We start from the raw sequence: 60,948 nt of genomic DNA, 5'->3' as shown, positions 1-60,948 counted from the left end.
CTGTCCTGGCAAAAAAGTAACCATGAAATGTCACAAGACACCCCAGCTCACATGTGGAAACGATTCCACGTCCTCACATCGGAAACGTAAAACAATTTGAATAATAAAAAGAGAACATTCAAAATTTACCAATGCCCAACGGTCGGATTTTCTGCCTCACTCGCAATCGTAGCCGTCGAGTCTTCAATCTTGCTCGACATTTAAGGCCAGCTGCCCAAACTTAAGCACGCATTTTCTCTCTCGACAGAGAATGCGCAGTAAAAGATACTTTCTTTTTCAATTTTATTTTCTTCCGTATTAGAGAGTGACATTCTGTCATTTCATTTGTTTCCTTTTAGAGAGAGAGGAGATTTGAATGTGGCTTTGATTTTGTTTGTATAAATATTCACCTGTTGTCTGGTTGTGTTGGAAAAACAAAAAAAAATTCAAAAATTTGAAGTGGGTCGATTTTGAAATCGGGCTAGCTGCTTCTGCTGCTGGTTTTTAAAAATTGGGTTTCGACCGTTTCCTCCTGTTTCTCTAATTGCAAGCAGAAATTGTTTCTGGGTTGTTTCTGAAACTGCCACTTGAATGTGAGTGACTGAGATGCAGAGAGAGAGAGAGAGAGAGAGAGAGAGAGAGATTAAATCCAGTTGCTTTGCGGATTTTGGCAGCATTTCTGAGTTGGGTTTTGTAGTTTAGAGAGAGAGAGGGGGGGTTTGAAGGTAAATTTGATCTGGGCTCTGCTGAAGTTGATCACGGAGAAACTGGGAGGTTTGAAGTGCAAGCTATAATGGGTTGCTTTCTGAGGAAAAAAGAGGACAAGCTTCTGTTTTCTGAGTCTTAAAGGTTAGTTCTTTAAATTCTCCACTTCAGATGTAAAAGAAGAAAAGTTTCATCCTTTTTACACTTTCTGGAATTTATCATATTTACTAATTACTTGTAATTCGGGGTATCATTGCTTTTCTTTTGTGTTGCAGTAACAGAAGGGACTGACAGCGAGAGAGAGAGAGAGAGAAGAGGGCATTTGTCTCATCAGTTGTGGCTGTCAATGGTGGAAGCCTTTGGATTATAATCAAAGTCAATTCAAATTGAGGTATTTGTTTGATGATTTTTTCTTTGAATTTTCTTGAAAGTAGTTTGTGGGGTTTGGTCCATCCATCTAGCTGAAGTTTTAGACACACTCTATTTGTACAACCTGGGATGGATAGAGACTTGAACCTTCTCTTCAAAGTAAAGCCTCTCTCTCTCTACCCCACGTAGCTTCATTTATGAGTAAAAATGGTAACCAAGCCAAGAATCCCTACTTTCCCATTCTCTTTCCATAAAATCTCTGATCCTTGAATATCGATCAAGACTGGTTATAATTTTTTACAAAGCGATATTCTGCTTTAGTCCAATCTAATCGGTAGAAAGATAGATTCGAACAAAGGATTAAGATCAAGTTTTCTCTTGATTGATCTTGATCGTGGTTGAAAATAAAGTTGTTGCTTTAAGTTTCACTCACCAATATACCCCTCTCTAGTCACATATATTTCCCTCATAACATCTTACTAGAAGAGAAGACTCATTTGATTTCACTTACCGACTTTAGGCCCTCTTAATTGGACGGCACTGCTTTCTGCTTAGCATTTTAAAAGCAAACTTTTATAATATTAGAAGTTTTTAATCGTCATTAAAAAATAATTTTTTTTAGGATTTAATTTTGGTATGGGTCATTTAATGATGGCTTGCCAACAGTGTGTCCTTGGGCATCTTTTAGGTAATTTCCCATATGGTTGGTCGAATATTGTTTTCAGCAAAGCAAGCTTGCTGTGATCATATAAGATTCTCGAAGCTATTGATGTCGCCCCATTTGTTTCTATTTACATCTAATAATATTATTGCATAATTTATATTTTTTATGATTGCAACTGCTCCACTGCCTTTTAGTTTTATATGCACATATCTTTACTTTGCATTTTCTTATTTGTTAGCATTCTAACAACCCTGTGTTTTCTTCCAAGTTCCAGTTGCTTGAGCTCTCGTATCCAATTTGATTCAGATCATGGTGGAAGAAGGCGGCAATGAGGTTTCGATCTATACACGATCAGCAGAAGAATGGTTGTTACATGCTCGGGAGCTTGTCCCATTGGCACTGAACAAGGCAAGAGAGGTTAAGGGGTTTCCGGGTCGATGGAAGATGATCATTTCGAAGTTGGAGCAGATCCCTTCGTGTTTGTCAGATTTGTCTAGCCATCCGTGCTTCTCCAAGAATGCTCTTTGTAAGGAGCAATTGCAGTCGGTATCTAAGACTTTGAAGGAGGTTATTGAATTGGCAGAGTTTTGTGTGGGCGAGAAACACGAAGGAAAACTTCGGATGCAGAGCAATCTGGATGCATTGTCTGGGAAACTAGATTTGAATTTGCGGGATTGCAGGCTATTGATCAAGACCGGGGTGCTTGGTGAGGCTACTTTGCCTTTAGCAATGGCTGGTTCTTCAAGTGAGCAGGAGGCTGCTGCCAATGGGAACATAAGGGAGCTGCTTGCGCGGCTTCAGATTGGTCACTTGGAGGCAAAACACAGGGCTCTCGACAGTCTCGTAGAGGTCATGAAAGATGATGAAAAGAATGTGTTGTCAGTTATGAGTCGTAGTAACATTGCTGCTTTAGTTCAGCTGCTCACTGCAACATCTCCTCGTATCCGAGAGAAGACTGTGACCGTAATTTGCTCACTTGCAGAATCCGGAAGCTGCGAAAATTGGCTTGTTTCTGAAGGTGTTTTGCCACCTCTGATAAGGCTTGTTGAGTCTGGCAGTGCAGTAGGTAAAGAGAAGGCTACAATTTCGCTTCAGAGGTTGTCAATGTCCTCTGAGGCAGCACGTGCAATTGTTGGGCATGGAGGGGTTCGTCCACTGGTTGAGATCTGCCAAACTGGTGATTCTGTTTCTCAGGCTGCTTCTGCTAGCACTTTGAAGAACATATCAGCTGTCCCTGAGGTTCGACAGACTCTAGCTGAGGAAGGCATTGTAAAAGTTATGATCAATCTCCTTGATTGCGGAATTTTATTGGGTTCAAAAGAATATGCAGCAGAATGCTTACAGAATCTCACTGCAAGCAATGACAATCTCCGAAGGTCTGTAATATCAGAAGGTGGAATTCGGAGCCTGATGGCTTATCTTGCTGGCCCGTTGCCACAAGAATCCGCAGTTGGGGCATTGAGGAATTTGGTTGGTTCAGTTTCTATGGAGGTTTTGGTTTCTCTTGGTTTCCTTCCACGCATAGTTCACGTGCTTAAATCCGGTTCACTAGGGGCACAGCAGGCTGCTGCATCGGCAATTTGCAGGGTTTGCAGCTCAACAGAGATGAAAAAATTGATCGGTGAAGTGGGGTGCATTCCTCTCCTCCTCAAGATGCTCGAGGCTAAATCAAACAGTGCAAGAGAGGTTGCTGCGCAGGCAGTTTCGAGTCTGATGACCTTTTCGCACAATTGCAGAGAAGTGAAAAGGGATGACAAAAGTGTGCCAAGTCTAGTCCAATTGCTTGACCCTAGTCCCCAAAACACAGCCAAAAAATACGCAGTTTGTTGCCTTGGATTACTGTGTTCGAGTAAGAAATGCAAGAAGCTGATGGTCTCGTATGGAGCAATCGGGTACCTCAAGAAGCTTACGGAGATGGACATCCCTGGAGCGAAGAAGCTACTCGAACGGCTGGAAAGAGGGAAGTTGAGAAGTTTCTTCACAAGAAAATAAGAGGAAGAAATGCAAAGTGTACTTTTGGTAAGCTTTGTGAAGCTTCTGATGTCTGATGTAGTAGCTGTTTCATGGTCTATATGAAACGATGTAATCTATGTTATGTATGTTCTGTTATTTATAAGGTTTATGAAAATATTAAATCTCTGTAATTCTGTTAAGTTTTTCTCCTCCGCTATCTGGTGCAATTTCTGGGATGCCATAACAATTTTAGCCCTTACATCAAAGCTTCCCTCTCGTCGCTTCACGAGCGATTCTTAGATATCATCGGTTGTAAATCATGTCTCTTTCTCCGATCAAGTGACATGGTTGTTACAACCCGTGAAAGGGAAAATTTTGTCTCTCGCCACCTATCGATCGATCAATTTAAATGGTGCAAGCTGTACAAGTTTCTTATTATGGCATACATTAACCTCAACATTTACATTTCGCATCAGTCCATCTGTATATAACTATTATTTATGTTGTGTTTTGGAAGGTCGACTATCCTCACGGTCTCGCAAATCCTGCTATATTTCTTATAGTTTTCTTTCATTTTCCCATCTCCACCAATCCAAATTGATTCCAAAGAAGCAGACCAACACACTTCTGATTATTAGTCAAATTGCCCAATAATTTAATCTCATTAGAACCGCATTTGCATTTGGGTGCCCAATAATCTACTTTCCAATGAGCACTTCTGCTGAGAAGCATGTTCTAGGGACATGCTTCAAATCAAGTGCTAGGCGTAGGCGTTGAGAGTATGAACCACGTATAAGAGAAAAAGTAATGTCTAATAATTTATATAATCACAAGCACCTTCCTCTTATTGTCAATTAGTTTTAGAATAGAAGTTCATATTATATTACTACATAATTACACTTGTATATCTTCCTGGAGAATGAAAATTTGCATTGCAACCCGTTACAAGTTTTGACCCGTTTATGTCAAACGCTACTGAAAACGCTTTTAACACTCGGACTAGTTTATAATGAAGTTGTTACTTAATTTTATTGTTGAACTTGATTGTCAATTTCCAATTTTAGTAGTTAGAGAATGCTGCCAAAGATCCTATCCACTGAAGCTTATTAGTGGGAAAAAGATAAACTCCAAATCTGTCTCTAAGTTTTAGTTGTGGTTGCATCGCATGCACAGAAAATATAAGAGAAACAAATATGACATCATGGAAGATGTGCCCCATTATTATTTGCATCATGCTAGCACAACTTCAGGGATGAGGATCCCATCCGGATCCAAATGGTGGGAATCCTATGGATCCTCACATCCTAACTGTTTATCGTATATCGTGCGATCAGTTTTCGTCAGGTACTATTTGTGTTTAATTTTAAATAATAAAATTCAAATGATTTCCTGACCACACAATATGCGATGAACGGTTAGGATGTGAGGATGCATAGGATTCTCGCCATTTGGATCCGGATGGGATCTTCATCCCAACTTCAGCATCTGATTTTGTTTTGGAAAATAATTTTGAGCAACCTGATTTTATTTATTTTAGGGTTTCTAAACTAGAGGATGTCCCTTTGTTTTATGTTATTTTGTACAATTGTTTTATGTTATTTTGTACAACATTTTCACACTGAGTTGAGGAGAGAAGAAATTGTTTATGAAATGCATCGCAAATCTAAAGTTCTAAAAGACCCTAGGTGCTAGTTGGGTGGCGGACAGGAGCCTAGCACTTAGGTAGTTTCGTTAATTTTAATTAAATTCATTATATAACATATAAATAAATGTCTACTTATACTTAAAAAATATATACATAATTGTACTAGGATACATAAATTGCCAAATAGAATGAGATATAGATTATAAAATATTAAAACATATTGAAAACATGGGGAATAAAATATAATAGTATTCATCCAAGTATTAAACAAGTCTCTTACAATTTATTGAAAAATAAAATGCAAAATGAAAGTTATCTATTTTCTGTTTAAGTAAGAGGCGCGACCAAGTGGTTAGACGGGTGCCTAGGTAGGTCTATACGCATTTTCTTAATTTTAAACGCCTAAGGATTAATGAGGCCAAACTTAGGCAGCATTAGATGAGAATTTTTAGAACAATGTCAAATCTAATATACCTAGCTACAATGTTATGAGAAGGAGAAACAAATAATAATTTGTAAGAAATGCAAGTGTACTTTTTGCAAGCTTTGTGAAGTTTCTGAAATAGCAGCTGTTTCATGGTCTATATGGAACTATGTAGTTTATGATATGAACAAGAATGCGCAAGCCGGGTGTAATCTATGTTATGTATGTTCTATTATTTATAAGGTTTATGAAAATATAAAATCTCTGTAATTCTATTAAGCTTTTCTTCTCTGCTATCTGGTGCAATTTCTGGGATGCCATAACAATTTTTAACCTTACAAGCTTCCCTCCTCGTCGCTCCATGAGCGATTCTCAGATGTCATTGGTTGTAAATCGTCTCTTTCTCTGATCAAATGACACGGTTGTACACAACCCGTGAAAGGAAAAATTTTGTCTCTTGCCACCTATCGATTGATCGAATTAAATGGTGCAAGCTGTACAAATTTCCTATTATGTCATACATTAACCTCAACATTTACATTTTACATCAGTCCATCTGTATATTTATGTTGTGTTTTGGAAGGTCGACTATCCTCACAGTTCAGCAGATGCTGCTATATTTCGGACAGTTTACTTTCAGTTTTCCACCACCACTAATCCATGATTCCGAAGCAGCAGACCAACACACTTCTGATAATTAGTTAAATTGCCCAATTATTTAATCTCATTAGAACTGCATTTGTATTTGGGTGCTTCACTGACTGGACCAGTGCTAATATTGCTTTTCCAAAATCAACTTTTCAATAAGCATTTTGTCACGTCCCGGACTTGAGGTCGGTAGATAATCCAAATCCAAAATACGAGCGAAATTAAAAAGAAACTAAAACAAGATGAAAAAAAAAATCCTCGTATATAATTACCAAGAATTTATTATAAGGCTACAAGTAATAATAAAATTCCTATTCTTACGATGATAAAAGAAAATTCCAGTCTCCTATCTAATTTGATCTCATCACGTCTACCTTCTTCAGTTGCCTAGTTTGTATGCTTGCAAAATTTAGTTAGGGTGAGCTTAAAAAGCTTAGTAGGACTGAAACCTTCATATACATATAACTGACAAATTTCAATTATCAAAGAAGTAGTCCTTAAATATACGGAGAAAATAATATGCATGAATGCAATGCAAAACACCTTCTCCACTCCCGTTAATTTGTATAATTAAACAACACATGCATGTCCCATACCATGCATTTTACTACTATAATGGTGATCTAGAATACTCAACTACCAACTATATGAACTAACCCCCTTCTGAAACCTCTCTTTTGTTAGTTGTCTTGCCTAACTCTTCATCACCAGTCCTAAATTACCGAATAAATATCATGTACACTTTAAGTTGACCTGAGACCTGACCAAAAGTTGAGCCGCTTTAACTTCATAAAAAACCCTAGTCACTACCATAATTCCAAACTCCCCTTCTCAAATAAACCAACAACCATTTCCTACACATGAGTAGTTCACAAGTATCCAATTCATTACTTACATAACAAACATAATTAAGTAATCATCCAGAAAACATCATTGGAATCCAATTCACATTCAGAATTGGCACTCACATCCAAATAATTTATCAAACAATAATCAGATGTAATATTAATATAAATAATCGTAACATAATAATAAGAAGGTTTCCAAGTGAGTGATGAGTGCCATTCAACACATTTCTTCAACTCTTACATTCCAATGAGTAGTCTGTAGGAATTCCAGGAAGAAGGAAGAGAGAGGTCAATCTAACTCAAAATTGGATTAATATTCAATTATTATATATATATATATATATATATATATATATATATATATATATATATTGTCAAACAATAAATTTTGTTGCAAAGAGTAAGGAGCAAGGGCCAACATACATAGATACATTATAAACTTATATGTATATAAATCAACTAAAAGAATCTCAATACTAAAAAATTCTATATTTTATATGAAAATAACTTTGAAATAAATATGTAGGTTTTTAAATACAGGTCTTCACACACTTTTACAAAGAAGCATGTTTGGGGACATTCTTCAAATCAAATGTTAAGCGTTGAGAGTATGAATTGTCTAATAATTTAAAAATCACGAACATCTTCCTCATGTTGCCATTTAGTTTTAGAATAGATGCTCACATTATAATACTACAGAAATACAATTGTACATCTTTCTAGAGAACAAAAATTTACATTGCAACCCGATAAATGTTTTTGAACTATTTCTATTAAACGCTACTGAAAACGCTTTTAACAATCGACTAGTTTATAAAGAAGTTGTTCCTTAACTTAATTTTGTAGTTGAACTTTATACTCAATTTCCAATTCTAGTGGTTAAGAATTCTGCCAAAGATCAGCTTATTAGTGGGAAAATATAAACTCCAAAATTTGTCTCTGAGGTTTTAGTTGTGGTTGCATCTTGCATGCACAGAAAAGATGAGAGAAACAAACATGACATCATGGAAGATATGGTTTGTTATATTTGATAACTAAAGTGCACCCAACGGGCCAACCCCATCATTATTTGCATCATGCTAGCACAACTACTTCAGCATCTGATTATATTTTGTAAAATAATTTTGAGCAACCTGATTTTATTTATTTATGTATTTATTTATTTTAGTATTTCTAAACTATCAAGAGGATGTTCCCTTGTTTATGTTATTTTCTACATTTTCGAATTGAGTTGAGGAGAGAATAAATTGTTTATGAAATGCATCTCAAATCTAATATGCCTAGCTACAATGTTATTAAAAGAAAAACAGCTAATAATCATTTGATTATCTTATCTATGTTTCATTCCTATTAGATTAAGAATGTGATTGTGTAAATCCTAATGTAATCAGAGATACCTTGGAATATTCCTTAGGGTTAGATATTATTTTATTAGAGTTGTAATCCTATTACGGCAATAATTTAACCTTCCCTACTGCTATAAATAAAGACATAATAGGATGATATAACACACACTTCACAAACACATATCTTGCCGCTTGCCCCCACTCTCTAGCCCTAAATATAGTTCAGTAAATTAGGTCTACAACAATCTATACTATTATTAAGAGAAAGTTCTTAGTCTTTATTATGTTTATGTTCAAACTTACGTAACTTTTGGGATTTTAAATTTGACAGTTTGGTGTCATTGTTCTCTTCATTCCTAAACATTTGGTGCCTCCTAGAAGTCAGAACGAAACTGAAAAACAAAAAACAAAGTGAAACAAGAACCAAACTTAGGGAAATTGCTAAAATGTTCTCTTTCATAAAAGATTTATGGTAAAGACTACGGGGTGGAGAACTACTGCAAAAAATAAAAGAGGTATTGGCCGATTTAACACCCCCCCCCCCCCCAAAAAAAAGGAACTTGTAAGAAGCTACTGCAAGTTTTCACCCTGAACTTGAACTTTAATTTTAGTCAACTAGATCCTTAACTTTTATAATTGGCCAATTTCTAGCCTGAATTTTAACTTTCTCTGACACACACTGACCGAAGTCGAGGCATGCTGGCTGTCATGTGAGGGTGACGTAGCCAAGTGCGCAACATAAGTGATACTAATAAAAGAAATGTGAATAATTAAAAACCAAAACTAAACTTATTTAACTAGAGATACTATGTAAGTGTATGAAAGTGATCAAATATAAAATACACGCATATCAGAGCATAGGTAAAACGAAAGTGCAGTCGAACTAACTAAGTACTAATTACAAACAGGGAGAAGATCCCTACTTTTATTTGTGGAAATGTCAGAACTGCCGTGTAGTCCTCGTGAGCCACCAAAGATGATCAGCTACCTAGTGTTGGAAGTTTTGAGACTCTTGTCCCACATTGGTGAAAACAAGATTCCAAAGTACCTTTATATACTTTTTGTCTTCTACAATATTAGTTATGTGTTGGACCACTTGGAATGGGAATTGAGGCTTGGGCCACCATTTCTGTGGATTGGGCTTGATGATTATACCATAATATTAATATTAATTAATATTAATTAATCAAGACAAGGGCCTTGGGCCTTGGGGCCTAAGAATTAAAATTAATCTGATCAATTAGTTTTAATTTCGAATTAAGTTTTTAATTAAATTAATTAAAAACGTTTTAATTAAAGATACAACCTTTTGTAAAGAGTTGTAAAGCTTCAGATACATCCAAAAGGTATTTGAAGAGGTATGAAAAAGCCTATATAACTGGAGTCCTCAGTTCATCATCGATCATCCATTCTTCTTCCTTTTCTTCCGTACAAACTTTCCAGAGAGAGTAAACACACAAAGCAATTCGCTAGAATTCTATAATCCAGTGCGGGTTGTAGGATTAGGTAGTTGTATCCTGGTCGAGCAGACGTTGTAGAACCACAAGCACAAGAGTGGGACGGAATTACTGTTCGAAGGACATAGCTTTTACGCTAGCCTCTACCTTCTGTAATCAAGTTAGTACTTTTGATATTCTCATATTTAATTTTCTGTAGTCGTTGTGTATCATTCTGTATTGCAAGTATTTTTGAGTAATAAAGTATAAATATTTCAAGTTCTGTATTTCTGTTATTTCTGTTTCTAAATTGTTCTCCAACACCTAGAACTTGGAAGGGCGCAAAATAGAAGGGTGAGTGGGCAAAAACAAAGCATTTGAAAACATATTTAGCTTTATGAACATAATAACCCCTCTTCGTAAAACCCGTATAGTTTCCAGATAATACTACTACGTAGGTACGAAAAACCAATGCACAATGCCAGCGAAAACTGAAGTATGCCATCTCATAATATTTCAGCACTAAAAGATGTAAGCTAGGTGTGAAACCAATATAAAGTAGTATGTCATTCGGATTCACCTAACGTGACCTATACGACTGGATCTATAGCTCATCAACATATGTCTGCACACGAGTCGGAGTCACCTAATGTAACCTGTATGACATGCTAGGTGTAAATAAGTACGCTCAAGTGCTACGATCGCATGAAAGTTGTGCGATATATCGCGGGTCACCTACGAGTCGGAACCACTTATTGTGGTCTGCATGACAGGCTAGCACCAAACTTGGATCGAAGGTGAGCGTGCGGTGCAGGAGGTGAACAATCACGTGAAAGCTGTGCACTGGCCACGGGCATGAGCACTAACACCGGGGTGCATCATAATAAGCTCTAAATGCATAAATGCATAGCAATATGCAATGCAACATGACCAATCACATGCTAACTCACCTCAAGTTTACCTGAGCCTCCTCAGCATCAAATAGTATAATTCACAATTCGTACTATGCAACAATATAGTAATAAGCGGGATAGACATGGCATACAAGGCATAAATTCATTTTAAAATGTTTTTGGAAATCGTAAAGCATATATATATATATATATATATATATAGAAAACAAATGCCCACTCACTGATAAATAGCAGGATCGTAGCCCCCTTGCTTAGCTTGTCCACGCTTGTCCTCGGGGTACGTCTCACCTACATGCGATATAACTAATTTAACGTTAATTCAATAGCACATAAACAAAGCCTAGAATTAATTCCTCATACATTGCTCAAATGAGGTGTTTGAATATACCAACGTGATCTACTCAACAACACAAACACCCCCATATTTTTACAAAACATTTTGGACCTCGGACGTGCCGCCATGCGCTGACCAAGGCACGGCCAGACGCGCCCCCACGCACAGCTAGTGCCTAATGGAATCCAAGAATATTTCGTCCAAACCGACGGAATATACCGTTAACTGACGGAGTTAACGGCGTTACCTGACGCCGTCACAATAACTTTGACTGAATGTTTGCTTTCTTTTCTAGTCACCTTTGTCGTCCGTCACTATCTAGTTCGCTGGTTTCTGGAAAAAAATTACCGGATTTCTAGAAAATTTTTAGATCTTCATAACTTTGTCATTTCTTAACCAAAATCCATGAAATTTATATGGATTTAAAGCCCTTGAGGAGTAGAACAAGTTCATACCTCTTAGAAGTCCAAAATCAAACTAAAATTAGCCTGAAAATCCCTCAAAAGTTCAGGCCAAAACTGAAACTTATCGAACTCACTTGTTCCGACGTCAACTTCACTCCAAACTTACTCTAGTGTCTCCATGGAGTTGTGTAGATGTTTTCTCGAGCCTTAAAATCTCATAACTCAGCCACGATCACAACGACCCAAGAACCACCGAGTCGGCGTTCACAAGTCCACGAGTTAAAACTCGTCAAAACCCTAAATAATTTGTATGGCTAGATTCGTGAAGTCAAGATAAGTTTGATGGTGGTATTTATAAGTTCAATCTATGACAATTTGGTGATGGTTGTGCTGTGGTAGGTGCCTCGGGTGTAAGAAGAACAGAGAAGAAGGTGCGAGAATGAGATAGAGAAAGATATATGTTCTGATTGGCAGAGAAGAGAGAGAGAGTAGTTTTTAATTGGTCCAAAAGAGAGAAAATATATATTGGCTAGGGAAGACATAAACTAAAATAATTGGTAGACAAGGATAGTAATAAAAATAATATAGAATTGCATATACATCCACATCGCTAAGCCAATAAAGGCAATATTGTCACTTTACACACTAGAAGAGAACATATATATAATAATTTGGGACGGGTCGTCACAGTCTACCCCCCTTAAGAAAATTTCATCCCCAAAATTCCTACACATTAACAACACGTTAATAACCATAAAATAGACGTGGATAGCATACCCTATTCAGTTTCCCAGGTAGCCTCCTCAACTGAATGGTTCCTCCATAAAACTTTCACCATATGAACATTCTTGTTTCGGATAACCTTATCTTTCCAATCCAAAATCGTCCCCGGCTCCTCATCGTAGGTCAAATCCAAATTAATCTCCAGTGGCTGAGGAGGAATTACATGCAATGGATCAGAGACATAGTGACGAAGCATAGACACATGGAAAACGTCATGTACCTTTGATAACTCTGGAGGTAGCTTAAGCCTGTATGCAACTTCACCAACTCGCTCAGTGATCCGATACAGTCCAATATACTGAGGACTTAACTTACCTTTCTTACCGAACCGTACCACGCCTTTCCACGGAGATAACTTTAGAAACACCCAATCTTCAACTTTATATACTCTATCAGTAGCATGTTTATCGGCGATACTTTTCTGTCGATCCTGGGCCGCTTTTAGGTTAGCTTTAATCACCTGAATATTTTGCGTGGTCTCATCCACAATCTTAAGGCCCACTAGCACTATTTCACCAACTTCAGACCAACATAACGGGGTACGGCATGGTTTACCATAAAGCGCCTCAAAAGGTGACATGCCAATGCTAGAATGATAACTATTATTATAAGCAAACTCGATCAAAGCTAAACGCTTATGCCAAACATCGCCAAATTGCAAAAATGAGGATCTCAGCATATTTTCTAGCGTCTGAATGGTTCTCTCAGATTGTCCATCCTTCTGAGGGTGATAAGTCGTGCTGTAGAGCAATCTCGTACCGAGGGCTTTTTGGAAAGCTACCCAAAATTTAGAAGTGAACCTGGGATCCTGATTAGAAATAATACTAAGCGGAACACCATGATATTTGACAATTTTTGAAATGAACCGTTCTGCCAACTGACTCAACTAGGAATTTTCTCGAACGAGTATGAAGTGTGCTAACTTGGTGAGTCGATCAACTATCATCCAAATACCATCATAACCATTCTGCGTACGAGGTAATTTGTACACGAAGTCCATGGTAATATCTTCTCATTTCCATTGAGGTACAGGAAGTGGCTGTAATAACCCAAAAGGTTTCTTCCTTTCTGCCTTAACTTGCTGACAAACCGCACAACAACTTACATATTCTATGATTTCTCTTTTCATACCAGGCCAATAATTGAAGGGTCGAATGGTGTGATACATCTTCGTACTCCCAGGATGCATTGCATAGGCTGAAATATGTGCTTCATCAAGTATATATTTGTTTAATTCTACTATGTCCGGTACCTACATCTGATCACCTTGCATAAGCATACCATCAGGTCTCCAAATCCTGAGGTCTTTCTTTTTCCCTTTAGACACTGCTTGTATTAACTCCTAAGATTCCGGATCATTCGCCTGAGCTTCAAGTACACGATCCAACAAAATTGGCCGGATCATTCGCCTGAGCTTCAAGTACACGATCCAACAAAATTGGCCTAACTTGAAAATTAGCAAGTAGAGCTCCTTGGTATTCTTCATCTAATGTGACTCTAGTAGATAGCAACTCCGTCAAGAGTGGAACATTGCATGCATAAAATGTGTTGAGTCGACCCTAGGATTTCCTGCTTAAAGCATCAGCTACGGAGTTTGCATAACCAGGATGATACTTGTTTATACCATATTTAGGGCCTCGTATTTAGATCTTGTATAAATACTCGGGGGACTTAAATGTAATTATGTGATAAAGGAAGGGGCAAATATGTAATAAGTGAGGAGTCCTTATTCTATAAAATGACCCATCATCCTCACAATTAGGGGAGGGCATTTGAGAGGCCAATTCCTAGGCCCTCTCACCCCCTCTCAAAGCTCTCACTCTCAGAGCTCTCTCTTCCTCAAATAAATACATAATCAGTGTGGACGTAGCCCAAACCTTGGGGTGAACCACGATACATCTTGTGTTATTTACATTTCTTGCAGATTCACGGTTTGATTTACGGTGTTCCAAGACCTTCGGTTTTGTGCATCAACATTTGGCGCCGTCTGTGGGAATCGACACAAAAAATCATGTCTGTTCTCTTTCATTTTTTTTCACCTCCGCCGTGAATCTGCAGAAACACCAAACCAAAATCCCAGTCCCATCTCTCTCCCTCTACCTTATCTCTCATCAGCAAATTCCAATCCTTTTCACTCATTCTCAAAAAAAAAAAAAAAAAAAAAAAAAAGCTTCTGCATTTTTCACAATCTTGAAATCCTCCATTTCTCCAGTCTTCAAGGTCACTCCAAATTATTCAAAATACTTGTTTTGGGTATTTTTTCTTACCTGGGTTTTTCTCAGAGCTTCCTATAATTTTCTCGACATCCAAACAGGTTGTCATTAAGGGTGAGAGGATGTCTTAGGCCATGGCTACACTTCAGAGCTCCATGACCTATCTTTCTCTCTCCTCTAACTCCTTCCTTGGCCAACGCCTCTATCAATGCAAGAAGTTCAATTGGATAATAATGTCAAATTGCTGAACTGCCCTGGTGTTGTAATGCTTAGATCTAAAGAGAACGATGCCTTTATAGAGAACGATGCCTCTATAGCACTACGAAACTGCAAAAGAATTGAGAAGTTAGAAGATCTAATTACTCCGGTAAAGGAAATTTTGAAGCTTTGCCCAGAAAGACTTTTGGTGACTTTATACAAGCTCCCAAGTTTCGATTCAGTTGATGACTTTCTGCATAAGGTGGCTACAGTTAAAGGTAAGCTAAGTTGATGATCAGCGGCCTGTTGAGGCTGTTGTTGCTGCCCTCGTTCCAGTCGTGCAGCACGATTCTTGCGGCAGTGCCAATATTACCCTAGCAACTAGCTCACAATAGCTGGAACCGGAATCCCACCTCATGATTCGACTCGGAAACCGGGAGAACCCCAACCTCCTCCGAATTCTCCTTCCCCGGTAGATCGAACCACGACCCGAGCTCACTGACTCGGTCATTTAGGCTCTGCAGGAACAGTTTACCCCCAAGCCTCTTCTCTTTCACCGAATCATCCCGTACGAAAGACGTTGGACTCAACAACTCCAACCGTCTCGGAGTGAGAACCCCGACAAAGTAGAGATAGAAGAACCATGAAAGCGTTGACGAAGAATGAGCTGACAGTGGCGGTGGGGTTTGTTATCTTCACAGTCATGATTTCTGGCTTCGGAGCCTGGACCGGTGAAATCCACGGCATAGTAGATGTCTGTTGCGACTCCATCGTAGGACCCGAAGATCATGTTCTAGAAGGTGCTGAGTGGCAGAGACGATGCCCAAGAGTGACAGGTGGGATGCATGCCTGGCGCGACCTATCAGCAGCTTCCATGAGCACTGCAGCCATCTTGGGGGTGGTAGCTTAGGCGTTAAGTTCACTTATAATCACCCCAATGGCTTTCCTATCATCGACGGTGTCACTGCTGGAATTTCGGGGTTCACTGGCCTCACCAGATTTATTTTTTACTTTTTTATCATGACTGTCATTTCAGTTGGACTCATTGCCAAGACGGGGTTTACAGTTTATTCATACTTTGATAGCTGGAGCCAGATTAGACTCAACGGCTTTCTGGGTGGGCTTTCGTCATTCGTGCTTTTCTGGACAGTCACATATGACATTGTGCATATATTCTGAGGGATTATCTGCTATGTCTCGAATGTGGTGAGAACGTGCTCAAGCTAGGCCCAAATACTCAAGAAATCAGATGTGCAGTGGAAAAAGAAAAAAGTATAAGTAAGAAAAAGAAAAAGGCGGAGGACCAGAGATAATTGCGGGGGACTCGTGGACCATGCAGAAAAGAAGAAAAGGAAAAGCAGAAAGGAAAAGAAAAGGTAAAAGCAAAAGCTTCTACAGCCATCTGCCATACCCACCTTATGCAGCAGTATTTTTGAATGATGTAATTTATTTTTCTTATCTTTCGGAGACATCTGTATAAACCCCATCAGAGGGTAATAGTTAAAAAAAACGGCAAAACCCAAAATAAATGGGCTGGAATGTTGTGTGGAGGGCGAATGCCCATAAGCCTAAAACAGCACCAACCAGGCGACCAAAAGTACGCCCAGTACTACAAAAAATTATTCGGCACCCCGTCGCTAATACCACCAACTAGGTGATCAAAAGTACGCCCAGTACTACAAAATATTATTCGGCACCCCGCTGCTAGTACCACCGACGAGGTGATTAAAAGTATGCCCAGTACTCCAAAATTATTCGGCAACCTGCCACTATTACCACCAACCAGGTGATGAAATGTACAACCTGTACTCTAATATCATTTGGCAACTAGCCATTCATGCCACCAACCAGGTGATGAAATATACAACCCGTACTCTCCTTCATGCCACCAACCAGGTGATCAAAAGTACGCCCAGTACTCCAAATTATACATGAGCATTACTCATGTCATTCATACATAAACATTCATGAGCATCACTCATGACAATCATACATAAACATTCATGATCATCATTCATGTCAACATTCATGAGCATTACTCATGTTAACATTCATGAGCATCACTCATGACAACATCCATGAGCATCATTCATGTCAATCAACATAAACATTCATGAGCATCACTTATGTCAATCAACTTCAAAAGCTTAATTTACATAGCTTTAGCTTCAAAAGCTTCATTTACAGAGTTCTAGCTTCAAAAGCTTCATTTACAAAAGCTCCAGCTTCGAAAGCTTCATTTACAGAGTTCTAGCTTCAAAGCTTCACTTGCAAAGCTTCACCTACAAAGCTTCAGTGCAGGGTATACAAATACCGCCTCCGAACAACCGCCACTTCGGCCCATACATGGATTCAATTTGAAATCTCCAGCCAACATACTCTATTGACCGAAGACTTGGAGGACTACATTATGTACCATATATTGGGCCTCAACTGGACCTCATGAAAAATACTTGGGGGACTCTAGCCCATTATTTATGTATTGATGAGCGAGCCCTTATTTTATAAAAGGGACTCCCTCACCATTATTAGAGCAACATCAACTCTAGCACATTATTCATGTATTGAGGAGCAACCGCCTTGCCGCGAGCATCACTCCTAGCCCATCACTTATGTATTGAGGAGCGAACCCTTATTCTATAAAAGGGACTCCCTCACCTTCATTAGAGAGCAACGCCGCCAGCTGAACAACCGCATCGCCGTGAGCATCATCCTAACCGATCACTTATGTATTGAGGAGCGAGCCCTTATTCTATAAAATGGACTCCTTCACCACTATTAGAGAGCATCGCCGCCTACTGAGCAACCACATTGCCGCGAGCATCAACTCTAGCCCATAATTTATGTATTAAGGAGCGAGCCCTTATTCTATAAAAGGGACCCCCTCACCTTCAAGCGCCACAAACCGAGCCAACCAAGGCAACATAAGCCACAAGCCGAGCAGCCTCGCAACATATGCTACGTATAGTTGAACATCATTTCACTTTGAGCACCACCTCATATCAAGTATCAGTTCAAGACGACATCTAGTTACTTCGGCCCACACATGGACTAAATTTCAAGTTTCCAGCCAAAAGACTCTCTTGACTGAAGACTTGGGGGACTACTGTTTATACCATATTTAGGGCCTCGTATTTAGATCTCGTATAAATACTCGGGGGACTTAAATGTAATTGTGTGATAAAGGAAGGGGCAAATATGTAATAAGTGGTGAGTCCTTATTCTATAAAAGGACCCATCACCCTCACAATTAGAGGATGGCATTTGAAAGGCCAATTCCTAGGCCCTCTCACCCCCTCTCAAAGCTCTCACTCTCATAGCTCTCTCTCCCTCAAATAAATACATAATCAGTGTGGACGTAGCCCAAACCTTGGGGTGAACCACGATATATCTTGTGTTATTTACATTTCTTGTAGATTCATGGTCGGATTTACGTTGTTCCAAGACCTTCGGTTTTAGGCATCAACAATACTCAATCGTACAGTTATAATCACTGAGCAACTCAACCCATCTCTACTGCCTGAGATTAAGATCTTTCTGAGTGAAAATGTATTTGAGGCTTTTATGGTCAGTAAAGATCCTACACGTTTCCCTGTACAAATAATGCCTCCAATGCAAAGATAATAGCGGCTACTAAGATCATGAGTGAGATAATTCATTTAGTAGGGCTTTAGTTGTCGTGAGGCATACGCGATTACTCTACCATGTTGGATTAATACACAGCCCAAACCATTCAAAGAAGCATCACTATAAATCTCAAAGTTCCCACTATCATCCGGAAATGCCAACACAGGTGCATAAGTGAGACAATACTTCAGTTGCTGAAAACTTCGCTCACAATCATCATTCCACTCAAATTTAACTCCCTTTCGGGTTAACCTCGTCAATGGCAGAGCTATAGCTGAGAAATCTTTCACAAAACGTTGATAGTAGCCGGCTAGACCAAGAAAACTCCGTACTTATGTGACAGTACAATGTTGTTCCCAATTCTCTATTGCAGCTACCTTCTGAGGGTCTACAAGAATACCCTAGGCTGATATCACGTGTCCTAAGAACGGCACTTGATCTAGCCAAAATTGACATTTACTAAATTTAGCATACAACTGATGTTCCCTCAACTTCTTCATAACTAAAGTGAGATGTCTAGTATGCTCCGCCTTTGATTTAGAATATACCAAAATATCATCGATAAAGACAATGACAAACGTGTCAAGGTACGAGCGGAATACCCAATTCATCAAATCCATAAAAGTTGCTGGAGCGTTCGTTTACCCCGAATGGCATCACCAGAAACTCGTAATGACCATAACGAGTTCGAAATGCTGTCTTCGGGACATCCTTATGCCGGATTTCTGGAAAATTTTCAGATCTTCATAACTTTGTCATTTCTTAACCAAAATCCATGAACTTTATATGGATTTAAAGCCCTTGAGGAGTAGAACAAGTTTGTACCTCTTAAAAGTCCAAAATCAAACTAAAATCGGCTTGAAAAATCTCTCGAAAGTTCCAGCCAAAACCAAAACTTCTCGAACTCACTTGTTCCGACGTCAACTTCACTCCAAACTTACTCTAGGGTCTCCATAGAGTTGCGTAGATGTTTTCTCGAGGCTTAAAGTCTCGTAACTCGGCCACGATCACGACGACCCAAGAACTACCGAGTCGGCGTTCACGAGTCCACGAGTTAAAACTTGTCAAAACCCCAAATAATTGGTACGACTAGATTCGTGAAGTCGAGATAAGTTTGATGGTGGTATTTATAAGTTCGATCTGTGACGATTTGGTGATGGTTGCGCTGTGGTGGGTGCCTCGGGTGTAAGAAGAAGGTGTGAGAAGGAGAGAGAGAGAAAGAGATCAGTTCTGATTGGCAAAGAAGAGAGAGATAGTAGTTTTTAATTGGTCCAAAAGAAAGAAAATATCTATTGGCTAGGGAGGATAGAAACTAAAATAATTGGTAGACAAGGATAGTAATAAATATAAAATAGAACCGCATATACATCCACGTCACTAAGCCAACAAGGGCAATATTGTCACTTTACACACTAGGGGAGAAAATATATATAATAAGTTGGGACGGGTCATCACATTCCCTCTAAACCGTAAAACTCAAATAAAAAGTGTACGGAGTGAACTAGCGGAAGAGAAGAAGAAGGAAAAAAATAATATGGTGTCCACAGTAGGGATAAAATTACCTTTTGCAATTACAAAACTAAATCTTGGTAGCGAAATTGGCCAATTATAAAAGTTTGGGTCGTAGTCCACTAAAATTAAAGTTTTAGAGAGAAATTGGTCAATTATAAAAGTAAAGAAGGTAATTGGTAAAATTAAAATTCATGGGAAAATTTGACAGCTCCTTACAAATTTAAAGAAAATATCAGCAAATATCTCAAAATAAAAAGGAGGAACCAAAGAAATGAAAATAAGATGGTGAGGAGGAAATACTTCAAAAGGCTGAAATGGAGTTTAATTCCAAGTGTGGTTGCATCCAAACGTTCAATGTTCACATGTAGTGCCACAAACGTCCAATGCTCTATCTCAATACATCACCACCAGAACAAGAAAACTAGATAAAGTTTAAACAACACAGCAAATGAATTTTTTGATTAAAAAAAATTTGCCAAGAAAATTGAAAAACCAATCAAGCAATCTGAAACCTTTATCTAAAACGTATTCTCTCTCTCTCTCTCTCTCTCTCTCTTTCGTTTTGCACGAATAACTTTCATTTGTGCTTAATACAATTAAGCATTGAAGTCCAAAGTTAGATAAAATCATCTCAAATTACAATTAGACATTAAACTTATCCTAAATGTATGCAAAGAGTTTGCAACTCCTTAAGAACATTGAGCTCCTGCATTCGAGATTTCGAGTTCGACTCTTCTTCCTCAATATTGTTCCTCTTTTTTTGTCCAATTTGTCAATATTAAATTGTATAAAAAAATTTATCATAAATATGTGTCATCATTGCCAACCACGATTGTCAAGTGTAAGACTTCAAATTCAATTAAATAGTGACAAAAAACTAATTACAACATAGATGGTAAGTCAAAATTTCATTGTTCAATAATAATACATGAGAGACTTTTTCAATGTTAGCAATCTTTTCACTTCAATTATATCATTCTACCTTCTCGACTCTAATTCTCACTCTACAGTGTTGCTTGATGATTGGAATCGTTTACTTTCTAAATCACTCCTTAAAGATCAAGTTTGCAAAAAACCAACCAAATCAAAAAACATTTAATTGTTCGATTAATTTTGTCAATACATATTTAGAGTTTAAATGAGAAACAAAGTTCTTCTATTTTCTGGATCATAACTATTATATGAATAAATGATTCCAATTATTAAGCAACGAAATGAGGGGGACTGAAAATCTAGAACCAGGTTCAACCGTTCAAGTGTGAAAGCACATCAATATGAAAGCACATCAATATTTTGGGACCATCCCAATTTCATGTACTTTACCTATAAATACAGAATAATGTAGGTTATTCCAATATTTTAGATGTATTCAAATGCTTTGAATAAAACACTTAATATATTTTCAATAACATGCATATATTTTCTAGTATATTTGAATTTTTAACCGTTAAATCTTTAGTCAAAGATACAAAATGTAACAATTAAAAATATTAGAATATAAGATACTTGGTAGCACCATAGACTTTTCAAAATGATTGACTTGGAATATAAGATAGTTAGGGGTTGTAAGTTTGATCACATTGTTGACAGCTGAACTAATTTATAACTTGGTATTATCTCTGGATTGTTTATTTTCTTGACTGTACAAATCATCCTTGTGATTATTTATGTGGTGGAAAAATTCATAATACCCGGTAGTTTCTTTTTTTATTTTTTATGAATAATGTTAGGGAAATTAAATTTATAGATAAAATTTGTAAAACTAAATAACATGAAAATTGATGATTGAATTATTATTGGAACGTTGTGATTCAACAAACTTCAATGTCTAAAATATGTGTAATTTTCTAATTCACATAGATAAACTAAACAAAATTTGAATACAAAGTTCGATGAGGAAATGAGATTGATAAAAAAAAAAGCAATCACAAAAGTATTTTTACGATTTTTTCACCACAAGAAAAAAAAAAAATATAAATAAATAAATTGTAGAAAAATTGATACCTTGAAAAAAAAAACTAAAATAAATGTTCTTTCGATAACATTAAATAAATTAAAACGATACAGAAATAGAAATAAAATAGAGAGGGGAGAATGGGTGCAAAAGCAAAATGCAATCCATGATGATGACATGTGTTTTAAGATATATGAATATTTTATTAAAGAAATGAACATAGTATTTTGTTTGTACATATCGGAAAGCAGAGGACCAAACAAGCCATTATCAATTTATCACGGCCTATCAAACACAAAAAAAAACCAACAGTCTCTCTCTAAACCAGCAGTCCAAAGGTTACCCCTTTCCAGTTTTTGCTGTTTCGAGGTCATTTCCTTGGCACTCTCTTCGGTACTCTCTCTCTCTCTCTCTCTTACTTTCTGGATTTATAGATGGATTATCACAAACTATAGACCTTTGATTGTCATCCTGCACTCTAGGAACCAGAAAGAACACAGCTTTAGGTACACACACTCTGATCTGAATCTCAAGCTTTAATCTTTATTTATTTATTTTTGTGATTTTTTTTTAGTTTTGATGATTTGGCTGGTGGGTTTTGATTTGTATGATCAAATTTTGATTTGGGTTATTGGGTATTTCTTAATTTTGTTCATTTCGTTGATTTGATGTTGTTATTGATTGCTCACGAGCTGCGGAAAGTGAAGGAAAAAGAAAATTGATTGCTGTTGAATTATGTGCGTGTGTCTGTGTGTGTTGGAGCGAGAGTTCAGCTGGGTAGACTACAGAATATTATTGCAAAATTTGGATTGACAAGGTAAATTATGTGTGTCTCTGTGTGTGTTGGAGCGAGAGTTCAGCTGGGTAGACTACAGAATATTATTGCAAAATTTTGGATTGACAAGGTAAAAAGATAGATATTGTATATGATTAGTGAATCGTTTTGCTTTCTTTGTCACGGCAATTGTTTGCTTCTGAATAATTAAGGAAGTTGAACAATACAAAATTATAGTTGTTAGATGCTAATTAAAGTATTTGTATGTGTTTGTGCCTGTGCGCGCTTGGCTAGAATTCATCTGAAAGGGGTATTGACTGTATTGTATATTCATAGTGGATAGACTAGTTTGCAAGATTTAGAGCTTTTTGTTAGACTGCCAAGCAGAAAAGCTGAAAATTGTGTATAGTCAATACGGTTTTTTGATCTCTTTGTAATGAATCTATATGATTATTTACAGTTCTTATATGCGCCTTAAAAAGCTTGTGCAAAATTTATAGAGTTTTTCAGATGGTGGGGATGAATACTTACTTTCGTAACCAGATTGAACTCGGGGTTAGAAATCACAAGTATATCAACGAATAGTTGGCTTATTTCTTTTTATGTCATAACTTAATTGAAAATTAAAGAAACTGATTTCTTGACTGATGGTTAGAATAATTATTTTGGGAAAATTAATGTGTTGTATATGTGTATTCTTTACATACCATTTTACTGTGTTGATTTCCATGCTATCAGTTGCTTCCCAAACTTGTTTCATATTACAATTTACTTGTATTTCTTTCCTTAGGTCCAGGCATAAAAGATGACTACACTAGATGCAGCTAGAGCCGAACTTGCTCTTGCAGTTCTGTATCTGAACAAGGCTGAGGCCAGAGACAAGATATGCAGGGCAATACAGTATGGTTCAAAATTCTTGAGTAATGGAGAACCTGGAACTGCCCAAAATGTTGACAAATCAACTAGCTTGGCAAGAAAAGTTTTTCGCCTTTTCAAGGTTAGGATTTGTGCTACATATGCCCTTTATTATTGTTTAAAACATTCTTTGTGGCTATATGCTCCTTTTAATTTTTTGGAAGAACCAGAGGGAAAAAGGGATAAGGCCTCCCATGAGGCCTTCCTTAAGTATTTTTTATCCTCTCTCTATGCTTAGTAGGAGGACCTTTAGGGTTTGTATTCAATTGAGATTTTGAGGGATTTTAATGGATTTATGAATCCATGGATTTTGATGGAGTTTAATTAAGGGGTATTCAATTGGGATTTTGAGGGATTTTAATTTTTTTAATGAATCTAGAGGTATTCAGTCAAGATTTTAAGTGATTCTCTGAAATTCAATAGGTATTCAATCAAGATTTTAATATAGTTTATTAAAAGGGAATAAATCCTTAGAAATCTGGGTGTATTCAATTAAGATTTTAAATAAGTTTATAACGTTCCAGGTGTATTCAATTAGAATTTGATTTTAAAGAATTTGAAAAAAAAAATTGAGGAATTAGAGGGAATTGGAGAGATTTCCTAGTGTATTTTAAGAATTCACAAATCTCATCTCTCCCTATGAGATTTCGAGGGAAATGAATCAAAACTGTACATGAATCTCTACAAATCAATTAAACTCCTTAAAAATCCATAGATTTATAATTCCATTGAAATCCATAGATTTATAATTTGTAGAGCTTCCATGTAATTGATTCAATTCTCTCAAAATCTCAGGGGGAAATGTGAGATTTGTGAATGCTTAAAATTCATACTATGGAATCTCGCCAATTCTCTCAAATTTCTCAACTTTTTAAAGTTCTTTAAAATAAATTCCTTATTGAATACACATGAATGTTATAAACTTCTTTAAAATCCTAATTTAATACACCCGGATTTTTAAGGATTTTAATAAACTGTCTTAAAACCCTAAGTAAATACATGTTGAATTTCAAAGAATCACTTAAAATCCTGATTGAATACCCCTAGATATTTTTTTAAAGAATTAAAATCTCTCAGAATGTTGCCACTTAGTTTTACAGTCTAGTGGTATTCCTCTTCACTTATAAGTGAGAGGAGTTAGGATCGATTCTTGCCAAAGGCGAATTTGAACCAAATTTTTGTGGTACACCCTAGTTTTCTAAGTGAAATATGTCATAGAACTTGAATTTCAAGCCTTTCTATTCTTGAACGTTTTAAGAATTGTCTGCTTGGTTCCAGTTTATCAATGATCTGCATGGTCTTATTAGTCCAACCGCTCCAGGAACTCCTCTTCCGCTTGTTCTGCTAGGAAAGGTATGCATATAATCTACTTCCAACTAGAAACGAGATTCTTCATTATTTTTTTTTAATGACAATCTAAACTGATGCTTTACAGTCCAAAAATGCATTGCTGTCAACATTTCTGTTTCTTGATCAAATTGTCTGGCTCGGTAGAACAGGTATATATAAGGTATGTATGATCACATACTTTTTCCATACAATTGTTCTCTATTGGGTTCTGTGGCAATTTGTGGGGTAAAAGTTTAGAAATTGTGTTTGCTATAGAACAAGGAACGTGCTGATCTGATTGGCCAGATCTCTCTTTTCTGTTGGATGGGATCCTCAATTTGTACCACTTTGGTTGAGGTTCGTTGCTCCCTAACTATGCTTCCCTTACTAGTACATATTGTTTTTTCCGAGATATACATGGCATGAAAAATGTATTCTAATTGCTTCCTAAATCAGCTTGGGGAGATAGGAAGGATTTCTGGACAACTTAAAAAGTTAGAGAAGGATCTGAAGAACAGTGAGAAGTATCAAGTATGTTGACCGCATACCTTGTAAATGCTATGACCATAAAATAAGTCGTGATGGTTCAGAATGCGACGTTCTTTACAATTTTCGTGTGGCTTTGTGACTGCAGAATGAACAATACCGTGCTAAACTCAAGAAGTCAAATGAGAGATCGCTGGCCCTGGTTAAAGCAGCATTGGACACAGTGGTAGCAGTTGGGTTGCTTCAGTTGGCACCTAAGAAAGTTACTCCTCGTGTTACCGGAGCCTTGGGATTTACTACTTCTCTGATCTCATGTTATCAGGTTTTTATACTAGTTTCTTCCATGAACATTTGTTGTTATGAATATGCAACGGATCCAAAGGCGTTTTTCCTTTTGTTTTTTTACTGAGTCTCCTTTGCTTCTGTGACACAGTTGCTTCCAGCACCGGTGAAGTCCAAGGTTCCCTAAAGATCGAAGTCCTGTTTGCTCGTTGTGCTTCAGTGTCCGTATAATAATTGTAGTATTTGTTAGTGCAAACGTTTGAGCAATTTGAACACCTTCACCATTACTTCGTTAACGTCCATAATGCTCTGTGCAATAGTAATAAATTAAATAATATATGTTTTTTCATTTACATGGATAACGAAGTAGTCGTTTGACAATTGTATTTGCTGAAACCTCAGCAGCATGCTTTCGTTAGGGTTTACGTTATCAGCAGCATTACTTTTTATTTCCGGTTAAACACGTCTCAATCGGTGTATTTACGGGATGCTTATGGCCTGTTTGGTATTCAACTAAAAACCTTTAGTCATTCTTAAAAACAACTTAAAAGGAATTGAAAACAGGTTTTTCAGAATCAAAAGATTTTATTTGGTTCTCGACTTCCCCATCTCCTCCCTCACGGTTGTAGGCACCATCCAAAACCGGCAACTCCCCTACCCTTTCCGCGTAGCAACAACTAAGTGGAGCTACGGCCGAGTTGAATCGGCACTCGCGGAGAACACATATCAACGCTGGCGGTGGACTCGAATCGACGCCCAGCGGAAGGCGGGACTTGATCGACGCTGGCAGCGTAGATTACAAAGAGAGGGAGATGAGCGGGAAGAGGGTGAAGGTGAGGGTCGGTCTGTAGCGTTGTGTTTGGAGGTGGTTGTGTTTTCTGTATTCAAAACCTTTCTTCATGTTTTCTGTGTTTCGATGAATTTGTTTCATCAAAGGTGCAAGTTTGATTGGAAGATCTATTTCTAATTAGAAAATTCTGAAATCTGAACGTTTTCGAGTAAAATTGAATGGGGTTCAACAAACATCCCTAGTTTAACTGGAAGTATTGCTCTATTCGAGTAAAACCGAACCGAACAGAACAGTGACTTCGGTTTGGTTTACAGTTTCGGCAAAAAATCAAACCGAACGAAACTGAACCCACCCATAATTTCAGGTTCTAGACGGGTTTTAGAGTTCAAATAAAAAACCCCTATTTTCAATTCTCAAACAATGAAATATACACCAAAAACATGATGAGAGAGTTCTTAAATATTCAAACACCTCAAATATACAAGCAGCTAAAACTTGCATTTAGCAGATATTATCACTGTTTCAACACCTCAAATATAACTCTGCAGCAACTGTTTATGACATTATCACTCTCACTATGCCAGGGCTAATACACTCGAGAAAACTAGCCCCCAACGAGCGGAAGTCCAATTCAACGAGAGGATAGAAGCTACGGTTTAGAGACGATCAATGAAAAAACCGCAACTCTTCACATACAATTAGAGGAAATACTCTTCATCAGATCCCTCCTCTTCCTCCCATTCATATTCCTCCGCAATACCTTCTACATTCAAATTCACAACTGGCAACATGTCGTCTCTCATATTCTCCAAATTAACAGTGGAGATAACAACGGACTCATTCTCGAGGGGTTGGTTGTGCAACTTGGCCTGCACATCGTTCTTCAACACAAACTCCCCAGATGGTTCATGAATTTCAACACTAAATGCAGGCGATAATGGCTTCCCTTTGACTTCAACATGACACACACTGCAGCATGCAATAGATTGCAATAATGCGCACAAAATTAGAAAACATGCAAAATAACACTCTGCCATAACAAAATGGGTGATCGAACCAGCAAGTCAAAACAAAGAAATTTTAATTCCTTCTCGCTCATCTATCTCATCAAGGAATTCCCTTTCCTGGGGTAATGCTTCCATCTACAAAAGTTTTAGATTGCCATGTTCCAATCCCAAAACCCACATGTCATGACAGCAAAAACATCTACTTGGCCTAGTGATCCTAAAATCTTCCAAATCCTGCTCTTTCCCTCTATATTGTTCTACGTTTGTCAATTTCCAGTACATCAACAGACGATTGACCACCAAAGAATAAAAATTAAAAGAGGGTGAGGCTTTGAGATACACGATACTGGCACCTGGCGGGATTTGTCTTTCTTATTAACCGAAATATCAGATCATAACATGATCAGAGACAAATAGTACATTTCTAAACACTAAAAAGACAATATACAGACCGATGAAAAATAATTGAAGAAATGCATAAAAAAAGCAAACATGTTTCCTCAGATAATATATCATCAGGCATCAACAAACCCAGGCACAAAGACATGCACATAGTAGAACAAGCAAGCATCACTGATCAACTGAAGCTAAAACAAAGAAAACGAAAGTAATTGTTGTTCCAAAGACAAAAGATACAGAAAAGAGTTCACATATATAAATATTTCAGTTTCCCATCCTGCATATCAAAACAACTAAATCCAATTCATTTTCACCATTCCAACAAAAGTTATTCAACTTATCCTGCCAATTCATATCACCTTTTTAAGAATCTACAAGCAATTTCTTAATGTAGGGGAATTGGTCTACTAAAAAGGTCGTACCCAGTGCACAAGGCTCCCGCTTTACGCAGGGTCTGGGAGAGGTGAATGTCGGCTAGCCTTACCCCCATTTATGGAGAGGCTGCTCTCAAGTCTCGAACCCGAGACCGAACTTTACCATTTTGCTGGCTTACTACAAAAAAATTTTAAAGCCAAATATCCAACTGACAGAAAAAAAGTGATGCTATTACCACCACCAGTGTTTCCCATCCCATAATCTCTTATTCTATGTAACATTACTCAATCAGTATTATCACAGGCTTAATGTGCCTCACAGTCAAAGACAAGTATTGGACCAATAAAAGGAATGGAGTCGCAACATAAATTTGTAATTAAAACAATTGCAACATGATTCCGGTAGAAAAACACTAGTAACATTTCTATAATATTACTTAGTTCTCTCTTTAAGTTTGTCCTGTTAAATAATTTCATCAAGCTAGTCATTAACAAATCAATAAGTCATTGGGGTCAGCATTTGGGGGATGGTAATAACACTTAAGAAAACAAACGCAAAACTAACCATATATAGAACAATCCGTCCATTTCTTGTCTCTGAACTCTACCCAGAAGCTCAATCTGCAGAATTCCACCTATGCAAAGAACTGGTTCTGGAAGCTTAAAAGTCTGCAAGCGGTTCTCCTGTTTGTAAGGAAGCCATATATTAGCTTATTTAAGTCAAGTATCTAGTCAATCATAAACTTGAAATTCTAACATTTCAGAGCTGCATCAAATATGATACAAGTCATAATCTAAGACTTCAAATCCAGAATATCTGGTTTCTATACTGTAAAAATGTCTAGAATATCCAGAATTTTCAGTTTGTCCTTGTAGTATGAATTTAATGTCCCATTTTCTACGCTTAAAAGTTTCTTTATAAATTAGTGGAAACATTAGGAGTACGTCATTTCTTCCTCCCAAAAGGAGAGAGCATTAGTATTAAAGGAACCATTTCACAACAAATAAGATGCAAATGCAGAAAGGCAGTTGAGAAGTACAGATCAGGTGGAACACACCTGAGTCATTCGGAACACTTCTGAAGTGTAGGTCCATACAAACTTGTTTTCATGACATGATTCACCCTTTGAATCAACCTCTACAACCACAGGGGATTTGACATGACCCATTCGAAATCGCACAGCATTGGTTGAATATATTGGGAAACCTGCCTGGAAAAAAGCTGCAAATGGGAAAAGACAAAGAGACCCCAATCAGAGAAATTTAAAGGATAAAAGAATGGCAAAAACAATTTGGAAATTCAAACACTTGCCTTGGAAAGGATGTATGCTGATTTCATTAATTACAACCAAATCAGACACCAACTTGTATATCAGAAACTCAGGCACTGCGGGGTCGCTTTGGCCTTTACTCGACCAATACGAAGCTCTCCGTCCCACTAGGTCTCTTGGTTGTAGAGTATTGTGAATGCTTTCTTCCGGATGATTGTCAGTGCTGGAAGCACTGATTGCATTGGAAATAGAACTCCTAACATCAAAAGATATAAAACCACGAGCTAAAAAAGCATAGACCCTATGCTCCCTTTCCAAGGTTTCCAATTCCTTTGAATTGCTAGATCCAACTTCTGCAAACTCTTCTGCGTCGGGGCTGTTTAACTCAACCACACCAGCAACTCTAGATAACTGAGGGAACATTCTCAAGCACAGCTTTTTACAAAGACCATGTTCTATCACTGAAAAACATTAAAGGTTACAAACTCTTCAGTCTCGTTTAGTAATACAGGAGATATAATATTTAATAAAGGAATCAATCCATATATACAATACTGATGGAGAGCAAAGACAATAAGCGCATACTACTCACCACCTACAAACAACTTAAATATAAGCACTTAGGTGAAAACAACAATAAAAATCAACTTTATATCTTTCCTAGACTTAAACACTAAGCTACACATAATCACAATTGGACTCGCACATTAGTAAACTTAAAAAAGAAACCGAATATATGAAACCGATTCAACTCACCAAAATGACGCCAAGAGCGTGAGACAGAACCAACGCGAACAAGATCAGATGGATCGTCCAAACAAGTTAGGACCTTGAAGGACATGTCAGGTTCAAGCCAGTTCAAGAAATCCATACAAGGAACCATATCAACTAACTACGAGATATATAATAAACGAACCCCGGGTGCCTTGCGAGCCTCAAGACCTGATTTCAGATGGCAAGTGACCATCATCAATACACTACATAATGATAATTGAAAGAAGAAAAAAACAAAACAAAAAAAGAGTAAAGCAATTCATAAGTCATGCAGATTCTGCCATGTATAACGAAACAACATAAGCTATAAGTCTATCGAAACAGCAATCTAACAGGAAAAGCCAAAATTAAGCAAAATTAAGAAACGCCATTAGAAAACCAATCAAATTGATCACACTCCTGTCATGCATGGCATCAAATTTCACATCCACGACTGTAATTTAGTGTCGAAGATGGCGATGGTGATTAAGATATTGGTGTGTATAGGGAAAATTAAAAAAAAAATCATATTTTATTATAATATCACATCAATTACTGGAATCTAGAAAAAAAGATTGAATCTTGAAACCAGAATTCGTAATTGCAAATCGATATGTTGGAAAGTTGAAACAAATCGAGGAAATTGAAGGGAGCTGCGGGTGAAAAGTGAGTAAAAGTAGAACAGAGAAAAACTAGAAAATTGGAGCGATTTTATCTTTTCAGAAAGTCGAAAGCGCGCAAAGAGAAGGAGGAGGAGAGTAGGAAGAAACCACCGAATTCTGACCTTCTGTTGACGAGCAAAAGTGTCTCTGGAATGCCCGAATCCCTAGAAGGGAAAAAAGATTGGGATGGGCAGAGAAGGTGAGCGAGAGAGAGAGAGAGTGAGTCTTGGTGAGCGCCTGATAGAGATGGCGTGTAATTGATTGTTTCGGGATTCTTTTTACTTATTTTAGGACCCCTTAAATAATAACCTTTTTTTTTTTTTAATTTTTTTGTGCTTAAGCCTCTTTCTCATCTTAATTTAAAATGGAGTGGATTGGATTCCAGTCATTCGCTGTTTTTATTTTCGTAAGTGGGTCCGGGCTTTTTCTGGTCTAGGCCTCATCGTGCAGTTCTTCAATATTAAGGTTCAATCGTATCACCACCAATAAAAGAGGTTTGCCATCAAAGGGGATATTGTTTTTTTTGTATGTGACAAAATATCAGAAAGTGATTTATCTAAAGCTTCAAAGTAATGTTTATGAATCGTAGGTGCTTACAACAACAACAACAACAACAAAGCCTTTTCCCACTAAGTGGGGTCGGCTATATGAATCCTAGAACGCCATTGCGCTCGGTTTTGTGTCATGTCCTCCGTTAGATCCAAGTACTCTAAGTCTTTTCTTAGAGTCTCTTCCAAAGTTTTCCTAGGTCTTCCTCTACCCCTTCGGCCCTGAACCTCTGTCCCGTAGTCACATCTTCGAACCGGAGCGTCATTCGGCCTTCTTTGCACATGTCCAAATCACCGGAGCCGATTTTCTCTCATCTTTCCTACAATTTCGGCTACTCCTACTTTACCTCGGATATCCTCATTCCCAATCTTATCCTTTCTCGTGTGCCCACACAACCCACGAAGCATCCTCATCTCCGCTACACCCATTTTGTGTACGTGTTGATGCTTCACCGCCCAACATTCTGTGCCATACAACATCGCTGGCCTTATTGCCGTCCTATAAAATTTTCCCTTGAGCTTCAGTGGCCTACGACGCTCTCACAACACGCCGGATGCATTCTTACACTTCATCCATCCAGCTCGTATTCTATGGTTGAGATCTCCATCTAATTCTCCGTTCTCTTGCAAGATAGATCCTAGGTAGCGAAAACGGTCGCTTTTTGTGATCTTCGCTAGATTGCTCCGGTCATTAGTGTGGATAAATATATAAATGGATAGAGATAGGAAAGCAAACACAAGATGTACGTGGTTCACCTAGATTGGCTACGTCCACGGAATAGAAGAGTTCTCATTAATTGTGAAGGGTTTACACAAGTACATAGGTTCAAGCTCTCCTTTAGTGAGTACAAGTGAATGATTTAGTACAAATGACATTAGGAAATATTGTGAGAGAATGATCTCGTAATCACGAAACTTCTAAGTATCGGAGTGTGGTGTCGTCTTGACTTGCCTTATCTGTCTCATAGGTAGATGTGGCATCTTCTCTGGAAGTACTCTTCCTCCATCCAGGGGTGGTATCTTTAACTGGTGGAGATGCACAAGGTAATGTATCAATTTCACTTGAAGCTTACTTGTAGTTTCAGGCTTGGTCAAGCGCGATACAAACCATGTAGTAGGAGTCCTCCAAGTCGCCGAGCTAGGGGGTCTGCTGAAAGAGGTGACAGACAAGGTAAGCAATCAGAGCTCCGACTGATTGTTCACCTTCTCCCCATCTTGCAGCAGCATGAAGGATAAAGAGAAGACAAATGAGAAGAGATGATATGAGATACTTTTGCTTTTGAAGAAGTAACTTTCCACAGGCTTATTCTTGAACTGAGCTGGAGGGTTTTCTGGTTTCCTCCAGAGTATAAAGCCGGCTGAAGAATTTGAGGGTCAAAACAAGTCCATCAAATCTAGAGTACGTTCCACCCTGCTGATATGGGATACTTTTGCTTTTGACAGAGTAATGGATGTATCGGCACGTGTGCTGTTACGCTTGTCTCCACATGCTTCCTTGTATCCTTCGCACTTGCCCTATTTGTTCCTCAAGCAGATGCGGAATCTTCCCTGGAAACATAAGATGTTGAAGATGAGTACTCGAGAGCAATGCCAGGTAAGTAATCAGGTAAGGGGTTCCAGGCAGTCAGTTCCTGGCTGGAAGCTTGATTCCAAGTGCTGACTGATTGCTCTCTTTCTCCTTGTCTTGCAGGTAAAAACAAGGCCAAAGGAAAAGACAGGGAAAAAGCATGATATGGGATACTCTTGCTTTTAACCCTGATGATATGAGATATTCTTGCTCTAGTATAGCTTGTTTGCAGAGGTATTATCGGGGGGAAAGAAAGCTGAATATTTCGAAAGGCTTCGTTGGGAGTGCCCTCTCAGATATGATGAAGGGTTGAGCATTTTTGCAGGTCTGCCTGTCCGTTGGGGATGGAGGTCGACATATATAGGAGTCTCCCTAACAAGTAGTAATGCTATTCCTTTACCCTGCTTGGTCATAGCACGGTAGTGGGAGCTGCCAGTTTCACATGTTTTAACTCTGTCAGAGCACTTTGAAAAAGTGGTCTGTGGTATCTGGCTCTCGAGATTTGGAGAACGATGCCTCTTCGATTTTTGAGAAAGCAATCATGCTGGGGGTCTGGCTCTCGAGATTCGGAGAGCAATGTCTCTTCGATTTTTGAGGAAGTAGTCATGTTGGGAGTCTGGCTCTCGAGATTCGGAGGGCGGTGCCTCTTCGATTTTGGAGCAAGCAATCTTGTTGGGAGTGTTGTCTCGAATGTGAGTAAAGGTTGGGCAGGTTTGCTAGTTTACCTTGCCACGAAGCACAAAGGTTGACACACAGGGACTTTCCAATTATCCAGCAATGGTACTGTTCCTTTACCCTCTCTTCGATTTTGAGAAAGTAGTCATGTTGGGAGTCTGGCTCTCGAGATTCGGAGGACGGTGCCTCTTCGATTTTGGAGCAAGCAATCTTGTTGGGAGTGTTTTCTCGAATGTGAGTAAAGGTTAGGCATGTTTGCTAGTCTACCTTGCCACGAAGCACAGAGGTTGACAAACAGGGACTTTCCAATTATCCAGCAGTGGTACTGTTCCTTTACCCTTGTGGGTAATAATATGGTAGCTAGACCTTCAAAATTTATGTGTCTAAACTTTGTTAGTGTTGTTTCTTTGCTATTCTTTTACCTTTCTTGGTCAGAGCGATGTAGTGGGAGCTGCAAGCTTCACGTGCTCAACTTTGGCAGAGAACTTTGGCAAAGTTATCTGTGGTACCCATGAGCTATTGTTGCGTGTGGGAAGTGGGTGATTGAACAGTAAGATTCATGTGCTTTCTACTTCACCAGAAGTCTTCGACAGAATGCCCATAATTTCTGCAAAGCTGAGTGTGCGTGTGACAGGTGCTGACAAGGCTAGAAAAGTAGGTGCCGCTTCGATTTCTGAGATCGGCCCTCGTGGTCTCTGAGCAGCCCAGCTTTTGAGAAAGCGAGCGCCTCTTCGATTGATTCGGAGAACGATGCCTCATCGATTTTTTAGAAAGCAATCATGCTGGGGGTCTGGCTCTCGAAGATTCAGGGAGCAGTGTCTCTTCGATTTTTGAGAAAGTAATCATGTTGGGAGTCTGGCTCTCGAGATTCGGAGGGCGGTGCCTCTTCGATTTTGGAGCAAGCAATCTTGTTGAGAGTGTTTTCTCGAATGTGAGTAAAGGTTGGGCATGTTTGCTAGTCTACCTTGCCACGAAGCACAGAGGTTGACACACAGGGACTTTCCAATTATCCAGCAATGGTACTGTTCCTTTACCCTCTCTTCAATTTTTAAGAAAGTAGTCATGTTGGGAGTCTGGCTCTCGAGATTAGGAGGACGGTGCCTCTTCGATTTTGGAGCAAGCAATCTTATTGGGAGTGTTTTCTCGAATATGAGTAAAGGTTGGGCATGTTTGCTAGTCTACCTTGCCACGAAGCACAGAGGTTGACACACAGGGACTTTCCAATTATCCAGCAGTGGTACTGTTCCTTTACCCTTGTGGGTAATAATATGGTAGCTAGACCTTCAAAATTTATGGGTCTAAACTTTGTTAGTGCTGTTTCTTTGCTATTCTTTTACCCTTCTTGGTCAGAGCGATGTAGTGGGAGCTGCAAGCTTCACGTGCTCAACTTTGGCAGAAAACTTTGGCAAAGTTTTCTGTGGTACCCATGAGCTATTGTTGCGTGTGGGAAGTGGGTGATTGAACAGTAAGATTCATGTGTTTTCTACTTCCCCAGAAGTCTTCGACAGAATGCCCATAATTTCCGCAAAGCTGAGTGTGCGTGTGACAGGTGCTGACAAGGCTGGAAAAGTAGGTGCCTCTTCGATTTCTGAGATCGGCCCTCGTGGTCTCTGGGGAGCCCAGCTTTTGAGAAAGCGAGCGCCTCTTCGATTTCTGAGATCAGCCTTCGAGGTCTTTGAGCAGCCCAACTTTTGAGAAAGCAAACGCCTCTTCGATTTCTGAGATCAACCCTCGTGATCTCTAAGCAGCCCAGCTTTTGAGAAAGCAAACGCCTCTTCGATTTCTGAGCAGGCGCCTCTTCGATTTCTGAAGCTCCGTCGAGTGCAGATTTTTATAGGGGCTGGCATTAAGTTCCAAAGCACACTTGAATCTCCACCAGTAGAAGCTTCATTCTTGCACTTCTAAGATCTTGATTTGTCCGACCTCTTCTCTCTTCAACACCTTTGAAAATGTCTGGCCCCTCCGACCGTCGTTTTGACTTGAACCATGTTGAAGAGGCAGCCCCGCCTTCTCCAGACAACATATGGCGCCCATCATTCGTCTCCCTTACTGGTCCTCTTACCGTTGGGGATTCCGTGATGAAGAATGATATGACCGCTGCGGTGGTGGCCAGGAACCTTCTCACTCCCAAAGATAACAGACTACTTTCCAAACGGTCTGATGAGTTAGCTGTTAAGGATTCGCTGGCTCTCAGTGTTCAGTGTGCAGGTTCTGTGTCTAATATGGCCCAACGCCTATTTGCTCGAACCCGCCAAGTTGAATCATTGGCGGCTGAAGTGATGAGTCTCAAACAGGAGATTAGAGGGCTCAAGCATGAGAATAAACAGTTGCACCGGCTCGCACATGACTATGCTACAAACATGAAGAGGAAGCTTGACCAGATGAAGGAAACTGATGGTCAGGTTTTACTTGATCATCAGAGATTTGTGGGTTTGTTCCAAAGGCATTTATTGCCTTCGTCTTCTGGGGCTGTACCGCGTAATGAAGCTCCAAATGATCAACCTCTGATGCCTCCTCCTTCTAGGGTTCTGTCCAGTACTGAGGCTCCAAATGATCCCCCTCCGGTGCCTTCTCTTTCTGGGGCTCTACCGACTGCTGAGACTTCTCCTAAGCAACCTTTGTGAAGGCTCCCTCTTGTGTGTTTATTTGACTCATGTATATGTACATATTTGTAGCTTATCGGGGATATCAATAAATAAGCTTTCCTTCATTTCAACGTATTGTGTTAGATACACCAAAGCCTTCTTCGCTAAGTTCTTTGAATTTTCTTTTGTTGAAGCTTGTATGTTGAAGCTTTCTGAGTGGAGCATGTAGGTTGGGTAGTGTTCCCTTAATTTTTCGAGTGAGGAAAACTTCTCGATTGGAGACTTGGAAAATCCAAGTCACTGAGTGGGATCGGCTATATGAATCTTAGAACGCCATTGTGCTCGATCCTGTGTCATGTCCTTCGTTAGATCCAAGTACTCTAAGTCTTTTCTTAGAGTCTCTTCCAAAGTTTTCCTAGGTCTTCCTCTACCCCTTCGGCCCTGAACCTCTGTCCCATAGTGGCATCTTCTAATCGGAGCGTCAGTAGGCCTTCTTTGCACATGTCCAAACCACCGTAACCGATTTTCTCTCATCTTTCCTTCAATTTCGGCTACTCCTACTTTACCCCGGATATCCTCATTCCTAATCTTATCCTTTCTCGTGTGCCCACACATCCAACGAAGCATCCTCATCTCCGCTACACCCATTTTATGTACGTGTTGATGTTTCACCGCCCAACATTCTGTGCCATACAGCATCGCCGGCCTTATTGCCGTCCTATAAAATTTTCCCTTGAGCTTCAGTGGCATACGGCGGTCACATAACACACCGGATGCACTCTTCCACTTCATCCATCCAGCTTGTATTCTATGGTTGAGATCTCCATCTAATTCTCCGTTCTTTTGCAAGATAGATCCTAGGTAACGAAAACGGTCGCTCTTTGGTATTTCTTGATCTCCGATCTTCACCCCTAACTCGTTTTGGCCTCCATTTGCACTGAACTTGCACTCCATATATTCTGTCTTTGATCGGCTTAGGCGAAGACCTTTAGATTCCAACACTTCTCTCCAAAGGTTAAGCTTTGCATTTACCCCTTCCTGAGTTTCATCTATCAACACTATATCGTCTGCGAAAAGCATACACCAAGGAATATCATCTTGAATATGTCCTGTTAACTCATCCATTACCAACGCAAAAAGGTAAGGACTTAAGGATGAGCCTTGATGTAATCCTACAGTTATGGGAAAGCTTTCGGTTTGTCCTTCATGAGTTCTTACGGCAGCCTTTGCTCCTTCATACATATCCTTTATAGCTTGGATATATGCTACTCGTACTCCTTTCTTCTCTAAAATCCTCCAAAGAATGTATCTTGGGACCCTATCATACGCTTTTTCCAAATCTATAAAGACCATGTGTAAATCCTTTTTCCCATCTCTATATCTTTCCATCAATCTTCGTAAGAGATAGATTGCCTCCATGGTTGAGCGCCCTGGCATGAACCCGAATTGGTTGTCCGAAACCCGTGTCTCTTGCCTCAATCTATGCTCAATGACTCTCTCCCAGAGCTTCATTGTATGACTCATTAGCTTAATACCCCTATAGTTCATGCAATTTTGTACGTCGCCCTTATTCTTGTAGATAGGCACCAAAGTGCTCGTTCGCCACTCATTTGGCATCTTCTTCGTTTTCAAAATCCTATTGAAAAGGTCAGTGAGCCATGTTATACATGTCTCTCCCAAAAGTTTCCACACTTCGATTGGTATATCGTCTGGGCCTATTGCTTTTTTATGCTTCATCTTCTTCAAAGCTACAACCACTTCTTCCTTCCGGATTCGACGATAAAAAGAGTAGTTTCTACACTCTTCTGAGTTACTCAACTCCCCTAAAGAAGCACTCATGTCATGTCCTTCATTGAAAAGATTATGAAAATAACCTCTCCATCTGTCTTTAACCGCGTTCTCTGTAGCAAGAACCTTTCCATCCTCATCTTTGATGCACCTCACTTGGTTTAGGTCCCTTGTCTTCTTTTCCCTTGCTCTAGATAGTTTATAGATATCCAACTCTCCTTCTTTGGTATCTAGTCGTTTATACATATCGTCGTAAGCCGCTAACTTAGCTTCTCTCACAGCTTTCTTCGCCTCTTGCTTCGCTTTTCTATACCTTTCACCATTTTCATCGGTCCTCTCCTTGTATAAGGCTTTACAACATTCCTTCTTAGCCTTCACCTTTGTTTGTACCTCCTCATTCCACCACCAAGATTCCTTTTGGTGTGGGGCAAAGCCCTTGGACTCTCCTAATACCTCTTTTGCTACTTTTCGGATACAACTAGCCATGGAATCCCACATTTGGCTAGCTTCCCCCTCTCTATCCCACACACATTGGGTGATTACCTTCTCTTTGAAAATGGCTTGTTTTTCTTCTTTTAGATTCCACCATCTAGTCCTTGGGCACTTCCAAGTCTTGTTCTTTTGTCTTACTCTTTTGATATGTACATCCATCACCAACAAGCGATGTTGATTAGCCACGCTCTCTCCTGGTATAACTTTGCAATCCTTACAAGTTATACGATCCCCTTTCCTCATTAGAAGAAAATCTATTTGTGTTTTTGACGACCCACTCTTGTAGGTGATCACATGTTCTTCTCTCTTCTTAAAGAAGGTGTTGGCTAAGAAGAGATCATATGCCATTGCAAAATCCAAGATAGCTTCCCCATCCTCGTTTCTCTCCCCAAAACCATGGCCACCATGAAAACCTCCATAGTTGCCTGTCTCCCTGCCCACGTGTCCATTTAAATCTCCTCCTATAAATAACTTCTCCGTCTGAGCAATTCCTTGCACCAAGTCTCCAAGATCTTCCCAAAATTTATCCTTCGAACTCGTATCCAACCCTACTTGAGGTGCGTACGCACTAATCACATTGATAAGTTCTTGTCCTATTACAATCTTGATTGCCATGATTCTATCTCCTACCCTCTTGACATCTACAACATCTTGTACCAAGGTCTTGTCCACGATGATGCCAACACCGTTTCTCGTTCTATTTGTGCCCGAATACCAAAGTTTAAACCCTGAGTTTTCTAGATCCTTTGCCTTACTACCAACCCACTTAGTTTCTTGTAGGCACATAATATTTATCCTTCTCCTCACCATAACTTCCACTACTTCCATAGATTTTCCCGTTAAGGTTCCTATATTCCACGTTCCTAAACGCATTTTGCTCTCTTGAACTCTACCCTTCTGTCCTAGCTTCTTCACCCTCCCCCGTCTAATAGGATCAAAGTACTTCTTTTGTGTGTCCCGGGTAAAGTTGATAGGAGCATATGCTCCCAAACAACTTTGAGTGGAGTCGTTCGAAAAGAAGTTTCTATGGCCCCCTTGCTCATTTAACACTGCATCCGGGTGCCGATGGAGATACAGCGACCCTTGCTCACTTATCACTGTGCTCGGGCCACACAGCGCGCCACTTACGGGTGACGCCCTAGCTTTAGCGCGATTTTGTTCTGGATTCATTTTCATAAGGATTCGACGTGATCATGGAGTGCCGGCTGTCGACTACCTGACGCCATCCCCCTCCTCCTTTATCCGGGCTTGGGACCGGCCATGTAAGACATAGGCGGAGTTAATCGTAGGTGCTTCATCCCATATAATTAAATCCGTTTTTTTTAATTAATTTTGCAAGGTGTGTGTTCTTTTTTATTGCACAAATTGAAGAATCAATAATAACCAAAGGTATTTTAAATCTAAAATGAGTTGTTCTACCACTTGATAATAACAATGATGCTATTCTTGATGATCTTCACTTATAAGTGACAGCTATTAGGTTCGATTTCGGTAAAGACGAATTTGAACCATATTAATTTGAATCATATTATTGCTAGTCTATTATGAGGCTAAGCCTACCTCTTATTCTTTAATGTAGATAACATCGTTTGTTAAAAAAATGAATTTTTGCTTATAATTTTTATTTTTTAATTTTATTTTTTGTGCTAGAAATAGAAAATATATGAAATGAAGAATAGAAAATGATGAAGTGAGATGATAGGAGGAATTGAGAAAATTTTATGAATATCCAAAACAAAAATTACATAATATAATTGTTTATTTACGATTGAAATATGGCAAGCAAATACTTTCTAGTAAATAAGCAAACAATTTTTTTTCATCATAAATATTTGCTTGCTTAGTTATTCAATGTATATGTTATACAAGTTTTCATTGATTTTACATTGAATTGACTGTTATTGTGCGTGCATGATTTTTTTAGTTCACGTTTAAATGTATAAAAATGCTACACTTTTTTTTTTCTGTCGTTAAGGTGGAGAACTGAACCAAGAAATCATACATTCAATTGACTTTTAGTGTGCATGCATCATCAATCGAATCACTTTTTCAAGAAATACAAGACATTTGATTCATACAAGTAAAGAGATCCATTCGTTGATTTTAAAAAAAATGTGAGCAGTGATTGGACTGATGATAAAATAGAATGAATAGAGGCTTGTGGGATTGACACTAGGGGTAAGGATGGCTATATTTATAGGAGCGAACTCCAAGCGAATATGAACTACATGGATACAAGTTATGCCTTAGAATGAAAGACAATTTTGAATCCACTTTGTCTTTAATTAAACCCTTATTTCTTAGTTTTTGATTTTCGGAAATATTTTAGGTGATGAATTAGTAGTTGTTGTTCTTGTTTCTTTAGTACCTTCATTAGTTCCTATACTCTATGTTGATGCACAAAACCGGAGGTCTTGGAACAACGTAAATCCGACCGTGAATCTGCAAGAAATGTAAATGACACAAGATGTATTGTGGTTCACCCCAATATTTGGGCTACGTCTACACTGATATTGTATTTCTCTGTTTGTGAGGGAGAGAGATGGAGAGAGCTTTTGAGAGGATGAGGGGTTAGGCTTAAGAATTAGCCTCCTTTTATGAAGAGAATGAAGTGTCCTTTTATAGAATAAGGGCTCCTCACTTATTACATATTTGCTCATTCCTTTATTACATAATTACATTTAAGTCTCCCAAGTATTTGTACAAGATCTAAATACGGAGACCCTAAGTATGGTACAAACAATAGTCCCCCAAGTCTTAAGTCAAAAAAGTCTTTTGGCTAGAGACTTGAAATTCAATCCATGTGTGGGCCGAAGTAACTAGATGTTGTCTTGAACTGATGCTCGATATGAGGCGGTGTTCATCTGAAATGATGCTCAACTAGAAGTAGCAATTGCTGCGAGGCTGCTCGGCTTGTGGCATATGTTGCCTTGGTTGGCTCGGCTTGTGGCGTTGAAGGTGAGGGAGTCCCTTTTATAGAATAAGGGCTCGCTCCTCAATACATGAATAATAGGTGTTTTCTAATGAAAGTGAGGGATTCCCTTTTATAGAATAAAGGCTTGCTCCTCAGTACATAAGTGGTGGGTTAAGTCCCCCAAGTATTTTCCATAAGGCCCAGTTGAGGCCCAATATATGGTACATAATGTAGTCCCCCAAGTCTTCGGCCAATAGAGTCTATTGGCTGGAGACTTTGTTGATGCACAAAATTAATGAGGACTTTGGTACAACAGAAAGTGTTAAGTTTGTGACATTCGCTATATTGCTCCGGTCATTAATGTGGATAAATATGTAAATGAATAGAGATAGGAAAGCAAACACAAGATGTACGTGGTTCACCCAGATTGGCTACGTCCACGGAGTAGAGGAATTCTCATTAATTGTGAAGGGTTTACACAAGTACATTGGTTCAAGCTCTCATTTAGTGAGTACTAGTAAATGATTTAGTACAAATGACATTAGGAAATATTGTGAGAGCATGATCTCTATTTATAGAAGAGAGTTTCTAATTTCATTTTGACATTGACACGTGTCGTGTTGTGATTTGCTTTTGATGTTGACACGTGTCACACTATGATTGGCTTCTAATGTCGACACGTGTCGCGCTGAGATTGGTCTCCTGGTTGGAAGGAAACTCTTCTGGGTCCTTGACGGTATAACGTTGACCGGTGCTCAGTAGTTTTAGGATTGGTCAAGTATGGTACAAAAAGTGCTCCCTTAAGTTCCCGAGTGATGGAAGCTCCTCAGTTGGGGACTTGCAAGATCCAAGCCATTGAGTAATCACGAAACTTCTAAGTACCGAAGTGTGGTATCATTTTCACTTGCCTTATCTGTCTCATATATAGATATGACATCTTCTCTGAAAGTACTTTTCCTCCATCCATGGGTGGTATCTTTAACCGATGAAGATGCACAAGGTAATGTATCAATTTCACTTGAAGCTTACTTGTAGTTTCGAGCTTGGTCAAGTGAGAAACAAACCCTATAGTAAGAGTCCCCTAAGTCGCTAAGCTAGGAGATTTGCCGAAGGAGGTAACAGACAAGGTAAGCAATCAGACTTCCAAGTAAGAAACTTGGATCGGAGGTTCGACTTCGGTTTTCGGTTGATTGTTCTCCTTCTCCTTGTGTCGTACACAACAACAAGGATAAGGAGAAACAAATGGAGAATAGATGATATGAGATACTTTTGCTTTTGAATAAGTAACTTTCCACATGCTTATTCTTGAATTGGGTTGGAGGGTTTTCTGGTTTCCTCCAGAGTATAAGGCCGACTTAAGAACTTGAGGGTCAAAACAAGTCCATCAAATCTAGAGTACGTTCGACCCTGATGATATGGGATACTTTTGCTGTTGACAAAGTAGTAGATGTATTGGCACGTGTTCTGTTACACTTGTCTCCATATTCTTTCTTGTATCCTTCTTACTTGCCCTATCTGTTCCTTAGGCAGATGTGGTATCTTCTCTGGAAGCATAAGATGTTGAAGATGAGTACTTGAGAGCAATGCCAGGTAAGTAATCAGGTAAGGGGTTCCAGGCAGTCAGTTCCTGACTGGAAGCTTGATTCCAAGTGCTGATTGATTGCTCTCTTTCTCCTTGTCTTACAGGTAAGAACAAGGCCAAAGGAAAAGACAGTGAAAAAGCATGATATGTGATACTCTTGCTTTTAACCATGATGATATGAGATACTCTTGCTCTAGTGTGGCTTGTTTGCAGAGGTATTATCGGGAGGAAAAGAAGCTGAGTATTTCGAGAGACTCTGCCGAGAGTGCCCTCTCGGATGTGAAGAAAAGTTGAGCATTTTTATTTATTTACAGGTTTGCCGGGCTGTGGAGGATGGAGGTCGACATATATAGGAGTCTCCCCAACAACAAGTAGTAGTGTTATTCCTTTACCTTTCTTGGTCATAGCAATTTAGTAGGAGCTACAAGCTCCACGTGTTTTAACTTTGCCAGAGCACTTTGAAAAAGTGGTCTGTGGTATCTGGAAAGCTGATGTTGCGTGTGAAGATTGCAGACAAGCTTCATCCAAGGAAATCTGGCTCTCGAAGTTCGGAGGGCGGTGCCTCTTCGATTTTCGAACAAGCAATCTTGTCGGGGATTTGGCTCTCGAGATACGGAGAATAGTGCCTCTTCAATTTTTGAGAAAGCAATCCTATCGGGAGTCTGACTCTTGAGATTTGGAGAGAAGTGTCTCTTCGATTTTTTAGAATGTAATCCTGTTGGGAGTCTGGCTCTCGAGATTCTGAGGGCAGTGCCTCTTCGATTTTTGAGCACGTAATCCTGTTGGGAGTCTAGCTCTCGAGATTCGGAGAGCGGTGCCTCTTTGATTTTTGAGAAAGCAATCCTGTTGGGAGTCTGACTCTTGAGATTCGGATAGCAGTGTCTTTTCGATTTTTGAGAAAGCAATCTTGTTGGGAGTGTTTTCTCGAATGTGAGTAAAGGTTGGACATTTTTGCGAGTCTGCCTTACCACGGAGCATGGAGGTTGACACATATTGAGACTTTCTAGTTATCAAGCAATGGTGTTGTTCCTTTACCCTTGTGGGTAATAGTAGGGTAGCTGGACGTTCAAAATTTATGTGTCTAAACTTTGTCAGAGATCTTTGGCAAAGTTATTTGTGGTACCCGATGAGCTGATGTTGCGTGTGGAAAGTGGTGCCTCTTCGAAATCAGGATAGTGGTGCCTCTTCGATTTTTGAACCAACGGTCCTGTTGCCCTTTCTTTTATAAGGGCACCAATTGTTTGCAAGAAGTACATTCAGAGAGTTATTGCTTGTAGGAATTTTCCCCTTAGTTCAAAGATTTATTGCACCTCATTTCTCCTTCATCATTTCTGATAATGTCTGGCCCATTCGACCGTCGTTTTGACATGAACTTTAGTGAAGAGGCAGCCATGCCTTCTCAAGACAACATATGGTGCCCATCGTTTTTATCCCCTACTGGTCCTCTTACCGTTGGGGACTCTGTGATGAAGAATGATATGACCGCTGCGGTGGTGGCCAGGAACTTTCTTACTCCCAAAGATAACATACTACTTTCCAAACGGTCTGATGAGTTGGCTGTTAAGGATTTTCTGGCTCTTAGTGTTCAATGTGCAGGTTTTGTGTCTAATATGGCCCAATGTCTATTTGCTCGAACCCGCCAAGTTGAATCATTGGCGACTAAAATGATAAGTCTTAAACAGGAGATCAGAGGGCTCAAGCATGAGAATAAACAGTTGCACAGGCTCGCACATGACTATGTTACAAACATGAAGAGGAAGCTCAACTAGCTGTAGGAATCTGATGGTCAGATTTTACTTGATCATCAGAGGTTTGTGGGCTTGTTCCAAAGACATTTATTGCCTTCATCTTCTGGGGCTGTACCATGTAATGAAGCTCCAAATGATCAACCTTTGGTGCCCCTCCTTCTGGGGTTCTGCCTAGTACTGAGGCTCCGAATAATCACCCTCTGGTGCCTCTTCTTTCTGGGGCTCTACCGACTACTGAGACTTCTCCTGAGCAACATTTGTGAAGGCTCCCTCTTGTTTGTTTATTTTGATTCATGTATATGTACATTTTTGTAACTTATCAGAGATATCAATAAACAAGCTTGACTTCATTTCAACGTATTGTGTTAAATACACCAAGGCCTTCTTCACTAAGTTCTTTGAATTTTTCCTTTTGTTGAAGCTTGTATGTTGAAGTTTTGTGAGTGAAGCATGTAGGTTGAGGTAGTGCTCCTTTAATTTCCCGAGTGAGGGAAATTTCTCGTTTGGAGATTTGAAAAAATCCAAGTCACTGAGTGGTCGTGAGACTTCCGAGTATCAAGGTACAGTAGCATATGGTAAGAGTCTCCCAAGTCTCTGGTCGAAGGAGTTGACGAATGAGGCATTTCCTTTCTAAGTGGTAGCCCAAAACTCCTTCTTCATATTGTTATGAAAGTTGTTAGGCTCAAAGAAGATGAGGCCTAAGCAAATTTTTTTTCGAATTTTTTTTTTCGATTTTTTGAATTTTTGATTTTTTGAATTTTTGAATTTTTGAATTTTTGAATTTTTGAATTTTTGAATTTCTGAAAATATATATATTTTTTAAAGCTTTGTAGGTGAAGCTTTGATGTTGAAGCTTTGTTGGGTACCGTGAATTGATTTTGCTTCACACTATCTTGATCAAAATAGTGTGAAGCTTTTGTAGGTGAAGCTTTTGTGTTGAAGCTTTTGTTGGTGAAGCTTTTGTAGGTGAAGCTTTTGTGGGTGAAGCTTTTATGGTGGGTGAAGCTTTTATGGGTGAAGTTTTTGTGGGTGAAGTTTTTGTGGTGAAGCTTTTGTGGTGGGGGAAGCTTTTGTGGGTGGAGCTTTTGTTGGTGGAGCTTTTATGGGTGAAGCTTTTGTAGGTGAAGCTTTTGTGGTGGGTGAAGCTTTTGTGGGTGAAACTTTTGTTGGTGAAGCTTTTATGGGTGAAACTTTTGTGGGTGAAGCTATTGTGGGTGAAGCTATTGTGGGTGAATCTTTTGTGGGTGAAGCTTTTGTGGGTGAAGTTTTTGTAAGTGAAGCTTTGGACTTAAAGCTTTGTAGGTGAAGCTTTAGAGTTGAAGCTTTTGTTGGGTACCATGAATTGATTTTGCTTCACACTATCTTGATCAAGATAGTGTGAAGCTTTTGAGAATTTGTAGTTGTCCTCTATTGATGAAGCTTTTGCTGGAGAAGCTTTGGAGTTGAAGCTTTTGTTGGGTACCATGAATTGATTTTGCTTCACACTATCTTGATCAAGATAGTGTGAAGCTTTTGAGAATTTGTAGTTGTCCTCTGTTTATACCATATTTAGGGCCTCGTATTTAGACCTCGTATAAATACTCAGGGGACTTAAATGTAATTATGTAATAAAGGAAGGGGAAAATATGTAATTAGGGGATGAGCCCTTATTCTATAAAAGGGCCTCCTCACCCTCACAAACCTTAAGTCTCTCCTATCTAGAGCAAAGCTCTCACATTCTCTCCCTCAAAAATACTCTCAGATAAATACAATCAGTGTGGACGTAGCTCAAACCTGGGGGTGAACCACGATAACTCTTGTGTCATTTACATTTCATACAGATTCACGGTCGGATTTACGTTGTTCCAAGACCTCCAGTTTTGTGCATCAACATTTGGCGCTGTATGTGGGAAACGATACGAAAAGTTGTGTCGGTTCTCTTTCATTTTTTCACCTCCGCCGTGATTTTGCAAAAACCCACAGAGACACAAACACAGCCAGCCCATCTCTCTTTCCCTCATTTCCTCAAACATCCAATAGTTTGTTCAGCGATGGCGGGATTCTGGTTGGGGCCAGATGACTTGAAGATATCGCAGCAGAGCCGAGTAGCACCGCCTGATCTCGTCTCCGACGACGACCGCTCCATTGCCGACCTCAATACCTAAATAATGGTCAGTACATCACAGGAGCATCAGCTTTTGATTATCAAGATATGTACAAGGCAGAAAATGGAATTCTCTATACCAACTGCTACTGGTAGCCAGCTGGCTGATCCATCTCATCTGACCCACCAAAGCTCAGTTGCAATACCTCGTAGTACATGCACCTCAGGGAACATCAACAATTGTCATAATGAGCATGCATGCATGAGGGCTTTTTATAAACCTCAAGCATACATAAATTGCTATATGCATGGGGAATTTGCTGCATCTGCTGCTTCCAAACTTGCTCACAGGCACTTCACTTCGGTGCACACTAGCTACTACGGCTTTCAAGGCACCAGCGCCGCAACCTCTAGTCAAGGCTCCAGCTCCGCCACCCTCGCCGTCGGCGACAAGCTCCTCGAAAACCCTTGAGCAACTTTGTGGAAGGCATGGTGTACTACTAGAGCTGTTCACAGTCACCGTGCTTGGGATCGACAAAGTAGGTGACTTTATCACCCTGCATACCCAGGACGTGCTTGATCACAATCTTCCGAGGGTCCGTCGGAGATCAAACCAAGACCAAATCGTCAAAACTTACCATCCCAATGCGACGAGACACGTGTTTGGAGAGAAGCATGCCGGAGATGTTCGGCGAAAATTAACGCCATCTGCAAAGACCATAAGGGCCAGTGCAGTACTATGTCAGTTCTTTGGAAAAGTTGATGCGCAAAAATTACCACCATGTGGAGTACTGGAAAAGTGAAGACACTATGTCGGGATTGGTTATCTAGAAAAGTGTAGTTTATTCCTTTCTCTTCAAATTACCGCCTCTCATCGCGCTGCCCACGAAGACCTGACGACACGTCACTGACGGTGTCATGGAAGCCAGCTTGACAAAGCTGAAGAGAGTGGGAATAAGTGTCGTTTCCCACAGACGGCGCCAAATGTTGATGCACAAAATCAGCGAGGACTTTGGTACAACAGAAAGTATCAGGTTTGTAACCTTCGCTTGGTTGCTTCGATCACTAGTGAAGATAAGTATGTAAATGAATAGGGATAGGGAAGCAAACACAAGATGTACGTGGTTCACCCAAATTGGCTACGTCCACGGAGTATAGGAGTTCTCATTGATTGTGAAGGGTTTACACAAATACAAAGGTTCAAGCTCTCCTTTTGTGAGTTCTAGTGAATAGTTTAGTACAAAATGACATTAGAGATTATTGTGGGAGAATGATCCCTATTTATAGAAGAGAGTTTCTAGTTTTGTTCTGACATTGGCACGTGTCGTGTTGTGATTGGCTTCTAATGTTGACACGTGTCGCGCTGTGATTGGCTTTTGATATCGACACGTGTCGCACTGTGATTAGCCTTCTCGTTGAAGGGAAGCTATTCTGGGCCCTTGACGGTATAACGTTGACCGGTGCTCAATAGTTTCGGGATTGGTCAAGTATGGTACAAACATCTACCACTAGCATTGCTTCCTTATGAGCACATAACCCCTCCATGACTGCACCACTTTTTCTTTACACAGTTTTCAAAAACAGCCGGACGATTAAAGAAGACCATATCTAATCTGTTTGTTGCATCCTCGGCATCAAGATCAGGTTCGTCCACATTATTCCTTGCTTGCCTCCTGCTTTCCATAATATCCATATTATCAGGATCTGGTTCTTCACGAGACTTGGTCCCTACTCACTCAGGTTGACAAATCATAGACTCACTGAATTCTTTTCCAAATAAAGTCCCGCTTCCCATAAATTGAGATGATGATTCATCAGTGCCCTGAGAATCATGAGGACTGGGGTCAAACTTGTTCTGATTGTCAGACTGGTATGATGATTAAGTAGAATAGAGATTCCCATTGACTAAATCAATTTTAGAGGAAAAGCAACCTGAGATATCCTGTTGAATTGATGGATTCAGATCTGGCAAGAGAAAAACATTGAGCAGAGGGTCCCTGAGAGTCCGACGGTGTGGGAAGTTGTGGGATGGAGTGTTGTAATCAATGACGAAGCAAGATGGGCTGCAGTCGACTTTTTAATGAAAATCTTCTGAGCCCCACACTGACGACCGCATCAAGTTCAACGTCGGCGGCAAGTACTTCTCGTATCTCTTCTATGGCTCGCTGATTCTCCAAGCAGGAGCTTCACTGATGAAGCCCTCTACTACGGCATCGAGTCGCAACTCAGGTCGTGAATCATTACTTCCGTAACCTATTTGACTCAGGATGCAGTTTTCCAACTCAGCCCCGGATTGCAAGTGAGGCACAGGCAGTTATCCGGAGGCTCTATGGCTGGCTGTGAATGCGATGGCGGTTGTGGGTTTGGGGTTGCGCCGTTGGGTAGCATAAATGGGATAGAAAAAGCTGAAAATTCGAGGGAGACCATCGAATTCAAATCACGTGGAAGGGAAAGGAATTTTGTGATGGCAGAAAAAGGAAGAATATAGATATTCTTTTTATTTGTGATCTATTGTTAGAATCCACAGCAGAATGGAGAATCGAGACCATCGAATTCGAATCCTCGTTCACAGGATCCATAGTAAATATTATGATCTGCTGCTGCTGTTGTTGCTGTTGGTTTTTTGATTTGCCTGAGGTGGTATTCTCAGTGTTGCAGAGAGAGCATGGAGAATCTGTGTATGTGTCTCTGTGTGGGTTTTGCAGATCCACGGTGGGCAATGGTGAGGTTGTGAAGATTTCATGGTGGTGAGATGAAAAAATGAAAAAGAACCGACATAGCTTTTTGTGTCGATTCCCACAAATGACACCAAATGTTGATGCACAAAACTGGAGGTGTTGGAACAACGTAAATCCGACTGTGAATCTGCAATAAATGTAAATGACACAAGATGTATCGTGGTTCACCCCAATGTTTGGGTTACGTCCACACTGATATTGTATTTCTCTGTTTGTGAGGGAGAGAGATGGAGAGAGCTTCTGAGAGTCAGAGCTTTGAGAGGATGAGGGGTTAGGCCTAAGAATTGGCCTCCTTTTATGAGGAGGGTGAAGAGTCCTTTTATAGAATAAGGGCTCATCACTTATTACATATTTTCCTCTTCCTTTATTACATAATTACATTTAAGTCCCCGAGTATTTGTACGAAATCTAAATATAGAGGCAATAAGTATGGCACAAACACTCTAAAATAATTTTTTTTTTAACTCGCAATTAGATGCTAGTGATTTCTCATGATTTCCATTCAATAGGTCTTGAGGCATTACGTCCTCATTTCGGATTCCACCATAACTACTTTGATGCTATTGTGTTTTGATAGTGATGCTCTTATGCGCATTAAAACACAAAAAAGCAAAAATTGAGATTTACCTCACTCTAAAAACATACGCAAAAGAGAATAATGTGTTCTAATTAGGCACAAATTATTAATTGTGTACAACCTTATACTATTAGACCATCTCCAATGATTGGGATAAAGCTTAAAATTTAAGTTTTATAATCCCTCCCCCCACCACCAAAAAAAAAAAATCATCTTCAATCATCGGGCTAAAATAAATCTTGAGAAGAAAATAACATTTTGGGCCAAATTCCCCTAAAAATTAAGGCATGATAGGACAATGGGCCCCGCCATGCGAGTACACAAGATGGAAAGAACCCAGATGCAGTAGGCTTCCCCCTGCCAGACGCACTGCACAACCCACCAGGCAACAAAACTTCAACATTGGGTTCTAGTGACTGACAACTTTGTTGACCTCATCAGAGCCAACAACTCTTTTCTTCATCGAACAGTTGAGATGAACTGGTCGTTGGTTGATCCAACGGACCAGATTCAAACCTTCATTTTATAATTACATTAAACCGAACAATTGAGATCGAATAAGAGCAAATATAACGTAAAACAAAAGATCTAATTGTCCAAAATTAAGTCCAACGGCTAAAACAATTTAAAATTTTTATTTAATTCAAATTTCACCCAAAAACTCTATAGATACCTGAGTATTTGTTCAAACATCCACAAAAAAAAAATCACTTTCCTCATACAATTATTCCATTTTTTTTCCTTCTAAACACTTCCAAAACCATTTCGTTCCTTTTTCAAAATTTTCAAGATGCCAAAAGATCGTGCTAGAGGACCTAATTGATCAAATGATGAAGAAGTTGCTTTGTGCATGGCATGAGTTCCTATTAGCGAAGACGGTGCAATCGGCATAAACAAAAAACAAAAAAAAAAGCTCTTGTGGAGTAAAATCCTTGATAAGTTTAATTCCATCTCCAACACCAATCGAACATATGAAGGTGTTTACATTCGGTGAAAGACTATTAACAAAGCGTGCAACTTGTGGAAGGAAAGCTTGGAAAGTGTCATGGTTAATACCACTAAAGGAAGGAGTTTAGAAGAACCATTGAGTGTCTCCCTTCATAGTTTATTTTTCATGTGCGCAATCTTATTTTCCAACTAATTGATCTTTAATCCTTTCTTGCATAGATTGAGAAAGTAATGGCGATTTACAAGGCAAGGGTTACACCAAAAAAAAAAACTCTGTTTTTAAGTTGTTTCATGCTTGGACATCCTCAAGGATTGTTTGAGGTGGCGGACCAATGCAGATCAACAATGGAATAAATGTTAATTTGGTGATGATGTTGACGAATTGGTGACCTCATCTTCATCTATAACAAGATCGTCGGGAAGATATAAGCAAAAGGAAGCAAAGAAACGAGGAGAGATGCAAGATCCAATTGGTGCCAAGCTTTGTTCCGGAGTTGAAAAAATAATTGAAAGGCAAGTGAAGACAACGGAAGAAAGGGTTTGAATGCGCTTATTCATGGAGAAGCAAATGGAAAAGGTAGATGCAAAATATCTTTTAGAGCAAGAAAGGTTCGAGTTTGAGGTAATGAAGGAGGATTTCAACAAATATACTCCAGGGAGGAAAAAGTTCTTCCGTGATAAGCAAGCGGAAAAGCAGTTTTCTGAGCTATGGCTTAAAATTTTATGATTTAAATTTTTAAGCTTTATCCCCAACAGTTGGAGTTGGTTTTAGTAGCCCATCCTAATTGTTCCAAACCCCTTTAATACACAAAAGCAAAACCCATCATCCACACTATTATCCAAATTCTCAAAAATAAATATCTTTCAATTTCGCAAGAAGTGTGTAGCTCAAGTGATTAATAATACTTATCATTACACTAAATTGTGTTTTCGTTTTTCTGCTATATTAATATCGCTTGTACCAAAAAAAGGAAAACATCCCACTCCCAAGTTATCAAATGCTCGAGCATTTTCAAAATTGCTTATGAAAGAGCTAAAATCATTTACCGGCAATCAAAAACACTTCTAACTACATTATATATAAAAGTACTTATAGATTGTAGGCAAAGTACACTTCTTTATGAAGCACTTTTAGGAGCTTCTTGAAAGCACCTTTCAAGTGCTTCTTTAGGAATGACTGGGATTATTAATAAAATGTTAACATAACTTGGATTTTTAATAAAATTTCAACGCGTTTTTAACCAAAAAACAAAACGCTTATTGGCTAAATATTTCCTACCAAAGAGGTTTGAAAGGGGACCAAAGATATGAATTATAAGAAGCAAACAAATTACACATTCGAAAGGACAAAAAAAAAGCGCTTATTGGCAAAAAATTTCCTACCAAAGAGGTTTGAAAAGGGACCAAAGATATGAATTATAAGAAGCAAACAAATAACACATTCGAAAGGATGATGATTGATAAGTATAGACAAACATAAATTACAAAAATGACTACAAAGACACTTTCCTCATCTTTCAAGCCAAAATTCCCCAACCAATCACCCCATATGTCATATATTACAATCAAATGGTCAATTAATTTCCATAAAAAATAGGGAGCTTTAATGAAAAGGGCTTGGACTAACTTTAATTTTACCAAAAACCACATAATAACTTTATTTAATAAAAAAGACATGAATTTTAATGAAAAAGGACACAAACTATAAGAAACAGAAGCCTAACTAAAGAGCACACGGGCTGAAAGTAAGCCCAGCGTGCAAAATAATTTTTTTTTCCAATCCTTGCCCCTGACGGAATACCACTTCCGTTAGCAAACCGTTTAGAATTTTGAATGCCATTTTGTCAGCCAGTTTCTCTCTTCTTTTTTTTTTATTATTGAATTTGACGTTGGTTCCTCCTTTTTATTTTTCTTGTTTTCTTTTTGCCCTCCCCCTTGCTCCTGGAAGCCTGAAGGGACGTATTTTTCATAGGCTTGAGAAACCCATCAATTCCCACTTTCTTTTATTATATATATATATATATTTTTTTTTTTTTACTTATTTGAATTAGGCTCCTGGAAGCCTGAAGGGACGTCTTTTTCATAGGCTTGAGAAACCCATTGATTCCCACTTTCTTTTATTATATATATATATATATATATATATATATATATGTATGTATATATATATTACTTATTTGAATTAGGTTGTTCAAATTATCAATCTCCACCTTAATTTTGTTTGCCGCTTAGAACCTGTATAAATGTTTTTTGTAGGAACCCTTTCATTGAAAATTATTTCAATTTCATTTTTAGTTGGTGGGTTTAAAGATTTGCCAGTGCGGTCTTGACTATTGATCGATAAAACAATGGTCCTGTAGATAATCAATAGTTCAGTTTGCTTTGGTAAAAAAGTATGGTTTTCTAGTTCAGTTTGCTTTGGTTAAAAAGTGTGGTTTAGTTTGATAAATAGTTCAGTTTGCTTTCGTAAAAAAATGTGGTTTTCTAGTTCACTTTGATAAATGGTTTTCTAGTTCATTTTGCTTTGGTTAAAAAGTGTGGTTTAGTTTGATAAATAGTTCAGTTTGTTTTGGTAAAAAAGTGTGGTTTTCTACTTAACTTTGATAAATAGTTCAGTTTGCTTTGGTAAAAAAGTATGGTTCAGTTTGATAAATAGTTTAGTTTGTTTTGGTAAAAAAAGTGTGGTTTAGTTTGATAAATAGTTCAGTTTGCTTTGGTAAAAATATGTGGTTTTCTAGTTCACTTTGATAAATAGTTCAGTTTGTTTTGGTAAAAAACTGTGGTTTAGTTTGATAAATAGTTAAGTTTGCTTTGGTAAAAAAGTGTGGTTTTCTAGTTTACTTTGATAAATAGTTCAATTTGCTTTGGTAAAAAAATGTGGTTTAATTAGATAAATAGTTTAGTTTGTTTTGGTAAAAAAATGTGGTTTTCTAATTCAGTTTGATAAAAAATTCAGTTTGCTTTTGTAAAAAAAATGTGGTTTGGTTAGATAAATAGTTCACTTTGATAAATAGTTCAATTTGATAAATAGTTCAGTTTGCTTTGGTAAAAAAAGTGTGGTTTTCTAGTTCACTTTGATAAATAGTTCAGTTTGCTTTGGTAAAAAAATGTGGTTTAGTTAGATAAATAGTTCAGTTTGTTTTAGTAAAAAATTGTGGTTTTCTAGTTCAGTTTGATAAATAGTTCAGTTTGCTTTTATAAAAAAATGTGGTTTGGTTTGATAAATAGTTCAATTTGCTTTGGTAAAAAAGTGTGCTTTAGTTTGATAAATAGTTCAGTTTGCTTTGGTAAAAAATTGTGGTTTTCTAGTTCACTTTGATAAATAGTTCAGTTTGATAAATAGTTCAGTTTGCTTTGGTAAAAAAAGTATGGTTTAGTTTGATATATAGTTCAGTTTGATAAACCTAATGTATAAAATGGTTTTCATAATTCGCCCTCCAAGAGATTGATTTCTCTCTTAAACCTAATGAATTGCCTACATGGCTCAATGATATACACAAGTGTGTACTTGAACATGAAACTCCACATGATGCATAAAAGAACAGTTAGTCTTTGAAACTACAAAGCAACCTACTACCATCCAGCGGACATGGGATTCATTCCCCTTCCTCTTTGAGCATGTGCTTCTCTTCCACTACAACATGCATTGTCAAATCAAAATCCATCCAAGTGCCAATCCAAGATGCATATGTACAAGCATCAGAACGAAGGAAGCAAATAGTATAACTTGGAACATAAACCAAACTTACGGGAAAAAACAAATTTCAGACGCCAAGAATCTGGACAAAATAGAAAACGATGTTCTCATACATCATTTCATCGACTTGAAAACAACAACGACATCGGACCCAATTCCATTTTTGAAGATTGAAATACGTAAACACGAAGCAAAACAACAAAAAACAATTCATCGAATTAGAATACATATTAATATGGAACACCAAACAAAAATAAAAGAGAATGAAATTTGAAAAGAAGCCAAAAATGAAAAATCTGACTAGCTGATTATTACCTGAAGACATATTTCGCAGGTTGTATTGCCTTTCTCGTTGCACCACCTCTGTATGCAACTCTGTGTGTAAACTGAGAACAAAAAACCGAATTTATTAATCGTTTTCAGGATTATTCAAAAAACCAAAACAAGAAGAAGAAACAAAACTCGGTTTTGAGGGGTACCTTAACAGTTCCGGAGCATGCACAGGGAGCTTCTTTGGTCTTATCGGAGCTTCCGGTTTCTTCTTCATGGCAAATCCTGTGTGCAATTTATTAATATTGCAATTGGTGTTGCAATAGATCATTAGATTCATAGAAATCTCAAGCGTTCGAGAACTAATGATGTATGCAAAAGAAATTCAATTGCAAAGATTCAAAATCGTAAATTGAAAACAGGAATGAAACAACAACATGCAAATTTTTGAAAACAAAAACCATATCGAAAGAGAAAGGTAACGTGTTATATTGACAGGGGAACTCGAGCTCCAGAGAATCGATGCTGAGAAGGTCGCCCGTGCTTATTCGATTCGATTGATTTGAAAAATTGTGGAACTCAAATTGAATTGAAAACAAAAATACATATTGGGTGGAGAGATCGAGAGAGAGGGAGAGAGAGATTCGATCGATTCGATTGAAAAATGGAGGAATTGGAATTGAACTTGGAAATAAAAGGATACAGATGTGTTCTTCTTTCACTTCACTTCTCTTTCTCTCTCAAATGTGTCAGGAAGAAATGGGGGAGACAGACCATAGCAGATCAGAGAGAACCATAAAGGAAGAGAGATTAAACGGAAAAATGCTTTGCCGTTAGGGGCAAAATCAGACACTCACTGTTTGGGCCATTTTATTTGGATTGATTTAGTGTTGGGCTTTGTCCTAACCATTAAATAAACTTACAACATGGTTTTTTGTTAAAACTTAAAGTTTTTAGGCCCTTTTGGTTAGTTTTCCTTAAAAAATATCATAATTTGGAAAAACTAAAAATAAATTTTCATGGTCAATAAGTATCACGCAATTATTATGACTAGTCTATTGCGAAGTTTAGTCTACTTCACATTTCTTGGTGTAAATAATATCAAATTGTTGTAAACATTCCTAGTTTAAGTATGATTGTGTAAATCCTAGATAAGATTTGATTCTAGTTATCCTTTCCTATTACAACTTGTATTACTTGGAGGAGAAGGAATACCTTCTCTCCCTTTACTACTATAAATAAAGGCACAATGTAGGAGGGATAACAACACACACATTCCCCTACAATTCTACAAACACACATCTCTCTCCTCTCTCTCTCTGTCGTCGGCCCTAGTCCATTTGTCAGATAAAATAGACCACAACACGTTATCAGCACACTCCTACCGCTGCGCTTAGGAATCTGACGTTGGAAAATTTTTCTGCATCAAACCAGTTCATCCATATCATCACGCAATCAGGTTCTTTCCAAACAACGGTTTTTAACTCGATATTTTGCAAGCCCTGATAACATGAACATTCACCATGATGCATGACCCAACTTTACGTTTAACGTATTTTAGATTCTACATAAATTGTGTATGCTTCATAATCAAAATTGCTACAATTATGTGAATTTGATATTTGTCATGAATTGAATCTTACATATGTACATGCATTGAAACTATTATTTGCATATGCATCAACGTAAATATGTGATTCATTAAAATTATTGTAAAGAATAATCGTTAATATCTCACTCTTATTGTTCGCATTCAAACTAAGGTTTTCTAGTTTTTTGAATCTCTCTCTTTGAAGCAGTTGTAATTTCAAATTTGGCAATCGCAGTCATATAGTTTGCTTCAAATTTTGATTAAGGGCTTCCAGAATATTATTGAGGATGATCATGTATTTTCCGTTTGTAACTGGGTCAAGTTTTATGTCTTCTCAGAAGTTTAGTTTCTCAATATTAATAAAATCTCTTTTGTACTAAAGTTACAAAAAAAAAAAAAAAAAATTAATTCACTTATCATTATACAATATTTCTGCATATATTCTTTGCATATTTGTTTGCATATATATTTGTGTTTGCCTGCAGGAATATATGAACCTGAAGTTCATAATTACTTTGAAACCCGAAGTTTCTTCTAAATATGCCTTGTTTGAAAACCCGAAGTTTTCACTTAAATATATCACCCATGAAAACCCGAAGTTTTTCATGCAAAATTAAACCAATACATGTCTATTAGAACCTGTATGTTCTACTCCTATGTGAATGGATTGATTTTTCTCCATTACACTAACCACATCTTGTCCATCTATTTTGATAGGACCATGTCGAATTTGAACAAACTCGACTTCACCGCTTTGGAGGTTTCTGGAAAGAACTACCTCAAGTGGGTTCAAGATGTGAAGCTCCACCTCACTGCAAAGAACTTGCGTCCTGCTATTGAAGAAGCAACAGATAAACCTGTTGGCGAAGCTGAAAAAGCCACTGCTATGATCTTCATCCGAAGACATATCCATGATGCTCTACAAACTGAGTACCTTGCTGAGGAGGATCCACGTGCATTATGGGTCGCTTTGGCTGATCGTTTCGATCACCAAAAGGACATATTCTTGCCTGAAGCAAGACACGACTGGCAGCACTTGCGCTTCCAAGACTTTAAGTCTGTGAATGAATATAATTCTGAAGTTTGTCGAATCCGATCACTTCTCAAGTTTTGCAATGAAACTTTGACTGAAGAGGATCTCCTGGAGAAGACCTACTCGACCTTCTCTGCTTCTAATATTGTCCTGCAGCAACAATATAGAGCTCAGAAGTTCACTAAGTTCTCGGATTTGATCTCTGTTTTACTTCTTGCTGAAAAGCAGAACCAGCTGTTGATGAAGAATCATCAAGCTCGACCTACTGGGGCTACTGCTGTGCCTGAAGCACATTATAGCACTAATCAGCACCCAAAACGCCAAAAGAGGCGTGGTAAGGGCGGCCAGAAGCCATCCCACCAAGGTCAACAGAGCCAAGGCCCATCCAAGGGAGGAAACAAAGCCCAGAAGCGCCCAAACCTCGCTTCCAAGGCCTCGAACTTCAAGAATAAGGGCAAAGCACCTGCCACAATGAATGACGATATGTGCTATCGTTGTGGTTCCAAGGACCATTGGTCCCGTATTTGCCGTGCTCCCAAGAAGGTTGTGGATGCATATCATTCTCGTCGTACGAAGTTTGAATCAAACTTCCTGCAAGTGGACGAACCGGAGACTACAAAGATAGAGGTTTCTGATTTTCAGGAGGATACCACTCCTATGGAAGATTAGAATCTTAGACATAGACTTATTTTTCAGTTAAAATAAGACAATTGGGGCCGAATTCCACCTTGTGGCCGAACCCCACCTTGTTTTTTGGTTGATTTTGAACAATTTTCCTTTATGTTTTGGATTATTAGTTGGCGATTTATTTTGGATATTAAGTTTTTTCCTTGAATAAATGAAATTATTTTGAATTGATACTTGTTTTTATAAACTTTTATGCATGTGACCGATTCAAATTAATTTTTCATTCTAGGTATGACTAGTGGGAAAGTTAGTTGTCTGGCAGATAGTGCAACCACGCATACTGTTTTGCGTGAACGCATCTATTTCACTAACTTCGTACCTAAGAATGCACCTCTGACAACCCTCTCAGGCCCATCCAACCTGATCGAAGGATACGGTAAGGCACGTATAATGTTGTCCAATGGTACAATCTTGACCATTGCTGAGGCACTCTATTCTCCACGTTCCGGAAGAACGTTACTAAGTTTCAAGGACATTAGAGATAACAATTACCACGCTGAAACCCACGTAGAAAACGGAGTTGAATTTCTGTGCGTGACTTCCTACGAATATGGCCAGAAGCGTATTCTAGAGAAGATGGAGCGTAACCCGAGTGGTCTGTATACTACGACCATACGCCCCATAGAATGCCACTATGTGGCCGGCCCTACCACAGGGACCGCGCACGAAATTACACTTTGGCATGATCGTTTGGGACATCCTGGACGAATAGCGATGCGCCGTATCCTCAAAACTTCACACGGGCATCCACTAACCCGAAGCTTAGGTTCGATCCATGAAATTGCATGTCAAACATGTTCTATGGGAAAGCTTATTACTAAGCCTTCTTATGACAAGATTCGTTCGAATCCTCCCATTTTTCTACAACGGATTCAGGGGGACATTTGTGGACCGATTCAACCTCCATGCGGACCATTTAGATATTTTATGGTTTTGGTTGACGCTTCTACACGTTGGTCACACGTGTGCTTGTTGTCCACAAGGAATGCTGCATTCTCCAAACTGTTGGCTCAGGTTATCAAGCTCAGGGCTTACCACCCTGATTATCCGATCAAATCTATTCGATTGGATAATGCTGGAGAATTCACATCTAAAACTTTTGATGACTATTGCATGTCGGTTGGGGTTGAAGTTGAACATCCTGTACCCCATGTTCACACCCAGAACGGCCTGGCAGAGGCTTTCATTAAGCGTTTACAAATGATTGCTCGATCGTTGGTCATATGTACCAAGCTCCCGATCGCTGCTTAGGGCCATGCAATATTGCACGCAGCAAAGTTGGTCCGCCTGAGGCCTGTTGCGACACAACCATTTAGTGCCCTTCAGTTGGTTACCGGATGCGAACCCGACATATCGCATCTGCGCGTTTTTTGTTGTGCGGTCTATGTGCCGATCTCGCCGCCCTTACATACAAAAATGGGGCCTCAGCGAAGGATGGGAATCTATGTCGGATATGATTCTCCTTCGATTATTCGTTACTTAGAACCTTTGACAGGCGATCTGTTTACCGCTCGTTTCACGGATTGTCACTTCTATGAGACATTCTTCCCGTCGTTAGGGGGAGATAAGAACGTCAACGTTCCTAATGAACGACGCGAATTATCGTGGACGACTCCCACTTTGTCTCATTTAGATCCCCGCACCGCTCAGTCTGAAGCTGAAGTGCAGCGCATATTAGATCTCCAGAGCATAGCTCAGAGCATGCCAGATGCTTTCACCGATCTAGCGCGCGTGACAAGATCACATATTCCAGCTGCGAATACGCCTGCAAAGATGGATGTACCAAATGTACGACGGACTACCCTCCTGGAAGCCCGGGACGCCAATTCTGGTGATCCACGTACATTAGCGGCTAGCCAATCATCTGCCCCTACACAAAAGCGTGGCAGACCCCTTGGTTCAAAGGATTCACACCCCCGGAAGAGGAAAACCACGGCACAAGGTCTTGAAGAGCCTACCGTGAATCCGACTATCGCTTACTCATTTTACCCAACTCATGAGGAAATTCTAGATTATGGAAGCGTCCTTGAAGAGACAAATCCTCATCCCGAGAATCGTGAGATTTCGGTCTATTATGCTAGCTTAGATGATGTGTGGCGTAGAAATGAGATGATTGTCGACGATGCATTAGCATTTGCAGTAGCTACTGAGATCATGTTGAGCGATGACATTGAACCGCGTTCCGTTGATGAATGTCGACGTAGAGCTGATTGGTCAAACTGGAAACAAGCAATCCAAGTCGAACTTGATTCACTTGCGAAACGTAAGGTGTTTGGACCTGTAGTTCCTACTCCTCCACATGTGAAGCCCGTTGGCTACAAGTGGGTTTTCGTTCGGAAGCGTAATGAGAAGAACGAAATTGTGCGTTACAAAGCTCATCTTGTAGCACAAGGTTTCTCACAACGCCCCAGGATTGACTATGACGA

The 60,948-nt window shown here is 38.9% G+C and overlaps 3 protein-coding genes across 12 annotated transcripts; 2 read left to right on the top strand and 1 right to left on the bottom strand.

Moving 5' to 3' along the window:
* Nucleotides 1–258: 258 nt before the first annotated feature.
* On the top strand, nt 259–3,870 carry LOC126629321 (vacuolar protein 8-like). Of its 2 annotated transcripts, none has more exons than XM_050299339.1 (3): nt 259–828; nt 960–1,075; nt 1,992–3,870. In XM_050299339.1, exon 3 carries the CDS (start codon nt 2,027–2,029, stop codon nt 3,707–3,709), a length of 1,683 nt encoding a protein of 560 aa, XP_050155296.1. In that variant the 5' UTR covers nt 259–828; nt 960–1,075; nt 1,992–2,026; the 3' UTR covers nt 3,710–3,870. The 2 variants fall into 2 exon arrangements, with proteins under 2 accessions (XP_050155296.1, XP_050155300.1); XM_050299343.1 differs by having other exon boundaries at nt 1,986–3,870.
* An 18,316-nt stretch (nt 3,871–22,186) lies between these two features.
* Nucleotides 22,187–26,124, top strand: LOC126618796 (peroxisomal membrane protein 11D-like). Of its 9 annotated transcripts, none has more exons than XM_050287009.1 (10): nt 22,218–22,349; nt 22,439–22,462; nt 22,659–22,773; nt 23,528–23,728; nt 24,925–24,999; nt 25,082–25,156; nt 25,252–25,332; nt 25,432–25,506; nt 25,610–25,783; nt 25,895–26,124. In XM_050287009.1, the coding sequence occupies exons 4-10, from the start codon at nt 23,537–23,539 to the stop codon at nt 25,928–25,930; spliced, it is 708 nt and encodes a 235-aa protein (XP_050142966.1). In that variant the 5' UTR covers nt 22,218–22,349; nt 22,439–22,462; nt 22,659–22,773; nt 23,528–23,536; the 3' UTR covers nt 25,931–26,124. The 9 variants fall into 9 exon arrangements, with proteins under 9 accessions (XP_050142920.1, XP_050142957.1, XP_050142933.1 ...); XM_050286992.1 differs by having other exon boundaries at nt 22,219–22,349; nt 22,664–22,773; XM_050286976.1 differs by lacking the exon at nt 22,659–22,773 and having other exon boundaries at nt 22,211–22,349.
* Nucleotides 26,125–26,974: 850 nt separating this feature from the next.
* Nucleotides 26,975–31,285, bottom strand: LOC126618788 (F-box protein At4g00755-like). The gene is made up of 6 exons (XM_050286956.1): nt 31,122–31,285; nt 30,341–30,526; nt 29,626–30,045; nt 29,372–29,535; nt 28,879–28,997; nt 26,975–27,502 (listed from the first exon to the last, which is right to left on the bottom strand). Exons 2-6 carry the CDS (start codon nt 30,465–30,467, stop codon nt 27,232–27,234), a joined length of 1,101 nt encoding a protein of 366 aa, XP_050142913.1. The 5' UTR covers nt 30,468–30,526; nt 31,122–31,285; the 3' UTR covers nt 26,975–27,231.
* Nucleotides 31,286–60,948: the final 29,663 nt, after the last annotated feature.

This window comes from Malus sylvestris, chromosome 1, assembly GCF_916048215.2.
Source record: "Malus sylvestris chromosome 1, drMalSylv7.2, whole genome shotgun sequence".
Classification (NCBI taxonomy): Eukaryota; Viridiplantae; Streptophyta; class Magnoliopsida; order Rosales; family Rosaceae; genus Malus; species Malus sylvestris.
Note: the sequence above shows the minus strand (reverse complement) of the source record. Positions and strands in the feature narration are given on the sequence as shown.

Coding starts and splice junctions, on each gene's coding strand:
- LOC126629321 (XM_050299339.1), top strand. CDS start 2,027: ATGGTGGAAGAAGGCGGCAATGAGGTTTCGATCTATACACGATCAGCA.
- LOC126618796 (XM_050286963.1), top strand. CDS start 23,537: ATGACTACACTAGATGCAGCTAGAGCCGAACTTGCTCTTGCAGTTCTG. Junction 25,333..25,431: donor TTTGTACCACTTTGGTTGAG/GTTCGTTGCTCC, acceptor TTCCTAAATCAG/CTTGGGGAGATAGGAAGGAT. Junction 25,507..25,609: donor AGAACAGTGAGAAGTATCAA/GTATGTTGACCG, acceptor TTGTGACTGCAG/AATGAACAATACCGTGCTAA.
- LOC126618788 (XM_050286956.1), bottom strand. CDS start 30,467: ATGGTTCCTTGTATGGATTTCTTGAACTGGCTTGAACCTGACATGTCC. Junction 29,536..29,625: donor CAGCATACATCCTTTCCAAG/GCAAGTGTTTGA, acceptor TCCCATTTGCAG/CTTTTTTCCAGGCAGGTTTC. Junction 27,503..28,878: donor GACGGATTGTTCTATATATG/GTTAGTTTTGCG, acceptor TGCATGCTGCAG/TGTGTGTCATGTTGAAGTCA.